We start from the raw sequence: 72,089 nt of genomic DNA, 5'->3' as shown, positions 1-72,089 counted from the left end.
TTCTTAGCAAGGATGTCATGCAATCTAGCTGTCTTAAGCAACACTCTACAACACACCATAGTGCTTTGCAATGTTTGCTGCTAAACTTCAAAATCTGAAACACATGAAGCTGGACACATGAAGTTTTTGATCAGGTTTCAGCCAAAGTTCTAACAATTTTGTGAAATGTTGCATTGATGACTTGGCAGATCATCTTAAATTTCAAGTTACTGAGATGGTGAAAGCATCTCCTTTTTACATAATTTAGCGCAGGACTGATATAGCACAACATTGTCAGTTGTTTGTCTATTTTCAATTGATTAACAAAAGAACTATGAAAACTGGGGTTCTTTTCCAAAGGAATTGACACCATAGCCAAAGCTTCAGATGTCACAAAACTTATTTCCAACTTTGTTTATAATAAGAGGGACTTTCATGGGAATAAAACTGGTCCATACTGTATATGCAAAGATGATGCTTCAGAGATATTTGCCTCTCACTCTGGATTTTACATGGGTGAAAGAAAAAAACATTCAGCCAAACCCCAGTTCATTGCATATACACAGACAAGCATTGGTTGCTAAAACACTTCTAGATGATCTGTAATTCACTGAATTTGGCTTTCAAAGATGTAAATTTTATGAAGAACAGCACTTTAAATAGACTTTCCAGATCTTTGGGCAGGTTTGGGAGCAGAATGTAAAATACTTTTCTTTCACACAGTGGTTTTCCAAAGGGAAAAAGGTTTTCATGATTATTCAAGCTGAAAGCTGAAGTGGACATTTTCCTCTAGCAACAAAAGAAAGAAGGGTTATCATGCACTTACAGACCAAATATTTCAACATCTACTGGCATATTTTGTGGATATTTTTGAATCTTTGAATAACCTTAATTTTAAACCTGCAAGCAAATAATATTGCATATATTATAATGCACCACAATGCCATTTTTTCAGGGAGCGGGGGAACAGCTTTGAAAATATTGATAGCTACCTTTTCATCTTTTCCAAGATTTTGGTCTCTCACTGAAAATGACAGTTGCCATGAACACTGTAAAGAGCATGTGGAAAAACAAAACAGTGCTTTACTAGACACTCATGAAGACAAACTCATCTGCTGTTTTCCAGATAACTTTTCTGATAACCCTATTCACAAATTAGTGATGTCAGTTTACTACCATGTATGCTCAATATACAACAAAATTTGAGTATAAAAGATAATTTAGAAAATTCGGTCTTGGGGGAATTTTAGATAAAGTGTTTTTCAATGTACCCAAAAGTTGGAAAAGTTATATCTTTACTCTTTTGTTTTCTTCTATGTCCTTCTGTGAAAAAGCTTTTTTACTTTACGCACCATCAAAATAAGCCAATATAAATTATATGTCAAAAAGATACTTTTGTCTTTCAAGCCTAAGATTTCCCAACTGATGAAAAAATGCAATATCATCTTTATATTAAATATGGTTTATTTCTGCCATTTTTATATTAAATTACATTTTCATTAATGTTTTGCTGCAAGCAAAAAACCCTTTCTGTTTATTTCTAATTAAAAATAAAAATAAATGTTTTCCTGCTTATTTTTAATTTTGAGTTGTCGGTTTTCTTTGTTTGTTAAAAGGAGAGTTAAAATGAGCGAGTTAAAATGTTATTGGTTAAAATGAGAGAGAAGGAAGTGTGCAAGTTTCTAAAACAAAAACAAAAAGATGGAGTGATGCCAAAATATTTGGGAACCCAGTTCTTGGTACACACAAATGTAATTTGCTTGAAACAAGTGATCTATTCTGATTTGGACTGAAGAGGGATTTTTCAGCAACCCAGAACTCATATTTTCTATGTACCTATTTGAATTCAATATGTTATTAACTTCATTACAGAGATGAATCTTGCAGGAAGAGTTCTCTCTTATTGAAGTCCAACAATTTTGCCTGTGGTCTTGCTCCTTTTGCATTTAAATAAATAAATAAAGGAGTGCTTTTTATTGGAGATCACACAGACGGCAATGCCATCTCAATACTTTCAGATATTTTATGCAGCTTTGCTCTATTAAAGACCACATTAATGACTTTGCATATGAAAAAGATGCCCAGGTCCTAAAATGATTTCTCCCACAGTCCATCTCTGAGATGCTAGTGAACACGCTACAGTGTCTAGACTCCTAGCACATTCTTCATGTTGGCTTGTCTTATATATCACTGATATTTGAAGTCTTTAACCAGTCTGTAAATTTCTGATTATATGACAAAAATATATACCTTAAGGAAGTTTGTATAAGATAGGTTTCTTCTCCTAAAACATCTACTGTATATCTCTGTTTCTATAAAATATTTCACAGTGTGGACCAATGGAGCAGAAAAGAATGTCATTTTTCCACAACAAATTTGATAGCATATCACGTATCAGTATAGGTAAGTTGAAACTTCAGTTTATCTATAAAGTATATTGGGCTCAAGCGGTCATTGTTTACATGACAGCAAAATAAATAAATACCAGTTCTCCTCAGGCTAAAAGACGCAGTTCATTGTTGGATGATATTGATGTTTGGTAGACTGTTGTTCAAGAGTATCTGTCTGCTTTTATTCACAGTTGCTCAAGTCCACCCTCAGTGTGTATTTACATGACTTTTAGGGAACAAACAAGGTGAGGAGCTCTCTATTCAGTGTGCAGTAACAAACTTGCCTCAGAATATCAGTTTTTGTGCCTTCTTACCCAGTTCAAAGTCCGATATGACAATAAGAATCATATCAGATGTTGATATGGTGACTTCCATATGGTGGATCTTATCAGTACAGTTTACAGGGCAGGCTGTTTTATAATGGCAACAACAATACTGACATTGTTTTTCATATTAAGGAGCTCTATGCAGCCCACACAAATACATTTTGGTGTTCCTTTGCATTTCTTAGAATCTCCTTATATGAAGTCATATTCACCTAAATGGTAGTGCAACAATGACTTCAGATGGTTGTGGACTCAATCCTCCTTCCAAGGTCTTCTTCATGGATTCTATCACATGTGAGATGTCACTATTATTTTCTACAGCTGTTCCATTCAGGATCATGAAATGAAGCATCCAAGAGTCTATGCCAATTCATTAAACTTCTAAGGGTCTGAGTATGATATGGCTTCATTTTCTTTCTCCTCTTTTGAAATTAAGATATTTCTCAGAACAAAATTTAGGAGCAGGGCACTATAGTCATGCCCCTGTTCCTTTCAAAACTGTACATACACTGGGGATCTTGTGTTTCATATTCTAAAAACTGTACATGAGCTTCAATTCATTAAACATTCCCATCAGTTTATTGCCACATGGCTTTTTAAAACATATTTAATTGATAGTCAATATTAACTATAGTAATCCAGGGGTAGGCAAGATGGATAGGTAGCATCTCCTACAACATCCTGGAAATCTTGGAGTGTCAGGGAACAACTTCTTTAGTTTGCTTTCTGGTAAAGGGGTGTTTGGTTTCTGGCCACACTTCTCACGGCAGCCATTGTGGGAAACCACCCATGACCTGCTCATCTACATTCCAAATAGCCTAAAAAGATCCCCTTCCTTGTAATAATCTAATGAGTGAAAATTAACTTTCTCTGTTTCATGCATATTACATTTTCCATGTGCATAATTAAAGCCCTTCTGAACATAAGCCACCATTTTAAAAATGTGCCTCCCCCTCCTTAACATGATCCCAAGTCCCCATAAGGATACTCTCCTTTCTTACTTACTTGGACTAAAGCTCTCTTAATATTTTAAACTTTTAAAAAGAAGAAAAAAGAAAAAGATTTTTTAAAAACCTGGATTCTTCTTCGAGTCACTGAAAGCAGCTGCATGAAATACTAAGGAATCGGGTATCACTTCTGAGAAAGCAGCAAGGGATGCAGGGTTGCATTACATGAGATGCATTTGTACCATTTTAGCTTGCACAGATGGAAATATAGTTCAATGTTTCAACATCATTTGACTTTCACATGTTAAAATATTGATAAGTGCTGCTCAGGATAATGCCCCTATGATTTGAAGTAGTAACTGGAGCATGATGTTTATTGAAGTGAGATACTGCAAAAGCCTTTAATGAGTGTTTAAAAACATTGGGAATAATTCTCAGCACTAGCCTAGCCTTCATTCTTTTCTCCTTCCCTTAGCTAAGCTTTATCTTAGAATTTTAGGAGAGTATAAAAATGGAAATTGGATGACTGATTAACTCAGGGATATGAGGAGCTGGTGCTGGATGCAGGAGAGATAGAGTTTGCATAAAAACTGAAAATATGGCAGAAAAAAAAAAGTTGAATATCCAAGCTCAGTGGAAGTGAAGCAGTGAGATAAGCATGAATAGGCCATATGAAAACTGCCATCTAAATATTTATGGGGTTCTTATACGGAAACAGGAGCATTTGGAAACTTAAACAAAAAAATCCATCATCCAGATTGTTCAAAGCAATCTGTTTTTGCACCAGACTCAGGCTCCATTTCTGTGATAAGTGATGCCTTGCATGCTATTTTGATTCTGTAGAATAAATTATCAACAACTGGGAGGCCATAAAAGGTGGAATAATGTTTGATTGCTATCTTTCAGAGGGGAAGGGGCTGAAGGCTGAAAACATTTTCCATAAATGTAAATGGAAGTGTGAGGACCGGCACCTATTCAGACTCATTCTTTCTGGATAGAGTATCGAGTATGAGTCCAGATGCAATTTGATTCCATATGAAATTGGGTCTTCTTTTATTGTTTCTTCCCCGAATAGCTCAGGCTTTTAACTATAAAGAGAAGGCTCTAGAATTATGCAGACAAGTGCTTTGAAAAGACTAAAGAACTTCTGAGAATGTTGGAAAATCAGCAAAAATGATCCTTGGTTTTCTTTTCAGCAAGGGCTTATACTTGCTCTGACAAGCAGCAAAAAAAAAATTAAAAAAAAATGATATAGGCCAGTCCTACAAATGTCATTCAGAAATCTCATACCTATAGTGAGTTTTAACCCCCACATGTAGGTCCTTCACATATATAACAACACACATCATATAGGTCTGTTCACTTCACCACCATAATTCAGGACAAGGAAAAGCTAACAGGAATTGCACATACATTTGTATACATACATGCTGACTGAGTTCACCCAACACACTAGATTAAACTATTCTAAAGTAAGATTAAGTAGTTTCTGGTTCAGCTTGCTTTGAGAAACCCAGCCACCATTTTAACAGTCTCCATGAACCAGGCAATCCCATTAAGTCATACTGTGGTTTGTTTGAACATACCATGTTATATGAACCTAGCAATTATGTTTTGTTAATCCAGGTTTAGGGTTAAGTATATTGTATGAAGCCAGCTACCCTGTGATATATTAGCAACACACATAGTTAGAAAAGTGCTGGTGCATGCTAATTCCAGCATGTACAGGATCACTAGCCAATTAGTGCATGAACCTGTGCCATGAGCCCAAGGTATGAAGAGACCACTGGATGGCTGTGCATGGAGGATGCGGGAGATGGAGATGGGGTTGCTATGGTTCAGGCAATGCTCTGCAACAGAGAAGTTTGATAGCCCAGTGGAATAAGTAGGAGTGTGAAATAACTTGAGTGTGAAAAAGAAACAGGACAAATAAGCCGGGGAAACACTTGGCTAGTCAGTATCTGTTCATATGAGAAGAGTGATAGGATAACAGATAATAGAAAAATAGCCATGTGCCATGTTAATCAGCTGCAGCAAAACCACAACAAAATCCTGAAACATTTTTGTTTGCTTGCTTATTATTTTAAACATTTATATCCCACTTTTCCCCACAGAGTTCTCAGTGACTCATAAGAATCATGGTCAAAATATCATTAGGTGTTTGTAAGTTCCAAACATCTCCAGGGCCACCAGGTTGGGAAGAGCAGATCCAGTACAGAAACATTTGGAATGTTCAAAGCACATGACCGGTGCACTCACCAAATAGCTGTCTTGAGAAACTTGTTCATTTTCATGATGGTGGGCCAATCACAAAACATATATTTACTTGGAGTCAAATGAGTCCCTTCTGATGCCCTAAAAATGCTTTCTACCACTCACTGGGCTTTTCACTGAATCATAGACTTGGAAGGACAAAAGTCACCTAATCCCATCCCAGATCTGTGCAGAATCCATTGCAGCATCTCTGACAGATGACCATCTAGCCTCTGTTTGGATATATGTAGCAGAAAACGGTTACCTCTTCAGGTGATAGCCTGTTCCACTGGCTGACTTCTCTTATAGGCAGGAATTTCCTCCTGCTTTCAAGCTGAATAGCCTTTTAACCCATTAGCTTTAGTCCTGCCCATAGGGCAATAGAGAGTAAGTCTACTCCCTCTTCTGTGTGACATCCCTTCAGATATTTGAAAACTGCTATCATACATCCCTTCAGTCAAGTTTTCTGTAGGATAAATGTATGCAGATCCTTGAGCTGTTCCTCACAAGGCTTGATGTCCAGCCCCCTCACTATCTTCGTAGGCTTCCTCTAAACTTGCTTTAATTTGTTTCTCCTGTTCTCAATGGACAAGAAATGATAAGCCAAAAGCAAAATAAATATTTGCAGGAGCAGGGAGGAAGAATCCTTGTGGCATGTATGTAGTATCTCAAAATGGATTTAAGCAAAAATAGCCACCAGGATACAATGAAAATAAATCACATATCCCAGCTAGCTCAGGCATATCATGTTCCTATAGTAGCATGTATACAGTAACAAATATATCTCATTGGTCTGTCAAAAACAGATGTTCGTTGTCTTTCAGTACAAAATGTTTCTATGCATTTGGGCAGGACTAGAGCCAAAAGATGTTTGATGCCAAGGTTAAAAAACTAGAGATGCAAGTTGATACATCTAGAACTTGGTTAAAAATAAAAGGCTTGCTGCAGTTCTGTTTTTATCTGTTATATTCTTAATATTGTTTTGATAAAGGAACTGGGTGGTATATAAAACAGACAGACAGACAGACAGACAGACATAAATAGATAGATAATAGAGCAATGCCATCACCTTGAATCTGACTCAGTAGACTAACAGCCAAAACAGATCTTTTAGCACAGACATAGAATCACAGTCACTAACTTCATCATTGTGTTCTATAGTACCTGCACAATTTCCAGATGAGTCTCAAGGACAGCCCCACACAGAGCACAGTGTTCTAGTCCTGAAGTTACCAATGAAAGAATCACCATGGCTTCCAGGGACAACGATGGATCTACAACACCCCACACTGTATGCCTGGGTCCTTCAGAGGGAACGGTTGCTGGGATGTTTCTTCATCTGTTTTACTAAAGTCTGTTTCTGTGGAATTTCCACCCACTGATTCTGACTTCTAGAGCAACAGAGAACAATTCAGATTTATCTTATGCATTACAGCCTTTCAAACGTTTGAAGAACATTAACCCCTTTTCCTTTATCTTCTCTTCTCCAGAGATCTGGCCACCATTGGTAGACAGCTATCACCTATCATTCCTCTTCAATAACCTAACTATTGTTTTTATTTTTTATCCCACCTTTATTATTTTTATAAATAAGTCAAGGCAGTGAAGATACCTAATACTCCTTCCTCCTCCTATTTTCCCCACAACAACAACCCTGTGAGGTGAGTTGGGCTGAGAGAGAGTGACTGGCCCAAAGTCCTCCAGCCGGCTTTCATGCTTAAGGTGGGACTAGAACTCACAGTCTCCTGCTTTCTAGCCTGGTGCCTTAACACTAGACCAAACTGGCTCTAAACAAAAAACCTTTAAAAGCCTTTCAGCAAAAAATTATTAAATGATGGCCCTTTTGGCAACTTGCTAAGAATTAATCATTGAAACCAACACTCTTTCATAATTTGGCAGCATTTTTCAGTATTTGAAAAAGGATGATTGAAAAAATAATATATTCTTTCTCCTCTGGTACTGGTGATGTATTTTTATCCTCCAGTCATCAGGATGTTATGTTATGTTATGTTATGTTATGTTATGTTATGTTATGTTATGTTAGGGATATGTTTGCTTCTGATATTGCTTGCTGGTTTGCCTTCCCAGAAACATGTAACCCGATGTTATTTTCAGCTTCCTATTATGCATCTAATAAGGAAAATCTCCCTTACAAAACCCAGATCCCTACAAAAATGGATAAAAGTGCAATTTTATTTCATTTATTTCATTCATTTATTTCAGGTATCCTTCTGGACTGGCTTTGGGGGCTGGGGGTGGGCAGCACTGTGTTGTGCTGCTTCTCCTCCTTCCTCCAGGGTCAGATCCAGTCAGTGCTGATAAGGGGGAAGAGGTCCAGCCCATGGCCCCTACCTTGTAGGGTGCCGTAGGGCTCAGTCCTCTCTCCCCGCTTATTTAACATCTACACGAGGCCTCTGGGTGAGGTGATCCAACAGTTTAAGTGAGGCATCATCAGTATGCTGATGATACCCAGCTTTATATCTCTACCTTGGGCCGTCTGAATGATGCTGTGGATGTCCTGCCCCAGTGCCTGAAGGCTGTAGGGGCCTGGATGGGGCCCAGTAGGCTTCGATTCAACCCAAGCAAAACAGAGTGGCTTTGGGTACATGGGCCTTCCAGTGTCAAGGCTTTTCCACCTTTGGTCCTGGATGGGGTGGCACTGCTCCAGATGAACCCAGTGTGCAATCCTCTTGGATTCACGGCTCCTACTGGAAGAGCAGGTGGCAGCCATGGCTAGGAGGGCCTTTAGGTACTTTTGGGTCATGCACCAGTTGTGCCCATTCCTGGACTGGGAGGCTCTGCTCACAGTCACTCATGCCCTCATGACCTCTTGTCTAGATTACTGTAACACGTTGTACATAGGGCTGCCCTTGAAGAGCATTCAGAAGCTTCAACTGGTACAGAATGCAGCTGCATGGGTAGTGAATGGTGTCGTATATTCGACACATGTAACACCACTGCTTTGGGAGCTGCATTGGTTGCCAATGTGTTTCCGAGCACAATTCAAGGTGCTGGTTGTCACCTTTAAAGCCCTTCATGGCTTGGACTGGGTTACCTGAGGGACTGTCTTCTCCCGATTGTTTCTATCCATCCAATTCAGTCTGGCAGGACGGGCATGCTCCGGGTCCTGTCAGCTGAGGAATGTTGGCTGCCAGGGACTAGGAGGCGTGCCTTCTCTGCTGTAGCCCCTGCCCTCCGGAAAATTCTCCCTCCAGAGATTAGGATGGCCCCAACCCTGTTGGCCTTTTGCAAAGCCTTGGTTGTGTGCCCGGGCCTAGGATCCCGAGTGTGTCAAGGGCCCTGTTTCCTGGTTATATTAACATCTATGGATATGGTTTTCTCAGCTGCTATATATATTTATATTTGTATTGTGTTTCTATTTGGTTTTTAATTGATTTTATGATTGTTCATCGCCCAGAGTCACTTGTCTCAGATGGACGGCCACAGAAATTGAATAAATAAATAATAAATAATAAAATTATTCCATGGGTCTGTTGCCACACGTACAGGGATAGGCACAGAGAGTGCCTAGGTTGGAGAATTATCAAAGCCACAAAAATTGAACTCTACATTGTTTGACCAGTAGATGGCAGCAAAAACACACAGAATAGCACTCCCCCCTTCCCTCCCCCCCTTGAAGGCCCACAGCTGAGGAACTCAGCAGCCAGACAACTCTGACTGCATCCAATATTTGCTTTTCCTGTTTGGAGAAAGGAAGATGTTCAAATGGACAATTAGAAGGTAGTGCAATATCCCAGGATAAACAAAAGGATGAAGTTACAGTGTCATTACTGAACAGTTCTGAGCAGTTTTCAATATAATATTAACACCCCAACTTCTTTGCAAGCACACACTGGCTTCTCCTGATTGAGTTTTAAAGTTCTGCCTGATTTTGGGGGGAGGGGGCAGTGGTTGTTTGTTTGCTTTTGTGTATGTGTGCTATTTTTGTACCAGATCTACAAAAATGCAAACCTTTCAGCAATCCACCATCTAATTAAGAGGAATGTAAACCGAGTCATTTCATCCAAGCCAATTGAATTTCCCCTTGGATTGGATGGATCTGAATTCATAGGAGAGGTTCTCTTGTTGGGGCATTCCAGAAAGCTCCCGGAGTGGAGTATATACAAAGGGGGATTGGATTATACTGTATTACGGGAAACAAAAAGAAACCTGTGCTAGATGTAGGGAGGAACACTTAGATGGCAATATTTGGGATCCAGTGGCACTGACAGCTTGTAGTGGATGGGGAGAAATCCCTTCCCAAGAGGTTCAGACTTGCAAGAGTTAAAGGAAAACTTCAATCAGACCTGAACCTGCCAATTCAGTCAGTAGACAGAGTACATCAGAGCTCAGGAAAATCAAACTCTGAAAAACTGATCAGGAGCAGAAAATTCCCCTCTCATGCTGGCTGGGGAATTCTGGGAGTTGAAGTCCGCACATCGTAAAGTTGCCAAGTTTGAAAAACACTGACCTACAGCCTTTCTTCTTCGTCTAGATCAATCTCTCGTGTCACACAACGGTTGATCCTCCTTGCTGCATTTGTCTCCCTCCCGATCAGGATCTCCCGGGATTTAAGAAGGGTTGCACCAGGGCACGCGCGCTACCTCTCGCGCCGTGGAAGCAGCGACTAGGGCTTCCGGGCGAAGGGTGGAGACTTCCAAGTACAATACTCGGGGATGCTGGCGGCGCTTTCTCCTGCTCAGGGAGTTCGGCTCCGCTGGCCGAGGAGCGTCCTTGCCCGGCGGTTCCGGCCGCGCGAATGGAATGACCCCGGATTAGCGGGGCTTCCACGCGAGCGTGCGCCTCTAGGTCAGCCGCGGGTAATGCTGGGGAATCGCCTTCAGGCAAAAGTCGGCGCTCTCCGTGTGGGATTCGGTCCTTAAGCGGAGGCCCGGTAGCCGGGACCGGGCTTTGCGCCCAGAAGGCCCCGGTTCACTCATCAGCGTTGCAGAAAGTCTCCTTTCTGAAATTCTGGAGGGCTACTGGTTGGTACTAGCTGGGTCCCACCACTCTTTTACTTTGACTGAAAATTGTAGTGCAGCGAGGGCCACCAACTCTTGACCTCTGGTGTAGAGTTGCAGGGCTGGGTGGGCCAACCGTCTAGCTTGGGAAAGGGCGGGCAATGCCAGACACCCTTTGATCCGAAGCGTCTTTCTCTTCTTCGTTTTGACAGGGTTGGCTCCACAGAACGGGTAGAGCTGCATGGCACTGCCCGGATCGCCAAGCAAGCTTTGCTGGGTTGGCGTTGCTGTGATTACGGGGAGGGGTCCCGGGTAAAAGCTTGGAGCTGATTCAAGGAGAATCTGCCCCCCCCTAAACGGATTAAGAAGCCTCCCGCGTCCCGCTTTGGATCCACACTACAAGCAAAGCCTGAAAGTGATCCAGTCAGTATCTTGGCTGATCTCGGCGTTGTACTACAGCCTGCAAGCCATGCTTAGCGCCGCTCGTGGGGGGCGGAGCTCTGCTTCGGATGGGAGCTGCCTGAACGCCGCTCCTTTCACCCCGCGGGTCCAGCCCGCCTCGGCACTTTCCATTCCCGGAAGAGCTTCGCCCCATCCCCTGCTGTTGGAATTGAAGTTCCTCAGCCAACTTCACACCGCCACCTTTCTTGAGTTCTTTAACGAGGAAGTAGACGTGAATAGCTCCAGGGGAACTCCTGCTTCTCAAGGCAGGCTTCGCCTCCTCTCTCGCCCGTCGGCCAGCGCGGGCTTTGTAGTGCCGGACGAGGATTTGGGCAGAGGGAGATCGTCCCAACTGGCGAGCCTGTTCCCCGAAGTATTGGCGGAGGAAGGGGGGTCAGAAGAGCGGGCGGGCGAAAGCGAGATGGCGGTCTCCTTCCCTCGCAGTCAAATCTACTCGTTCCCAGCTGTTGAAAAGAAAACAGTGCTTGAGATCAAACCAGCTTCCTATTCGGGAAACAGAAGGGACTACGCTAATTACAATGTTAATAAAGAAGCCGATGCTGCTGGTGGTGATTGTCTTCCATCCCAGACCCCACTGGAATTAGCAGTACCAAAGATGAATTTCATCAGTATTGTTACTGTACAAAGGGGATCTCTTGGGGGCTGCTGGTTGAAGATAATGACCATTATCAGGAGACAACTTCGAACTTCTGAGTTAGACTCGATCAAAGCCTTGTCACTCCAAAAAGTAGGAACCTCCAAAGGTTCCATTTATTAAGTCTGTTTAATTAGCCCTGTTTGGAAAGTTTTTTGTTTTTTTTTAACTGCAATGGTTCCTTTAAAAAGCAGCCCTGGATGAGCTGTTGCTATTGTTACTATTCAATTCCAGGATGGAATTGTTCACTAAACTGACTCATCGCTATTTTTATAGCATATACAGCCGCCACTATTCTTAATCTCCTTACTCTGGAAGTAAAGGAGAATACTCTGAATCAATGCAATGACATTAAAAGCAAGAATTGTGTGCGGTTATCCGATTCTCCCATCGCTGATGAGAAAGAGCTTGCTATTTCTGGGTCAGTCCTCATTCCAGATCTGCTTTGCTTTGGACCGGGATATTTCACTGGCAGACCTGGAGGCCATTCTCAATTCTTGTCAAGGAGCTTTCCAAAGCGAGTCCTGATCAGTTTTGGGAGAAGCATCGGAACAGCTTTGCATGGAGCTGGAGAGCGAGCAAGAGAGCGGGAGAGACTCAACAATCATGTTTCAGAACCAACAGGGAATTTGTTCCAAATGCAATTTATTCCAAAGGAAACCACTGGCCCCATGAAAATTGAGGACAATGCAAGCCCCATCACTTCCCCTGCCACGGTGCCTGCCCTGTCCCTTTAACGACACCTTTCCCTTACCTTTAAAATAGGAAGTCCATTCGCTCAGGCTGTCAGGCAAAGCCAGTGAAGTTTGGCAAAATGTTTTGCCAAATTAACAGGACTGTTCTTTGTTTTTAATGCATTCTTTGCAACAGGGTTTAAGATTCAGTCCATCCTGAGCTGGTGGAGACTTTTAAGATTTAAACCGATATAGGGTAGTCCACCCATTCAACAGGCATATCAGTAGTTTTTAAATGTTTCTGAGAAGGGAGCAGCTGCAGAATGAGTACAGATGAACCAAGCACCATTTAACCACCCTTGGTAAAAGATCAGAAGTCAGTTTCTCCAGGAGGTATTGGAAGCTGTAGCCCATGGAAATGCACATGAATTCCCATTCCTTGATTACCTTAAGCTGGAAGCTGAACATGTGAATTGATTCCATGGAAGAACTTTGTATTGTGAGATGGTGTCTGAGCATCTTTAAAAGTTCTTTCACACAAAGAGTATTTGTTGTAAGTGAAAAGTATAAGGAGTGAGGAACCAGATCTGAGTCTGAATGTTTGCCTGCATGAGGTTGGGTATTTCCTCCTCTTCTTTAGATGGAACTTTCAAATGAATGCACTTCCAAAAAACTAAAGTGAAGATGTCTATTTGTTTTACTAACAAATTGGATGTCTGCATTTTGTGAGCAATATAAAATATATACCAAATCGATCTTGGCCTGATTGCCTTTTTCTGCTTCTTCAAAAGTGGAGGAGGGTGATCAAACAACATACTTGATTTGAAAACTACATACATTCCCTGCTATGCTGTTTCTTGTAGCTTCAATTCTGCAAGCATTTCATATAAGTAAATGCCACTTGAGACTCCCAAAAATGCCTTTGTAACTGGGGGTGCCGTTTAAACAGACGTTTAAAAGAATACAGACTTGTGTTGTAAATGTCTGAATGCGCGCAGATATGAGTACACAAATATCAGGGCTGAAGTATTTGTAATATAGATTAATTGTGCTCAACGTGCCCCTCCCTTGGTATGTCAATAGATCTCTAAAAGAATTGATATAAATTGTAGGTAGAAGTATTGGTCAAAGAGTGGGGCGCTTTCTAATTCTAAATAACAAATGAGAGTATGGATATGTGTCCAAAAATAGAGCTTAAAAAAATCAAATTTAATGAGTTGTAGAATAGGTCAGCTGTTCAACGTGGTGCCTTTCAGTTGTATTGGACTGCAGTTTGCATCGTCCGAAAGTGGGATCGGTTCGGACAGGCCGGACCAGCTCGTCCACCAGCGGCTGGCCAGTTCCAGGCGGGCGCGACTTCCTAGCCTCCCGGGCGCTTGTTGAATTGCGTCGCCCGTCCTCCCTCTCCGCGGCGAGCTCCTCCCTTAGCAAATCCGCCTCGCGGCCTTCGGCGCGCTGGGACACCGAGCGAGCTAGAGGCCTTTCCGTAACGCGCGTCCCGAGGCTCCTGCCTCGCTCTGGGCATCGGAGGAATCGCCATGTTACTCCGTCGCCGCTTTCGCCTCTGGGAAGGCGGATCGCGGACACCTGTGCGCCTGGGCTGCGCTGGAAAAGCGACAGCCCCGCTCCTTTCCCTGCGCCTCGCCAGGCGAGTCCGAAGAGAGGTTGCGGGTAATGAGATTTGTAGTCTAACAGGCTAGAGGAAAGAGGAGTGAGAGAGAATCTTTGTCCCGGGAGAACTGACGCCCGACGGAGAAGATGAGAAGAGTTGGAGAATCAGGAACCTTGGAAGGCCAACAAAATGCCTCTGCGGCGCTTGCACGCGGGCAAGAAAGCGCCTCTACCATCCCTCCCAGTATTTAACGCTATGGAAGGAAGCTCGTCCCATTCGCTTTCCGCAACCTGATGTCCTCCCGAGGTGTTTGTATGGGCATAGCTGGAGGGCACCAGGAGGGGGAGCCGGGCATAGACCAGGGAGGGCAGTATTTCATACTGTCATTTTGATCATTTCATTGTGAAGCAGTGGCTGAAATCTCCCTGTCTTGTCTACTGTACAGGGCTGCTGCGACAAGAAAGTGGGAGAGGGTCATGCCGAGCACCTTGTTCAATGGATAAATAATGTTGCATTCAATAGAGTATAATTTAAAAGAAATACCGCAGGAAGGATGTCTTCATGTGCAGAATCCTGGTCTCCTCTATCTTCTTTTCATGTACACAATAACACACTGCTGTTTAAAGCAACAATGGCCCTAGTCAGTGTCCAGACTGCTTAGGACAGTCTTGGTGAGATTCGAATCAGGGGGCCCCCTTGTTCACACTCTTAACACAGTTTGGCCACAAAGTTTGCAAGCCCTTTGGAAAAGAGGCGGTCAACAAACAGGCCTTTGACGTATAGCATTGGGCTAGCTGGCTGCAAGTAAACCCTGCTGCCAGAGGAAAAGCACTCTGCACCTGCTCAGAAGAATCACCATCCTCCTGTCTTGAATCTTTCAACTCAGTAGTGTGAGTTCTGGTGAATCCTTTGCTTGAAGCAGTTTTTTCTGCAGGGTATAGTCAAAAAAGTCAAAGTGGCACCCATGATGGTGCAATCAAATGACGCACATAAAAGCAGAGCTTCGATTGCAGTGTCGTGGCTGCCATCTTGACTTTTTTCACCACATCCTATAGCGGAGAAAATAAATGTAACAAACAAAATGGAGGTTGTATCCTTTTCCTCCCTGTTTTTTACATATGACCAGGGTGAAAACCCAGTTCCTCTCTTTGTCTAATCCAGACTGACCCTCCCCGCCCCAGACGCCCCTGCAATCCCATCTAAACCAAAGAAGAGAAGCCTCCTCGCCAGCTCACAGCACAGCCCAAGGGCGACCCTTACAAGGGGATTGCAACCTAGGGAAACCCCAACCCTCCATCCTCCATCAGTGATGACCTCAAGATTCCATCTGCTTTAACAAGGGTCTTCCCCAGCTCTGCTGCCCTCCTGAAAGGCCCATTTTGCCTAACAATAGAACTAACCCAAGTTACACCACAAGGACCTGCCTAGCATCCCCAAACGGGCCAGCCAATCAGATCCCTAGGATTTCTCACCTTGTGGCCCTCAACTTCTATAAACATCTTTGCTTTTCCATTTTTCAGGGTCTCTCTTTCTTGTAAAGCAGGACCTAACGATTGTTGTAATAAACATGGTTCTCCATGATGTTGTCTCCTTGCTTCAGCAATTTCCATGACACACCCTGTGCCCCCCCCGGCTTGAAAAGACACTATTGGAAAGGGAGAGGGCTTTTCCCACACACCCAGAAGAGAAGTAATGTTCCTTTCCTTGGGAGAGGAGGCATCACCCAAGCCCCGTCAGGGATCTTCTGCAAGAAGGGGGCCTTTCAAGAATCTCCGTGGTAGTTGCACTGGAAGTGCCAGAGGGACAGCCCTGGTCAGCAAAATTGTGAGGGCGGAGTCATCAGGCCAGTTGTTCCCCCTGCCCCAACCCCACCAAAATGATCAGATGTCTCGGTACTTTTCATTTGAGGCAATACAAGGAATTAGTTACAAAACCTCAACAGTAATTTCTATATCTTGGGTTTCATTTCCCCACACATTCCTGTTTACTGGGAATTGTCTTTAATAGATCATAAAAGAGGAGAAAAAATAACCTTGACAACAATTGCAGGAGAAGGTAGGTAGGTTCAAATGAGTGTACTATCCCCAAGGCCTCTGTGAACCTTAAAAAGGCCGAGCTCAGGTCAGGGTCACCATGTATTTAGACTGGAGGGCATTTAGAGTGGACGCTCCATCACTCTTTTCCAGCCTAACCTACTTCATAGGGTTGCTATGAAAATGAAAGGCAAGGGGAATAAAAGGCCATGCTGCTCCTCCTTCACTCTGGAATGGAGTGAAAATGTAAGACAATGAAACGAAGCTTGCTGAGAAACCTCAATCCTATATCTAGACTTGGCTACCAAGTGGTAAGGAGAGTGAACTTTGTTTAGACTCAGAGGTACGCTTTATTTCCCGACTAAGCTTTGGGACTGAACATTTCTTTCCCCAGTACCTCTGTGGTCCAGAACGTGCAGAGGATGGGACTCTTTGCTGCACCCCTTCTGTCTGAGCTCTTGGGCCACGCAGATAAAAACAGGTGGAGCTCCAGTTGCACTGCTGTGGTTGCCATCTTGACTTTTTTAACCATACACAGAAGACATCCCTATTAGAAGTCCAGAGTATCAGCTCCTCAGTCCTTGCCACTGAGCTAAGACCTGTTGCCCTGCCTCATTGGTATTGCCTTGAATATGAGAAGCTGCCTTTTCCTGGCACAAAGTCCTTTTCTCCTTACTCTTATAAGCCTCTTGTCTGAGATACTGTTGAGTCAGGGAATAGAAAACTTATTGTCCAGGGGTTGTATTGTAAAAAAGTGTGGTCAAGGGATACAAAGTGGTCCTCCAGTATTCCTCACATGACCTCCTCCAGTGACCCCTCATGTGGGTGGGGTGAAATATTTAGGATCCTTTTTCATTTAGCCCAATTAGGTGGCAGCATCTAACTGTGCATAGTGGTCCTCCAAAAGCTAAACAGAGCCAGACCTGGTTAGGGTTTGGATAGGAGACCACCAATGTCGTAGGCTGGGAAATCAAAGGAAACTACATGGACATGTCATTTCATCTCATGATAAGGCATAAGTGATAGTTCTGCTCTGTGCTGCGCTGGTCAAACCACACCTGGAATACTATATCCAGTTGTGGTCACCAACACAAGAAGGATGCTGAGGAACTGGAAGGAGTGCAAAGAAAGAGCAATGAAGATGGGAACAGGCTAGGAGCCTAAATCCTATGAACAGCAGGTAAAGGAACTTAGTATGTTTAGCCTAAAGAAGAGAAGGCTAAGGGGAAACATGGTATCAGTCTTCCAATACTTGAAGGGATGTCATAGGGAAGAGGGTATGGATTTATTCTCCAGAGCCAATTGGTGGAAGCTTCAGAGAGAGAGATCCAAACTTGAAATCAGAAATATGGAACAGCCTGCTTCCTGAAGTCATGGATGCGCCATCACTGGAAGTTTTCAAGAAAAGATAAGACAACCATTTGTCTGAGATGGTCTGAAGGTTCCTGCACTGGGCAGGGGGTTAGACTAGGAGATCTTCAATGACCCTTCCAACTGTATGATTCTGTAGCTTATTTCAATTATTAGAGTCCTTTACTTTAAAAAAGTGAAAAGTATCCTTGTGCCAGGAAAAGGCAGCTTATTCTTCCCTGATGCCATTCAGATGAACATTAGATTGAAGCAAATCAAGAACCAGAGATGGGGAGGGGACATTATTATAGAATATGAATATTAAAAAGAAAAAGGAACTCCCAAGAACCTACAATAAATATTCTCAGAGAAACAGAGAATAATTTCTTCAGGTAGAAGAACAATGTCAGTGGATAACTACAAGTTTGTATTTTAGGGCTCAGCACTTATCACACCACTGTTTCTTTCCCCAGGATTTCAACTGCAGTTAAGTATTATTTCTTTGACTAGAGCAACTTTGTGTCCTTTCCCCTGCCACATCCTTATCCCTAGCATCTTCATACTTCCAACCATAAAAATATTATTTTGAACATACAAATTGGAAAATTAATGTCAATCAAGCTTAATTGTAGCTAGTAGACATTTATTTTCCTTTTGTTGTTGAACATGGATGGCCACTGACTTTGCCTTTCCTTGCCCACATTGGTAGTTTGATTTGTCTGCATCTGGAGTTGTTTGCTGGGCAGTCCTTGGCCCACTAAGGTGTAAAGCGAATGGCAGATCTGCCTAAGTGCTGAAACTCTGGGGTTGCAGCACCAGAGTGAATTGGCTCACGATCAGAATGAAAACGAACTGGACTGTTGACTTCCAAAGAAAGGTTCTACAATTGGTGTAGCTGGTGTTGTTCCCTTCCAATGTCACTTCCATTCCTATTTCCTCACATTGATGAAATGTTCTGCTTTGTCTGGGATCATCCACAGAAAGTATGTTCTGCTTTCCAAGCCAAGTAGGCTAAAATGACATGAGCTGAATCCTTGTGCCACCATAGAGATGGAGAAAGAAACAAGAGCATCCTTGAGCATGCTCAGAGAGCCTTTCCCTAACCCTTGAATTATCCTTCACAAAGAATTTATGCTCCTGAGCAAACAATAAAGAACATCTTCCACTTGGATTTGACTCACAAAAATTTCTCTTCAACCTGTTTGATTGCCCTGGAAAGGTTGGATACCAAATGCTAGGCTGGAGGACTTGCCTCCTTGGACTTCCTTGAACTTGCCTGCTGGACATCTTACCTGCCATAGGCATGGGCCAAAAAAGAGCGAGCCTTTTTGTTTGGGGTGGCAAACAACTTTGCTGGCTGGGGAATTCTGGGAGTTGAAGTCCACCCGTCTTAAAGTTGCCAAGGTTGAGGAACCCTGCTTTACAGGATTCACCCTGGACTACTTCTCTTCTTAGAGGTGTTATGGGAAACATGTAACAATATTTAAGGCCTTTCTAGAAGTAAAAAAGAATAAATTAGGATTATTATAAGCTCATGAGAAAAGCCTGCAATGTTTAACATCATAACTTTTTGCCATTTCCTGGTTTTTAGAAGGGAGTCATTCCTGATTTAGAATTAGTGGGAAGATTCTTAGCCAAAGGTCACTGGTGGAGTCGAGGAGTTGACTCCTGGGGTGTTGGCAGGGTACGGGTAAAAAAGTCCAGAAGGCAACAATGCACAGAAAAAGATGGAGTTTGATTGCACCACTGCAGCTGCCATCTTGACTTTTTTGACCACCCTGTGTGGACACTTCTGCTTGAGTTCTAGAACCCGATACTTAGGTTTGAAATAAAAATAGAGCAGAGTGTTTCAGCAAGCATCGTCTCCTCCTGCGCCATTACAAAAGGTTTCACCATGACAAGGGCACAGCTTATTGCCTTATATTTTTTCATTTTTAGTTAAGGAAAAATAGGAGTTGAGGGAGAAATTATGAATGATTTGGAATACAGTTTTCCCTTCCCCCAAATCCAGGCTCTTCTTACAAAAATAAATGGCAGGAGGTAGGGAATCCTGTAAAGCAGGGTTCCTCAACCTTGGCAACTTTAAGACAGGTGGACTTCAACTCCCAGGATTGGGAATGGCATGAGGTGGAACTATTGCAAGATTTAGAAGGAGTATTAGATAGATTATAAATCCCTTAGCTATTAGGAAGTGACCAGTCACGTGGAGCCTACAATGGCAGGGACAGTCTACCTTTAGAATCAGAGGCAAGGTTTTCCCTTTACAGTTTCTTGTGGGTATGCCAATGGCAGAATGCTGGACTTGATTTAGTCTTCAGACCCATCTTAAATTTATAAATCGTATAATGGTTAGTTGAACTACTCAACTGTCTTTGTGTGGGCTGTTGTTGTTAACTGTTCACAGTTATAGCCTAACTGATAAAATGAAGCCACCAGTTTTCATAACTTGTGGAAACTATGGATAATATGCCATGTAATACATAAAACATGACACTTAATACACAGAAAATCTTTATTTTGTGAAGAGTTCCATATACTGTATTTATTCAGTGAAGGAAAAATATTGCTGATGATACTATTGCTATTTTTTTAAAAATCTACTGTAGCTGTAGCTTCATAGGAAGGGAAGTAAAGGTATTTTGGAGGGGGGAATATTTCTATGAAGATTTGAAAGTTTTCTAGAATACCATCATCATCATCATCTTCATCATCATATTTATATAATAGCAGCATCACAAACTTGAGGCACTTTAAAACCTAATGTGTTGATTTTGTCATCAATAAGCCTTCCTTTCTCTTGCCGTCAGGTGTCCCTTGATTTCAGCTTGATCAGCCCCAAAGCACCAGACATGCAGTCCAATATTTGAAAGGCACTGATTTGGTGAAGAAGTTGCAGACTTCGGTCTCCTTAATCAAATGTACGAAGATAGTTATCCTCAACTGAGAGGTTTGGCTGGGCAAGGAGAGACTGTGAGAAGTGAGGTCAGGAGAAATGAAAGGCACAAAATACAGTCTGTGGCAGTGACATTATAGCTGAAAGATGTATATACGCCTACCAGCTAAGCATAGCACTTTGCATTTGACAAAATCAACTCTAATCTATAAAGGTTTTGCAATGGTATATTTTGTTAGCCCTTCACATTCCACAAAGGTCTTTCTTGCTCTTCCTGCATTGACTTAACAACAAAACTATTGACCCATTAAAACCTTATCTTAAAAAAAATTTAAAAACCAAAGAAATTCCTATTTCTGGCATGCATGTGTTACACAGACTTTTTCAGTGTTTATAACCAAAGTAATTGACATCTAGAATCACCAGGCTGGCAAGAAATATTATTTTTTAGTATGTACTATTTATAGTTTATATTTCTGCCAGACATTCAAGGTGATTTATTTTTTATAATGGCTTGTCTGACGTATGCAAAAAGATGATTCAACAGGGGAAAAAAGAGAAGCGCATTTGGATAAAAAGCAATAGCAGCCTTTCATTAGCCTTACAAGAAAAAAGAAATCCAGACTCCTTTGGGGAACACTTTTATTAACAAAGTCAAACTAGCTTGTAGAATTTTGACTTATCCAAAAATCTTCATCAGACTAGTAGATAAACAAAACAAGGGTACAGAGAGGAGTGACTATATTAAATCATGGAATCTGAATTTCAGCAGTGTCTTCAGATTTAGCTTAAGGTCTATCAGATGCAGTGATGGTTCTACTTGAATCTAAGACTGTAACAATAAAGAGATTAAAAAAAAAAAAGACAGATCTCTCCCTTTTTTTCCCCCAAAAATGAAATCTAGCAAAAATTAAGCTACAGGTCAACCAGATGGAATGATCAGCGTGGGAAACGATAAATCCTCAGGCTTATGAGATGATTATATAAGGCCTACAAACCCTACCGAAATGACACTCCTGTTCAATTGAATTAAGAGATATTCAGAACTAAGTTGGAGAGAAATTAACCTGTTTCAGATTTCAGACAAAAGATACCATTCCTGCAAGCTTTTTAAAATCAAGTTCCATGTAAACAGAAACTTAAAAGACCAAGGAAAGGGCTTAGCTTTGCAGGTCAAGAAAATGGTTATTTTTTGAGTAGGGGAACTTTCCATTTTATTTTTTAAAAAAGATCCTTCAACTGCCTTTTTACACGATGCTATCCATGCTACCACTTCATTCAACTGCAGATGTGAGTTAGCTCATGTGGAAAAAATGAGCTGGCAACTCATGGAAATCTTCCAGGTGATCAAGCAGTCATCACGGAAGCTGCCAGCTCTGAAGACCAAGACATCCTTTTTCCGGGCTGAGGACCACGCTTGGTCAGGGGCTCCACTCCACGAAATGATGGAGCCGAGACAAGACTGATTTCTTTGTTCTTTTCATGAAAAAGAAATACGATTTGCACAATTACTTTGCCAATCACACCGTTAGTAAAGTTCTCCTTTGGTTGCCTTAAACATTTACAGTTTATTGAAAATATGTGGAGATGTCTGGGGCCACAGCCAAGCTTCCGGGGATACATAAAGTCCTGCCCTCTGTTAAAAGACTGGCGAGAGGGAGCGAGCTGTACATCTATCTGAATATGTGACTCTGTCCCAGAAGGAAGAGTGCTGCCCGATAGCTGCTGCTGATCGAGCTCTTTCCCTGGTCTGAGGCCTGGAGGACTGGTTCTGCTCACTCTGGTGCCCCTCACCATTCCCCACTCTTGGTAATCTGCCTTTGCATTCAGCACACAATGCCATGTCTCTAGACTGCCTCGCCAAAACACAGCCTAAACTCTCTAATTAGCAACGTGTTCTATCATTAAGGAGCCCTGCTGAGAATTTCTATTTAATAATGACCTTAAATTAGTTATGATGGTAAATACTCATCGGAAAATTCAACATCTAAAACTGTCTACGATCTGGAAAGGCTCCAGCTCTCTTGTAATCTCCAGGAACCCACAAATGACCTCAAAGCACTGCTTTTTAAACACACATGTACACAGACTTTTTTTTTCCTTTCTAAAGATCAAGGATTGTATAGACAACTCAGAGTGGGGAGAGCGTGTTAATTGGGTTCGTGTCTAAACTGGCTGCTTGGGCAAATATTTAGAAAGCAACAAGATGGTTGAGGAAGGAAGATGTAAAGTGTACAAAACCAAATGGAGAGTTAAGAGGTGAGTAGTTAGGATGCTATCAAAATCTTGGGGAAAAATGTGATACTTGCTACTCTGTGTGTGGGTGTGGGTGTACAGACACACATAGGCACACATTCTTTTCCAAACAGAATGTAGTTCCTGATCAAGCTTTCTTCTGAACATATGCAGAGTTTATTTCCCACACTACTGGATGGAAAATCACAACAGACCTACATACATATGTGATTGGGGATGAGAGCTTCTCCAACGAAGATTATGATTTTTAAAGACTGCAGCATGCAACTCACCTCTAATTTTATGCGCATTAAATTCTTGATGGTCACTGGTTTTGATTCACTGTTAACAGGGCACAGTCACATATTTTCCCATATGACCCCATCTATTCCCCAGCCTATAACAACCTAAAGATATCAGTAGCTGGTACTGATTAAAACCTATTAAAACCTATTAAAACAATATTTTCCCCCTTAAGCTGACACTATCCCACCACTGCTTCAAAGTGTGCAATATCGGGCACCCTTTATTTTTGCGATAAGGTCAGCTGGCCCACTGTGGGTGTGATCAGAGATGTATTTGGGGAGCTTTGGAAGGCGCCAGCAGGCCTCCTCCCCTCTGGTCATTAGGCAGCCACCGCCGCAGCTGTTTTCTCCCCACGCTTGCCCTCCACAGTAGTCCTGTTTCCTGAATTCCCTTTGTACCAGTCATCTCCCTCTTTTTAAACCAATTTCTCTTCTGGCTTTCAGCAAGGCAGAGAGGAGGGCTGTTTCATCTGGGAAAGACAAAAAGGTGTATTAACACTATTCCTTTTTAACGGTATTCTGAAATTAATAGGCCTCCGCTATTTCTTTTGGGAAAGAAGAGAGGGTGTTTTTTTTTTTTTTTACTGTTTTGCTTTTTCAGAGTTTTGAAATGTATGTTTACATTCAGGTGGAGCAGTTCTGCTTTCCTTTATTCCAGTCTCCAGAAACAAATGAGGGATGTTGAACTGTTTTGTGGTATTTGCCAGTTTCCTTATACCTGTCAGTTTCAATCATTTCTCCCCATGAAGGAAGAGGCTGGTTACCCAGCAACTAGTCAGTTTCAGTTATCCCATTCTACAGGGCCTAGCCAGTTGTACCTTCTTGACAGGGCCTGCTTCCTCCTCTCTAGAGCTATTCTTACCTCAGTGTCTTCCCACTTTTCTTTATTGTACGTTGTTTAAACTTGGGAGATGTTCAGATGGGGTATAGGCAGAGCAGCAGACAAATCAGCCTAAAGAAGTCCAGGCAGAGTCTTAAAGTCAGGCCCTCCCCATTTTTGCTGTAGTCCCTCACTGATGAATATGTTCCCCCCTCACTGAGAGAGGGCTGCAAAGCCCAGTGGAGGAAGCCAATTGCCTTGCCTATGATGAGAGGCATATTGACAAATCAGCTCAAAACAGAGGCAGTTGAGGCATGATAGGGTTTGCCAAGGGGGAGAGCAAATGTCGTGCTGTGTTTTGTACCATCAAGGAGGGAGGAGAAAAGACCTAGAATATATACCGTGGAGTACTTACTGGCTGGCAAATCTGGCCTTCCAGGCAAATATATTTGAATGCTCTTCCAGATGTGGATGTTCAGCTTTGAAGCCTCTTACAGGAGGCTCCGCTCCATTCCCTCTCTCCCCGAACAGTGAGCCTTCTGCGGTCACTGAGGACACTTCCTAGGGATGGGCAAAGACTCCAGAATGTTCCATTGTGTCCCGGAGCACCGGAGTCTACCTCTTGGGGGGAGGGGGATGCTGGCTGGGGAATTCTGGGAGTTGAAGTCCACACATTTTCAAGCTGCCAAGGCTGAGAAACACTGGTGTACACTGACAACCAACTCTAGTTTTAGTTTACTCCAGGAGATCCGTTGTTGGTTCAGCGTTTCCCACAAACTCAAAAGTTGGATTGATGAAAGCAGAAATTAATGGTGGACAGCCGTGACCTGCAAACGCAGCCATTACCTTTGCAAAGTGATCGCAGCCTGAAAGGTACACAAAGATCTGAAATAAAACGGGAGGGGGAGGGGGGGGCTATAAGGCATCTCCGCTGGGTCTCCAACTGAGACTATTTGTAATGTGAACTGAAAAGCGGCGCGCGAGGCAATCGGTGGATAGTGGACTGGAAGTGGGGGAGAGAGAAACACTCCGGCTGCGCTCCTACCTAAACGTCTAAATGATTCTCTCTCCTGCACTAACCTTTCATGTTTAATGAATGAATCTGCATTGCAGTCTTTCGCTCGCTCCCTCCCCATTCAGCTGGTTTGAAATCTAACCAAAAGCAAGTATCGTATGAAGAGGCTGTGATCTCCTCTGCCCTCGGATTCGAATTAAAGTTCAGATTGCAGGCTTACCCGCTTCTGATCCGGTATCATTGCCTTTCGTGACCCTTCACTTATTATTTAATAGAATTAACGTCTTACACTCCAAAAGCCTTACAGATGACGACGACGATGATGATGATTGCACAGACTAAAGAAAGAACGCAGTCCCCTCAGTGCAGATGGCCCAGTTCAGACTCTCAAAAGAGCGTTTGCTGTTCAAGAGGTACTATGAATCTTCGCAGGAGCTACAGTGTTCCGGTTCGACCACTGTCCACAAGCAAAGGACACCCTAACTACTGTAACAGAGTGAGAGGCTGTTGACCCCTCAATCCATCGTTCTCCCCCACCCCAAACATACACCCTCTTGCAGGCCCGTTAGAGGGCAGCACACTCTGCAAACCAAACCCACAACCCCCCCCCCATCCCCAAAGCTCTTTTGCTGAAGAACCCGCATCGTTTCCAGCCAGGAACCCAGTCATCCCAAATGCAGGCAGAGCTATGTACCAGCTGGATTGCCAATTGTTTCCGAGGCAAGAAGAGAATTGCTAGGAAATGACCTCCAAGCCTTTTCTTCAGCCACTGGAAGGAAAAGTGGATATGGGCAATGCTGCCACATACTGTACATCTAAGTCAGTGTTTCTCAACCTCAGCAACTTTAAGATGTGTGGACTTCAACTCTCAGAATTTCCCAGCTGGCTGGGGAATTCTGAGAGTTGAAGTCCACACATCTTAAAGTTGCTGAGGTTGAGAAACACTGATCCAAGTAACACCCCCTACTGCTTCTTGCAATGGAAGGCTGGATTCAGGAAGCCATCTAGATTGCCTCTGCGAGATTTTTTTCAAGAGCCTACTCTTGCAATGAAAACCTACGCTCCAAAAGAAGCAGCTTCTTTCCTTTGGCAGAATTGCAGAGGGGAGACTTGCTGACATTGGCAGTGACCACCACTCCGCCCTCACAGCTCTCCTCCTGAGGAGGCCTTCTCTGCTCCTCTGGTAGGACCAAAAGGCTGGGCCTCAGCAGGAAAAGGTCACAGCTCAGGAGCAGAGTGCATCCAGCTAAGCCTTTGGGTTGGCCTCCATCCCCAACAGCCCTGGGAACTCGGAAGTTCCCCTTGATCAAATGTAAGTGGCCTTATCTTGACCCCAGCCCAAAGGGCAATAATCTGAGGCAGAGTTTTCCTTTTCCTGAAAACAAGTAGGGTCTTTCCTCACCTGCACTTTAGAGAGGCACCAGAAAGTCATGATCAATCAAATATTCCCTCTTAGTCACATGATGCCGATCTCAAGTCAGTGATGTCAACAACTGTGTGTTCCCATTTTATGTACCAGAATAAAAGTAGTTTTCTTAATCTGATATTGCCTGCCATGGCTTCAAGTTGTATAACTTTTTTTTTTTTTTTGGTGCCTTGGAGTCAGTGTTGACTCCTGGCAACTGCCTGGACTAGCGCCTGCAGTTTTCTTGGCAAGATTTCGGAAGTGATTTGCCATTGCCTCCTTCCTAGGGCTGAGAGAGAGTGACTGGCCCAGGGTCACCCAGCTGGCTTTGTGCCTAGGCAGGACCAGAACTCACAGTCTCCCATTTTCTAGTCTGGTGTCTTAACCATTACACCAAACTGCCTGTCATATAGAATCTATGGTGGAATTAATTGCAAAATTACTGTGCAGGCTGCAATTGTAACCAAGCATATTTTTAATACATTGGGGAGTGCAGGCCAGCTCCCACTGCTGCTGTGTTTCCTGGATTCCTGTTATCCCTGCCTTCTCCCTGGTCCATTATGTTTAAAACTATTTCTCTCCAGCTTTCTAACCAAACAGAGAACAGAACAGAACCCTATTTCATCTCTGAAAATAGTATCAGCATAGAATAGTAGCCCTATTTTCCCTTGTTACAAAGTTCTGAAAATAATGAGGATTCCTGTTGATTATTTGCCAATTTCCTTGCCATTAATTGTTTTCCATTTGTAAATAAGATGAGGTTGCCCAGTAGCTATTCGTTTTCAGCTGTCCAATATTCAATTTTTTTGTAAAATTTTCATAGAAGCGCAGTTACGATCAGAAGCCGCCTTCCCATTTCACAGTATTTTGAACTTACACGTGTCCACGTGTGTTGTAGGAGAGGCAGGCAGACCAATCAGCTTGGAAAATTCGCAGCAGAGCCCCCAAATTATGGCACTGCAGAATGAATACCAGGCCAAATACATTTGCGCTGCAGTGCCCGTTGGTGGATGTTTTCCTCTTGGCCAGTGAGGTAGAGAAAGTAGAGAAGGGCAGTCAATGTCCCTGTAGTGACCACATCTCCACAGATCTGAACAGTATGATTTAAGAGGAAGTACGAAGAGAGAGAGGATGGGCAAGGCAGACAACCAATTTTATAATGGTATTGTTTTGTACTGACACAAGGAAAGGCAGATCGTGCTTTAAATTAGTAGTGCCTAGTTCTTACTGCTCGAGGATGTTGCCACAGTGACAAGATGTGGGGGGGAAACCCAACCTCGTCACTCCGCCTAGAGTGGTAGGTTCAGGGTTCTCTTCAGTTTGGTAGTAGCAAGAGGATACAGGATAAGGACAAGCCAACTGAGGGTGGCAATTCTTTTTTGCCACTTACTAAAGCCACAGGTGTCTGCAGGGTGTGGTCAAAAAAGTCAAGATGGTGGTCATGATGATGCAATCAAAGCCTCGCCTGGTTTTTATATGCTTTACATAGCCACCATCTTGACTTTTTTTTAACCATACTTACAGACTAAGTCGCACATTGAACCACCAATGAGGAAAGGCCCAGAATCATGAAATCAACGAAAGATCTTTCCATCTTCACTTGCCTGCCTCCCTTTTCAGACAGAGCTTGAACTCTGCTATTTGCTTGCTTCCGTTCCTCCAGTTGCATACCCAGGAGTAAATCTCCTGGTCTTTATTTTCTGAGGTTGGCCTCTTCAATGTAACCATTCCCATTTCTGTTAAACTCCCTTGCATTCCCTCCCACTTTGGGCTCCTAATTCCCTACAAAGGGGGTGATCCCTCTTCTTACCCTGTTCTACATGCCACTAACTTCTTCCTAATTCATCATTCTGCAAAAAAAGAGGGGGGGGTGGCCAGGAGGAAGGGGTGACCAAAATTTTGAGGTATGTGCAGGCAGGGTGCTTGTGATGTCTTCATATTTCCTTGCATAGACCTGTACTGGGGCTGCCCGGGTGTATATGAGGTCCAGAAAGAGCGTGATCAGTGTGTGTACCACAACGGTGATCCTGTAATTACTGTGTGGTGTAAAGAGGGGCAGAGTCTAACAATGTGGGGGGAGGGAAATGTCTGGGGTTCTGGAGTGGCGGGGATGCTCTGGGTGGTAGTATGGCATCCATACTGTATGTGGAGGAGGAGGTGATGGAAATGTGTGTGTCCTCTCCAGCTATGTTTCCCCACAGGCGTGGGCGCTGAATCCAGGACAGGCTGGCCCAGCATAGCGCTCGATAAGAAGCTGCATGAATGAGCACGAATAGAGGAAGTTGTGCTCAGCTAACCGAGGAAATCATAGCCATGCCAGGGCACCGACGTCCCCGTTTCTTTTCACTGATGGCTGGAGAGGAAGGGGGCCAAACAGGTGAGGCCAGGCGTCTCCTTTGCAAGAGCCAGTTGTGATTGATCAAGCCGAGGCATCTGAAAAGGTGCCCAAACTGATCCTAAGTAGGAAGAGCCACTCTCCCCTCCCCGCTCATTGTCAATAGGCAATGGGGGGGGGGGTCGTGGTGGTAGAAAGAGCACACAAAGACACCAGCATTGCTGGAGGGAATTATAAAGTTGGGGGGGGGTGCTTCCAGGCAACTCCCTCATTGGTCGGACAAAGGACTTTCTATACATTACCTGGACAGCAGAAACACGCGCACACAACTACAGGCACCTGGATCTCTACTTTCACAAGAAACCGTAACCTGGGGAAATTTCAGGGGAAGTTTTTATGAATGATTTTAGATGCTCACTAACAACGTGAGAATCAGCCCTCTCAGAAAAGGAACTTCTCCCCTCAACTGAGACAGCATTTCTCTGAACCTAGATGCAAAACTCCGGGCCGGAAGGAAGGAAGTCAGTCAGCCAGTCCAGAGTCTGGAATTCATACCATAGGATTAGTGTTATTTCTCTCTTTAGATCTGTTTGGGAATGTTGCACGCTTCACCACCATCAGTAATATAGGACAAAACTCCACTTAATGTGCAACAGATGATCTCTGTCACAAAGTCATTAAATGACCACTTGGACTTGAAATTAAATCTCAAGAGTGGTTCCCAAGCAGCACTCAGCCCACTAGAATAACCTCCCAGGACAACATGGAGTAAATGCTCAAAAACTGTGGCCCATGGTTTTCCCATTCAATCTCAAGAAACCAAGTTGTCCCCAAACCGAGCATTTCAGGTGGGTAGCAGCTGAATTCAGAGGAGCTGACAGCGTGGGATCTAAAGACCAATTGGATTACTTCAGTACTAAATGCAAGACTCTGGATCAACTTCTTTTTGCACAGAGCCGCGAGTGAATTGAAAGCAGGAAAAGCAACCCAATAGTCCTGTCTGCTTAATCCAGATCCAGTCTTGATACTGGAAGATATTTGCAGGATTCCTATAAGGTCAGAACTAACTTCTACAGGATGGAACAGGGTGAAAAATGAATTTCTAATCAAATATAATCTTGAAGGGCCAAAATCGACAAGGCTGTAACTACCCTAACTCCAGGTTGCAGACTGCCTTCAGGAGTTTATGGAGAAAAGCTTTGGGTACAGAAGATCCCCTTCCTCTGTGGATTCTCTGCTCCCTCCTTTCTTCCCTCCAGACTGCCCACAAGCTTGGATCTCGCTCTCGGTCAGCGTTCCCAGCCCAGGGCCTACAACTTTTATAAGACTACAACACCCATGCTGCCTGGGATTGTTGGAAGTTGTGCTCCTAAACTCCTGGAGGGCACCCAGCTGCAGGGGGCTGTTCTGGTCTTTCTTGGGCCCGATAGCTCCCCAGTGTCTCTTTGCTGCCCTGCCTCACGGGGCGCTCTGCCCTGCCATCTGGCCTCCTTGGAGGTCCTGTGGCTTTCCTCCTGCCTATTGATCAAACACACTTTAGCTTCCGAGTAATTTCATCTTAATCAACAGTCCAGCTTGTCTTGGATAATAAACTAATATAGGAGAAGGGGTTTGTCGATAACGATCGGCCAAAGCAAGCAGGGAGAGAGAGGCCGTAAGCTCCCCCTCCCTGCCTAGTTTGGCCATCTTCGATAGGCCCTATCTTCTCAGGGCAGATGGCTTTGGTGGGGAGCCGAAGAGAGGTAGGAAGAGAGCGAGAGAGAAGGCTTAAAGGCAGATTTTCATAGATTTACACCTCAATCAGCCATTTAGGCTTCTAATGCAAATGCTACAGCAACTTCGTTCATCTGCCTGCTGGGGTGATTTGTGTGCGTGTGTGTGTGTGTCTGGTAAGGAAGAGGAGGAGGAGAAGGACAGCGGTGACAGAAGGCTGGGGAGCGCCTGCATCGTGGAGGATCCAAAGCACCACTGGCAGTATTACCTGAAAGTAAGAGCCTCCAAACTTGCGGGCCTTGTCCTGCCCTGCCCTGCCCTGCCAAAGCAGGACAGAATAACAAAATGAAAGAAAGAGACAAAGGGCATTTCCTCGCTGGTGATTTATAGCGTCACCAGCCAGCGCTGTGAAAACTGGCTTTGTAACCTCACAAGGATGGCCTGGTGACACGACAAATCGCTAGTGAGAAAATGGCAGTCCAAAGTGAATTTAACTGGAATAAAGCACTTCGATTCCACATGGTCTCCTATCTCACCAAATTAGGCCTGGGGCTGCCCTTATTTTAAAGTAAGGCCCTTGGAAATAATTGAGTCCTGCTTCCATGTAAAAAGATCAGGGGATACTACAAGCTGGGGGGTGGGCGGGAGTTCACGCGACCTCAGGATTCCAAAGCACAAACAGCGTAGAACTGACAGCGCCGAAAGGTAACTCAAAAGGCAGCAGCCAGGAATCCGAGCCTTGAAATCATCAGCATCAGCATCATCCTCTACATTCCGCCTGATTATTTGTAAGGTTTCCAGGTGACGTACAACCATTAGGGATTTATCTCATGGTGCTCAGCTCACGGCTTTCGTTTTAAAGTCCTTAGCTACCAATAAGACTCGGATTTGGTGTGCCCAACTCAAACAGAAAGGCCATTGGGGAGATTTTATTCTCAAAGTGTAGCAGCCATTCTAACACTTCTACCCACTCCCATTTCACCACACAGGCAGTCAATTCTAAGGAAGATAAAATTCTTAAATATATGCATCGGTTTCACTTCTGCCAACTTTAACTGGGACATCAGCACTGGCTCTGAGGTGCAGAAATATCGTGAGCCCTGACCATTTATACCTGAAAGGAAGCCTCATTTGAATTAAGGACATTTATTCCTGAATACACGCGGTTCAGGTTGAACAGCAGGTCTTCTCCAGAAGCAATGGAAGAAAATGCGTGACTTGGAGGTTTTTCCTGCCATCCTTGGGATCAGAGGAGGACTTCTTTGACTTCTCAAAATAATTCCAAATTGCTTAATTTGCAAAAATATACAGCTTCCCAGAGTAAAAACCCTCACCTTCTACCCTGCAATCTGCTACCAAGAAATCAGGGGGAATTGGACTCGGTGAAAATGAATAAGTACAGAAATCCTCCAATTTCTCTTGCAATTTGTGGGAGGTCAAAGGAATGCCAACTAACTTCTTTTATGTGTAGAGGAATACCCCCAAACAAGTGCTCAAGGTTTGTATGAATCAGGCAAACACATTTCACGCAGATTCGGAAGGGGTCCGACCGATTTCCGCCACAACTGGTCTAGCCCTCCTTGCCCCTTTCTTCAAACAGTAAGAGCGAGAGAATCTGGCGTGGTGGATCAGATCTTGCTTCATTTCTCCATTCCCAGGCAGGTGAGAGGCTAACAGCAATCTCCTTTCAGCCGAGTTAGTGCTCTCGAAGTGAATATTGTTAAGGCGGCACTTCTGGGCGCTTAGGAACTGGGTCGTTAAACTCAATTGAAGCACTTCCTATGCACCAGACCTGCCTTTTTGTGCTCCCCTACACTCCCCTACATAATATTACTTGGGAGTAAATCCCATTCAGTACAGTCTAGAATTCGGACAGGCACGTCTGCATTTTTCTCCAGGAGTGCATGAAGTGCTTTTCTTCTCTTAAAGTGGGGAGAGGCTCACCAAGAGGCCAAATGGCTTCCCTTTACTATCGCCTCCAGCCCAAAAGTTAGCACATGAACAGATTCCTCTTTCCAGCTACGCGGATTTAATATCAGGAGGATGAACTCCTGCTTATGAGTTTGAAATAGGTTGCAATCCGCGCAGTTCTAGGCAACGGGAAAGAAGGAAAGGGCTTAGACTAAGCAAATCAAGTTCTCGCAGGAACAGACCTAAATATAATTTTGCAGCGAAGCAGCACTCAGAGAGGGCATTTCTAGCCAGTTATGTGGGGAAAAGCCACCTTTGATTTCGATCAGTGATGGTGGGGTGATCTTTTTAAGGCTTTTAAAGGTTGAGACAGTACGTCCTTTCCTGCCTGCCGCCTAGCCTCCTTGCTGCTGTGGCCCCACTATTCCAGATAAGTCACCTCAACTCCTGCATTTACCTCCTGCTTTTGACACCTTCTAGCTTTTCTATCTTCCCTTCTCTACATCCCTAAATATGGAAGCACAACCTCTCAGCAAGCACACGAAGCCGTCAAAGTTAGTGGATTTCTCTTTCTCTCTCCTCTACCCCTGTTCTCTCGGTGTGGACTCATCATAAACGGGCGGGGTGTGCGCGGTACGAACGATTCGGATCAAGTGAGACGCTTCTAGGTCCCAGCCGGGGCTTCAGGGAAGAGGGGGAGCCAGCGCGCACGGGTGGTTTCTCCTGAAATTGATGGGGCTTGAGGGCGGCCCCCTTTGAGCGGCCCGGCCCGTCGTTCAGCCCGACCAGACCCCTCCCAGCTTTCCTAGACGTAAATCCAATGGAATTGACTCTCAAGCAAGCGGGCCTGGGTTTTGTCCGGGCGCCCCAAGTAGCAACGCTCCACCTTCCCTTAAAATATTACCTCCGCGCCCTTCTCCAACTCGGCTGGCCAAGAAAACGAGGCCTCCCGAATCAAAGGTTTTATCCCAACCCCCTGCCTTACATCGGACAAGAGGGAGATATTTCGGAAATCCCAAACGCGTTTCGAAACGGTCAAGAAACATTCCAGGCACGTTGGTTCCTTAATCCCAATCAACGTTTCAAAACTGTATTTTCAAGTAAAAACACGTTTAGAATTCACCTCTTCTTAATTCACGCCTGACTAACCAGCCCCGGGCCAAGCCGAAACTTTTGAATGCGCCGAAGGTGACGCAGGACCCCGCTTCGTCCGGGCAAAGAAAGGCCCTTTCAGCGCATTAAGCAGCTCCTGAGGACTCGGAGGGAGGAGCCGTAAACTGATTAAGGAAGGAGTTCGTTAGTTTGCTTTGGGAGGCTTGTATCGTTGTCATGTTTGCCTTTAAAGCTGCAGGCCGAGAAAAACAAAACAAAAAAGCCCACCCTCAACCCCATCTTAAACTGTGATTTGGAGTTCACCTAAGCAAAGCACCACACCACCGAAAAGCATAATTTAGACCGAGGGTGGGGAGGGCGAGGAAAGAAAGGAAGGAAGAGGAAGCAGCAAAGATGGGGAATCCTGTGGGAAAGCAGCCATCCACACGAGCCAGCCTTAAACTGTGGCTTCCCCACCGGTGGGATTCCAGCTCCCACCATCCCCGGCTGGGGGAGGGGAGGAGCAGCTATAACTGAGGATGTAGCCCGGTCCCCTTGGAGGGCACGAAAGGGCAGGAGGTGCTCTGAAGAGGCGGCCAGACCCCCAGCGCGTGACCATGCCTTTGAAGGGGGAGGGGAGCATGGCAATGATAGGGCCCTTCCTGCCCCAGATGCTCAGCAGCGCCAGCCCAGGCCTCATCGGGCAGAAGCAAGCGCCTCTTCCTAACAAGGGCCTTAATTTAGAGCGCCGACCCACAGAGGCTGACTCGGGAGCCAAAGCCTTCCCCCTTTCCCCCGGTGCAGGCGAGGTAAGCCCCGGTATGACTTTAGGGAATTCCGACCTTCTTCGGAAGACTAGCCAGGTTAGTCTTTGGTAGGACCAACCACAAGGAGGACGCAGTGGCTGCGATTGCGTTCATCCTCGGGTATTAGGTAAGGTGCCAGAAGACTCTTCCTTCTTGTCCCTCTTGCTGCTGAACTCTGTGCACCTCCTCCTCCTCCTCCTAGCAGTTCGAAGGGATAAACTCATGCCTGGAGGAACGCTGCGGCCCTCCTCCGGCCAGGAGCCGCTGGGAGTTCTGGGCCCGCCATTCGCCTGCGCGCAGCCAGCAAAGGGTTTGAGACCTTCCGGCCCGCCCCTCCCTCATTTGGCCATACCTAGCTAAGCCCTGGCTAACGGACCTCCCCCGCCCCAATTGTACCAGAGGCTTACAAGTCATTACATTGGTGGGTTTTCCAGCCCGATCCTGAAATGCACCCATAGCGGGGAAGTCATATTAATGGAGTTCAGTGGAGGTTTAGTTCCAGCGAACTGACCTTTGAGCGGGTAGCAACTTTTTGAAACCAACCCCGAAGACTTTGCAATCCACAGGAATCCTACAGAGCTGAAAGGAAGCCTTAGAGCAAGCCGTTCGGCAACTAGGGCTGCAATCCTATATGCTTCTACCTGGGAGTAAGCCAGCCAATGGAGTTGACTTCTCTTACTTCTGAGTAGACACATGCAGTAGACATACGCGGCAAGGGACCTTGTGGGCTAAGCCCCAAATTATCCTGTCCAACTGGCTTCTGGAGCAGGAAGCCCTATAGCCCATTAGGCACCTCTTTACTGGAAGAAGCCGGCAGGAGTACACCTTTTTACCATGAAGCCCAGCTCCTCGGTGGCAGGAGGAGAAAGAACAGCGGGAGACGTTTACCAGCCATACAGAAAACACACCAACATCACTAAATAGATAAGAAAAATGGAATACTGTATTTGATTTTTTTAAGAAAGTTTGTACATAGAGATAGACACGCAGTAAAGGAAACAGTGGCATACGCATCCTACGTGAATTTAAGAAGAGACCCCAACAGCTGCTATTTAAATACTCAGAATGCTTTTGCATAAGAAAACTACAGTGGAACCCGAAGCCTCGTTTCTTCTATCACTGAGGTCCCTTTTGAAAACCTAGTCTGTCACCTCTTGACAGCTACGTTTGTGCAAGGAACCCAAGTCAGGGAAAATGTTGTTTCTTTTCTTTTCTGTCTGTCTTTTTTTTAAGAAGGAAAGGAGAGGGAGGGGAAGGGCTAGGGCAAGACAGGGGACACAAGAAAGAGAAGAGCAAGTATCATATACAAGTATTTTCTACACATATATTACAAACTGGGAAAAATGACCTTATCATTAAGATATACATAATTCATATAAAATTTTGAAATAAAAATAAAAATCTGTTACAGTCATAACTATTCTTTTTCCACATTTATAACCAGTACCCACACAGGCAGTGACAGAAGTGTAGAAAAAAAGGTGCTTAGGAAGAAAATGATTGTCTGTTGAACAAAAGAATAACAATTTTAAAAAATAAAATATTAATAAAAAACGACAGAGGAGGAGAGAGGAAGAGGAGAAGGACAAACCAATTGCATCTACTTTTAACCATCACTTGGATTTGGAAAAAAAGATCAGCAGAGATAAAGGCTGATTAAAACCCAACAAAAAGGTGATAAACATTGGTTATTTCCCTCTTCAAAGAGTTCCTTTAAATTTTTGTAAAAGCGTTTCTCTCTCTTTTTGTACAAATTTGATCCGCGATTTCCTTTCCCGCACCCTAGTCTTTATTATTATTTTGTTTATTTAGTATAGAGAATATTATATTTTCTCCAGATGCAAACTGAATCAATATCATGCAAAATGGGTGAAATGCAGTCCATGGGAAAGCGCAAACATTAAAGTAAAATTTATAAAAACTAAAAAGGAAAGCGCTCAAATGTGCTTTTGTCCTACAAAGAATACAAATGTCACCTTTCTTTCTTTCTTTCTTTCTTTCTTTCTTTCTTTCTTTCTTTCGTTCTTTCTTTCTTTCTTTCTTTCTTTCTTTTTCTTTCTTTCTTTTCCTTCCTTCCTTCCTTCCTTCCTTCCTTCCTTCCTTCCTTCCTTCCTTCCTTCCTTCCTTCCTTCCTTCCTTCCTTCTTTTCCTTTTCCAGTAATAATATTCATAATAGCACAGTATTATCATAATTATTATTTTCCCCGCTGCAGCATCAGAAATTCACGATGTTAATGTTGTTTTGTTCCTTTACTGAGTGGATTGTTTGTTTTATTTCTTTTGTTTGTTTAGTAAGGTTTGGTTTTATTTATTCTTAAATTCTTTTAAGCGTCTGCTTTTCTTTTTTCGGTTCTCTTTCTAGGGCTGTTCTGAGGTGGCTTTTTTTCTCAGGGAGCTGGGGCAGTTCATAGAGGGGCTGGGTGCGTGCTTGCTCGGGGTGGGATGGGGGCTTACTTTGTCTTTTTCTAGTTTTTGTTTTAATTATTTTTTTCTTAGCTTTTGTTCCTTTCCATTATCATACATCACATTCTGAGTCGCTGGAGGTTACCGAGAGGATGGATGTCCCCGTCTCGGCTCTTTCTGTCAAACTGGAGACGCTGGTGGTGGGGCTGGCCGCCGTGGACGGAGACTCCGCCGAACTGTGGGTCGGGCAGCCCGGTTCTGACAACGACCGCATGCCGCTCTGTCCGATCGCCTGGTGCTGGAGCCTACAGGACGCGGGGAGACAAACCAACAGGACAAATCCTCGCTCAGAAGCAGCGCCATAGAGAGAGAGGGAGAGAGGTCGAGAGGAGACGGCGCCCTCCAGGCTGGCTCTCGCGCCGCGCAAAGGCGCAGCATATCTCGGAGCCAGTGGAATCCCAAGGCCGAAGAGCTGGGATCCGGGGCCGGCCAAAGGCTTCTCCCCAGGCCGACCCCGCCGCCGTTTCTTTCGCCCAGCGGTGGCTCCCCAAACAGGCAGCTTAGCCTGAACCCTCGCGTCCGCGCTGCCTCTCTCCTCTGCCCCCCCGCCCCGCTTCTCCGGTCGGACTTCTCCCCTCCTCCGCGGCGTCCTTAGCTCGCAGAAACCTGGGCCGCTGTCTGCCGGCCTTGCCACTTCGGCTTCGAGCCGGAGCCGCCTGCCCGCCCCCAGCCCGCCCTCTCCAGCAAAAGGGTTCAAATCGGAGGAGCGAAAACGCAAGCAAAGATCCCTCGTCGGTGACTTCGGGCGCGCCTCTGTGCGTGTACACTGAAGTGGGAGCACACGTACGCACACGGGGGGACAGGGGATTTGAATTGGAGTCTAATGACACGTACCCACGCACAGCCCTCTTTGCCAGTCACTCAGGTAGGGTTCAAAATGCTGGTTTATTTGGAGATCGCGTCTCCTCTCCTCGGTCTCCGCCGCCCGGTTTCAGGCGACCAGAGCGGGAGGTCGTGGGCCTGCTTATAACCTCGCTCCTAAGTTCCTGCTCCTCGCACGTACCCTTCCACCACTGGGGACAACCCAGTTTCGCACCACAACAGGCGACTCACAAAGGACGGATGGTCGGCGGCGAGGGAGAAGCTCACTCCCCCTCCCCCGGGCTTCCCTGGAACGCCACCCAGAAAGAAAACCGTAATGGGCGCAACGTAAACAAACAGCAAAACAAAGTGACGGGCCTGGCTGTGGGGGAGGGGGAGGTAACATCTGCGAAGTACTGGGCGCGTTCAGTCTCCGCACATCCGGAGAGAAGAGACCCCCGCCGGTCCTCCCAGTCTATTTTCTGGACGGTTGAGAGGACGGCTGAATGGCTCCGACCGCGTTTGGGAACCCCACACCGCCAGACAAAGGAAGCTCGGCTGCCGCTGCTGACGAGAGCCGGCGCGGAAGAGGGATTGCAGCCCATCGAAGCTATCCGGAGGCTGGGAGAGGATTCGCAACGCGACCCTACCCTCGACTGGATGTAAACTGCCTTGAGCCATTCGAAGATTTGGGGTGGGGGTGGGGACGGGGGTGGATTGTACCCTCCGGAGAGAGACAGAGTATATCCAATTTAGCAAAGTGGAAGATGAGTGGCAAAATAAAATAATGAAAATAACAACGCCCGTGTTGAACCTTCAAATCCTTTTTAAGAAGGATATCAGGATATTTTTAATTCTTTTCTCATCCGGCAGTGATCTGCTTTTAAAAATAGATCGCCTTGTCATTTCCAGTATATTGCGTTTGCTGCTGCTGCTGCTGCTGCTGTTACTACTATTCGGTCACTTATTTTTCTCTTCCACCGTTACATGTCTTTTACATTATATTCAGTCTCGACCAGTCAACCCAAACATTTACAACTGTCATCCTTTACTGGTGTGACGTTATATACCTTCTCTCACGGATACAACTGAAAAATAGTTTTACAGCAGTATTTCGCTTTCTTTGTTTCTTTCCCTGCCCCAGAATTTGGAATAAACTTCAACAATGTAAACAAAACATGGAATTGGAAAAATCAACTTGGAAAAAAGATGGAAGGATTCCCCCCCCACACACACACACATTATTTCATGCAATTGCTACCTAATTGAATGCAGTGTTAAAACTATCTAAGCCTCCTTGATCAATAACCAGCAAAAAAGCTCGCACCCTATAGTAGCATAATAAAGTTCTGACGTCCACTTGCCCGCAATACCACCCAAATATTTATTTACACACTCATAAACACGCTTCAGTCAAGCTATCTGGACTAAAACAACCAGCGTGTGTGTGGGGAGGAAAACAACTTTGAAAACTATTTAAAATGCTTTCCCTTTTATTTTATTTATTTTATTATTATTTTGTTTTATTTATCTGTGCACGCCTCTCTTCTCCTCTCTGCTCCCTCTTTTTGTTTTTGGTGGCATTAATGAGAACAAAAGAGGAGCGGCGGCCCGTTTTTCTTCCAGGAGCGGTATATCCGGGAAGGGGGCAGTCTCCCCTGTCTACTCAGAAGTAAGCGGCCAGGGGCTCCAGGACCTTGCTCTGAGACGCCCCACCGCCGCGCGGAAAACTGGCCTGGCAGGGAGAGCACGGGAAAAGTCCCAGCCTCCGAGGGCCCGGCCCAAATAAATCAAGGCAGGCGTTTTCCCGCTGCCCGCAGCTGGGGCCCTTGGAGGTGGGCTGTTGTTTGGCTGTTTTTTTCGCGAAGGCCGTTTGCCAACCCGCGACCAAAGAGAGAAATGTGCCTCAGTCAGTCACTGGCGAGGAAATGAAATGAAAACAAGGGCCCGTTCCCTCGCACCTCGCAGACCGCGCCGGGGAGCAGGAGGCTTCCCTCAAGCCCTTGGCTTTGACGACTCTGGGTCCCTAGTTAAAACTGGAGGCGAGAACTGCGGACCAGCGGGCAGGCAAGAAGGCGCGCGCGCTCACACACACATCCAGGAGATGCGAATCGGGGAGAAAGAGCGTCCTGCTGGACTGAAAGCAAGGGAAGAGCAGTCTCAAGGAAGACCACCGAACTTTGGAAGCGGTTCCGAGCGGAACCCCTTCAGGCCTAGAACTGAACCTGGCCTTGGACTGCCAGCCCCGTCGCTGTCTGGCGGCTGGCGGGAAAGAGGAGGCGAACCAACAAGGTCTGCCCGGTCAGGATGCCCAGAGAGCCGTCAAAGGACGCGCTTCAGGCCTGATTGCGCCGCGCCGGTTTCAGAGTTGAAGTAGCAACCGGCCTTCTCCCCCAGGAGGTCGGGGGACGCTGGGCTTCCTTCTGCGGCCTCCCCCGAGCCTCGCCAGTTTCTTAAGAGGGAAAGGGCGGCCGCCTCCAAAGGGAGGCTCTCCCAAGGGACCTTCTCCGGCCAGAAACAATGGGGGGAGGGGTGCAAGGGGTGTGCGCGCGCGTGTCGGGGTGCGCGTTCGCCTTCCTCCCCCAGCGAGCTCGGGCCGCCCCACTGACCTGTTCTTGGCGGCCGCCGCCCGGTCTCTCTGCCGCCGGTTCTTGAACCAGTTGCCGACCTGCGTGGGCGTCAGGCCGGTGGCCTGGGCCAGTTCCCTTTTCTTGCTGGGGTTGGGGTAGGGGTCCTGGAGGTACCATTCCCGCAGGAGGCTGCGAGTCCGTTCCTTGAAGCAGTGGGTCTTCTGCTCGCCATCCCAGATGGTTCGCGGCAGGGGAAACTTCTTGCGGACGCGGTACTTGTCGACCGGCCCCAAGGGGCGTCCGCGCAGCTTCTCGGCTTCCTGGTAGTGAGCCTCCAACCACATGGCCTGCAGCTTGCCGTGCGACTCCTTGGTGAACTTGTGGTTCTCCAGGATGTGGTAAAGGTCTCGGAAGTTGCCCGTGTGGAAGGCCACCACCGCCCGGGCCCGCAGGATGGACTCGTGCTTGTTGATGGCTTCACATGCTCCGGGCGCTACCGGCAAGGACCACAAGAACCGGCCCAGCCTCTCGATGTCCCCCGTCTCCTCCAGCGTCTCGCAGACACTGGCCACTTGCTCCGGGGAGAAGTTGAGCGTGGGCAGCTGGAACATGGACGGCTCTTCCGGGGCTCCCCGCGAGGCGCCTCCTCCTCCTCCCCCGCCGCCGCCGCCGCCACCGGCCGCTCCGGCGCTGCACCCGGTGGCGGCACCGCTGCTGCCACCGCCGCCGCCTCCAGCTCCGGAGCTGCTGCTGCCACCAGTGGCTAGAAGAAGCGAGCGGTGGTGGTGGTGCGGGTCGCTGGGGAAGTTTGGCAGAAAGAAATGGGTGGGATAAAGCTCTAAAGGGGATCGGAACACCATGGGACCCAGCCTGGCGGACGGGGGAGGGGCTCGAAAGACAGAGACCGAGCGAGACGGAGGGGGAAGGAAGGAAGGGAGAAGAGAAGGACGGAAGGAAGGAATCGGGATCAAGGCGAAAAGAAAGGAAGGCAGGAGGCAGACGAAGGAGATGAAAAAGAGGAGAAAGAGGGGAGGGAAAGGGGGCTCACGCACCCCACGCGCATCCACACCCGCATAGAGACCCTCATCCGAATCCACACATGCACACACACGTACACACACACACACTCCCCCCGCGCGCACACACTCACTCCCACCCACCACCTTTCACACGCACGCAGGACACTCGCATTCGCATACCCTCAACCACGTACAGGCGGGCATCTGCGCGCCGGCTTGCTCGCCTAGACACGCACAGACACACGCACTACACACGCGCACGCACACACCTCCAGACCCAGAGCGGCTGCCGCCGCAGCCGCGGCGAAAACAGATTCAGTGATTCGGCCGCGATCGTCCTAATGACAACAGCCTCATAATATCTCTCCTAAATCCACCGTGAGTGTAGCGCCGAAGCATTTTGTTTCGCTTTTCTATTGGCCTGGCGGGTGTCGTTGTGGCGTCGCCATGGCAGCGCCCTGCCAATCACTGTCAGCCTTGCCAATCATCGGGGACTACGTAAGAAAAAGGGCTCTTACCGCTGCGCCCAAAGGCGAGGAGGAGGGGAGTCGGAAAGCAGAGGGAGGGACGGAGGAGGAGGAGGAAGAAGAGGAGGAGGAAGGCGAAGGGAGGAAAGCTTGGGTGCACTGGTGTGTTAATCTTGGCAAGTCCTAATCTGAGCACTTCCACTTCTCTCGACGCGTCTCCCCCTTTCCGCCGGCACTTCCCCCCTCTCGTCTCCCCCACTTCCCTAAGTAAATAAGACAATCAAATGTACGCGGGCAGGCGCTGCTGCTCCTCCGACAGGGGACCCAGGATTAGACTCCGAAACTGGCCGTCGCTTTAAGGGGAGCCCCTTCCCCTCTTTTGGAAGAGAGGGGAAAGGGAGGAGAGGGGTGAGGGGAAAGTAGAAGGAGACGATCGGGGCCAAGTGGGGATGAAAGGACTCCGGAGGGAAACGATTTGCACATGATTTGCACGTAGTTGCCCTTCATTCTGCCCATCTGAGCACTAATAGCGCCGGGGAAGAAAACCTGGATGAGATCATTAGGCCCGTCCTCAGGCCGCTGACCCCGCCGGGAGCAAACCAGGCTGGAGGGGGGGAGGCGCGGGGGGGGGCGGGGGGGGAGCGAGGCTAGAGAGAGAAGAGCGGGAGCTTCCTATCTTTTCTTTCCCTCCTTCGCTCCCCCCTCCGCTGAGATTTGCAGAGGCAACTTCCAAGAGAAACTTTGCCCCAAGTCTGGGCTCTCGGGCGCCTGGAGCAGAAAGCGCTCCTCTCCGGCGAGCTGTCTTGGAAGTCCCGGGGCGAAAGCGACGAGGAAGGGAGGTCCCGATTTCTGGAGGTCGGGCCGGACAGGGTTCCTCCAGAGGAGACTCGTGGGCGAGGCCCCCTTCCCTTGCATTAGGCAGAACTTGACTGAATCCTTGCCCAAATTGGCCTCCAGAAGCGCCGAGCACCTGCACCGTCGGGTCAGGTTCAATGTGGAATTGGTCGTATCTCTGAGGAACGAGAAATACTCTTCAATAAAGCATAAGGTGGTGGCGGGGGGGGGGGGGGAGTTGCTGGATGGCATCTTCGAATTCTAGCTGTTTATTTCCCTGCAGCTTATTTTTCATTCCTTTCTAGCTCTACTCTCTCATACTCGGCTCTCTCTTGCCTGTTTTGTAAACTCGCTGGATATTGCCTAGGCATTAGAAACCCGTACGATCAATCGTGCATCCCAACTATTACTTTGGGATTTGTGCTCCCTTTTGTTTCCAGCATTGTTAAAAAACCAGAAGAGCAGTAAAAATGCTTCGTAAAAACAAAATTAGAAAAACAACTCATATTTATCAGTGCCTATTGTATTTGCGTGTGTGTCCGCGAGCGTGTGTAAAAAATATATAGGTGAAACCAAATTGCTGAACTCTGGCAATTCCCAGCCGGTAAGCCGGCCTTCTGTGGTTGTCGTCCGCCTCCATTTATTCTTAGGTGCGTTGCTTTTAAGGCGATTTTAAATGGCATCTTGAGCTGGTAACTCCTTTGTTTCGTTTCTGCAGCGATGGAAGTGTGATTTACAGAGATTTGTACGGGTCATGGATGTCTTTCCATCCTTACTGTGTATATTTAGACAGGACTTTGGTTGGTGTTAAAAAGTGTATATTTTGAATGGGTTCACCCACAGTAGCAAACAATAAGGACATTGTCCAGGCATGTAGAACGCGTATTGAAACGCAGCATCCAGACTTCGCCTAATCTGCCCTCAATAAAGCTGAAATAATTATCCTAAGCCGCCTTTCTAGAAGTAGAAAAAAATCATTGAGGAATTCAAAACCTGAATAAAAGAAAAACAACAACAACAACTTTGCTCTGCATTCCGATGCAGATCTAGAAGGGCGACGGGGAAGAGGAGAAGGGGGCGGTGAGACCCGCAGTCCAAACTCCTTGCAGTCATCAATGGGAAGGAAGAGGGGGAGGGAAAGGTGGGGGCAGTTATGTACAATTAAAATGGGAAAACCTCGCGCGACTTGGCCTGTTCGAAAGATACATATTCATCATAATTCGGAATGCTGCCACGAGAGAAAGGGAGAGAGAGAGAGAGAGAAAGGGAGGTGGGAGCTTTAGCCGGACACCCAAACGGGCTGGGATCTTTTCACCGAGCAGCCTCTCTGAAGTAAATGCCAAGTGGCAGATGAATAAGTCCAGTTGGAAGAGCTACTGGACTGGAAGATCCTGCTGACTGGATTAGGCGTTCATCACTCTTCCACCAACCTGTCAACAGGGGTTCATATTCCTAAGGAAAACAGCTCTTAAGTTTTAGTGATGTACTTTAACACTTCTGTTAACCAGCTAGTTTGACGGCGGGTTGGGAAGAGGCGGGTGGCGGTTGATATCTTCTCACCCAGCCCTCTTGTCCCTGTCCCGGTATCAGGTTTCCATTTAACGCAGAACAGAGAGATTTTGTCGAGTTATGAAAAGCGGGGATTGTCCACCGCCGTGTTTAGCTAAAGGTTGAGAACCCGGAGCAAAGCCTCGCCAACTTTCTCTTTTGCCGGGGGCAAAAGGGCTGAACAATACAGGGGCCCCGGGGAAAGAGGACACCTGCCTCGGTCGGTACCTTAATATTTCACTCGGCTTATCTGAAGGATGCGTGTGTGTGGCTGTGTGTGTGTCCATACACACCTTGCCAGTTACAAGAACCTTCTGGGAAAAAGCCAGTCTCCAGGCGTTCCTGCTCTCTCCTCAAGAGTCCCCTGGCGTTGTGGGTCCTCCAGCCACGTCCATAGGAACCGTACAATGCCCTGATCCCGGCTCAGTTCTGAACTGTTTCGAAATCCAGGGATCTTTATCTTTCCTTCCATCTAAAGGGGGGGGGGGCGTTCCAGGCCCTGGGATCCCCGCGGGGTTTGCTGGATTGTAAGCACTTTTTCAACAGCGTCCGTGCGGGCTTGCCTTGGACTTCAGAGGGCAGGGGGATTCAAATGTTGCACCCACATACTGTACCAACAAAGTAGAAGTCGGAAGCGTTTCAAATACACCGGCAAACGATAGGCGCCAAAGTTGGGTTTGTTACTCCTTTTCTGCAGCGGCATCCCCACGCTCCCCTGGTACAGGGGCGGTTTCCCTTGCTCAGAAGATGCTGCCGAGTCTGGCTCTTCTGTCTCTCTCACCCGTCCCGCGAAGTAGCTTGGGCCCCCCACAGCCCGGCCAGATCTCAGTTAATGAGTTGGCAACACCAGGCTTGCTTCGCGCCGCCACAGCCTGACCAGAGGGTTCTCCGAGCTTAAAACTTAAACTCCGAGCTTAAAACGGGTTACAAGCGTCCATTTTTAACGCAGCCGCTCATCCCCGAAGCCCCGCACCTTTTTTCAGCTTGGTCTCTTGACCCTGCCGTCTCCCAAACGGCCGCCGGGTGATTTCGGACACATTTCTGGGACGTCGGGGCTCTGTGGTGCTGTCCGGGAGAAGCCAAAGACAACCTTTAGGCATGGTTGTGTCGAGGAGGACGGTTGGGCAAGAAAGTTGGGGGTTGCCTGACGGTGCGGCGATGCTCTCCATCTCCCCTCTAAGCCTGTTAGGGACACATTCTCATGTCCTTAAAGTACAAGCAGATAATTGTTGGCGCTCCATCTTTGTGCGAAGGAGGCCAGGGTGTAAATGCCTTTTAATGACTGCAGCTGCTGGCTGAAAACTGTCAATGGAATTGGCTAATGCAGAGCCCCCGGAAAGGGGGAAAAAAAGAGGGGGAAAACGCTTTTGGGAGCGAGCTGCTGAGCCTGAGCGCCGCTGGAACCGAAAGGGAGCTGGAGAGGGCGAGGAAGACACTGACTGACGACAGACAGGAGGAGGAGGAGGAGACGAAGAAGAAGAAGAAGAAGAAGAAGAAGAAGAAGAAGAAGAAGAAGAAGAAGAAGAAGAAGAAGAAGAAAATGGAGTTGGAGGAGGATGTGTGTGTGTGTGTGTGTGTGTGTGTGAGAGAGAGAGAGAGAGAGAGAGAGAGAGAGGAAGAGTCGCAGCAAGAGCGCCGCTGGCCATCCACATCTGTCCCAGGGCCACCGAAACCTGCCTTTTGCCCTCGAAATTCTCTTCCGGATTCTGTAAGTCCTTCCAAACCCCGACCCCCAATTGCACACATTCATATCCCCTAGGAAATATGTTTGGTGTTTGTCGAGGACTCTACTTCTTCGTATATCCCCATCTTTTAAGACCTGCCGGCTTAACGGTTCCAAGAAAACCTGGGGAAAAGTGATCCGTAATCTGCCTCCTTTCCCGAAAAGCAGGGGAGAGGAAGGGAGGGGAGGCGAGGGGTCGGGGGCCCAAAGCCCCTGTGCGCGCCCAGGCTGCCTTCTCCCGACAGGCGGGGCTGTTTCCGCGGGGCCCTCCATTTCGCCCGGCTGGCGTCTGGCACCCCAACCTCCAGGCGGAAGTTAATGCCCAGGAAGATCCAGGGGGCGCCTTCCGATCAGAAGGCGCCGTTGCCGGAATGGGGGAGAGCGCTGGCCCCGGTCCCTCTGCCGCCGCGTTTCGAGCAACAGGACGTTTGCTCTCTGCGGCGCTGAACTTCACCGGGAAAGGATTCGGGGAATGGCGGTGGCCGCGGGACGGCTGGGCTGGGTTGGGCTGGGCTGGTGTTCATTCCCAAACGAGCAGCAATTGAGGGAATCTAATGTGGGGTTGAGGTCTAGGTAAAGGCGCCCCACCGTCGGTTGGAGGCGACAGTCTCAAGCCACACCAATTACGGTGCACTAACAAATCAGGGCGCCGGATTCTTTGGCTTTGGAGGGACTCGGGCGCGGCGATCCCTGGGGACTTTTATTCCGAAGGCAGACTCTCCCAACCGCACCGTCTTCGGGTCGAACGAAATGTAGGAAAGGAGGGGTGGAGGGGAGAGAGAGAGAGAGACGTGCTTTCTTTTCTGCTGTTCAGTCGATACTTCTATCTTCCAATCCCCTTCCTTCTTTTAATCCTGATTCTGTCCCAAAAAAACCTTGCTGGTGGGTCGGAGTTAGATTCGTCTCTCTTTCCTCTCCTTTTAGCAATAATATTGTTCAGATTGGTTCAGTCAAATCCAGGGCTTCCTCAGGGGAATTTTAAATGAGCTGGAGGAGAGAGATCGGGAAGGGAAACTGGGGGAGGGGGGGAGGGAGAGAGAGAGGGTCCAAAGGAAAGAACACTTCCATCAATCTTTTTTACGTACATAACTGTAGAAGCATCTCTTTTTATTTTAGTAGTTTAAATGAGTTATTTAGGAAGCAATGGCCACGCATATTTGCAGCCTTTAAAATACGTATTTCTCCGCATTAAAAAAAAAAATTATTTCCAAAATCCTGGGCGCCTTCTTAAGTCTGACCCATTCGGCTGATGAAATTCAGGCCACTTGACATGAAGAGCTATAAACGGAAGGCAAATGACTCTGAGGAGTAGGGTGGGGAGTAGGGAAGAAAGGGAATAAACTACACCATCAGAAAGCCACCTCCAAAGGTTTATGGCAAAACCTCGCTATATCTTTCTTCCCTTTTCTATGTAAAGATATTTAGACTAAAAAATATAGTGTCTTGGACAAGAGGAGTGGGAAAATGTTTTAAAAAATGAAATAAAATTTGTTCTAGAGATAGGGGCAAGGCATTCTGCAGGCAGAAAAGTCCTTGTTCCTTGGATAAGAATGAAGAGTTGATTCTCTCTCCCAAATCTGCTGCCAAGGTTTCTGGGGATGATGTGGGCTGTAGTCCAACACATTTGTAGGGCACCAGGTCGGATAGCAGATTCTGGGCTGTGGTTTTCTGTAAAATAAATTCCAATGCTGTTTGAAGGACTACCCATTTGGGATAGTGGAACTCTGGCTTCTTAGCAGATGTATTCTGTTGCCAGGTGTTCTTCTAACATTTTCCCGACTTTTCTAATTGGAAGGCTGATACTTTTTTTCTTTTCAGTCTGCCATTCTGGAAAACAAATGAATGTTCCTGGACACATATTTGAGGTTGTATCTCAAAGTATTGTCATCCTCCATCACCATTAACGATAATGATTGAAAAATAAATCTCGACTGACTTCGGACAGACCGCTGTGGACAGGGCTCTCTGATTCTAAGTAGGCAGACAGGCTCACTGAGGCTACTCCACTGTAAACTGGTGGAGGTTGCAGTTCACAACTGTTGGATATTGGTTTCATTGCGTTCACTGGTGCTTATTCCCATGAAGTACAGCTAAAATGGCACGGGTGTGTGTGCACTTAATGGCCTTAACATAGAGGCCAGGGCCCGGTTATTTTCATAAAGCTAATGTGTGTCTATTCAGGAACAAGTGCCAAGGACATCTGTGACATCCAGTGTCTAGTAAGTATAGCTGGAATTAGCTCCTCGTCCAAGCAAGATCCTGCTTGGACGAGGTTCTGGTCAGGAGTTCAGACTTCCAACCCCACCCTAGCTCTGTTTGCACTGAAGTAAGCCCCATTCAGTCCAATTATTTCCTAATATTCCCATTTAGGATTACAGTCTTCACTTGGAAATCATTTCTCTGCAGTCTTTTGCACAGTTTAATGTGTTTTTAATCACGTATATTATAAATGTTAAACCATAAGTACACTTCAGGTGAAAGATACATCGATGAAAATGTGCTTAAAGGCTGCTGCTATTGAATATATACTGACAGTAAATCCTGCAGAATACAATGTGTATTCCGTGAGTAATATAGAAAGAGAACGCTTCAAGGGAAACCTTTAATCTAATGCAGAAACTGTAATTTACCTATGTAAATTCTGAAGCAAAGATACAGTCAGGTCCGTGAGGGTGCAGTCAGTCAGTCAGTCTCTTGCATTGAGAACGCTTCAGAGTTCTCCACTCTCTGTTTCTTCTTCTATTCATTCATTCATTCATTCATTCATTCATTCATTCATTCATTCATTCTTTTCCTCCCCAAAATTAAGATGTTGCTCCTCTTTTCAGTCAGGTAGAACAATCACAGGCCAGGCTGAAGTGAATGACTGATGGAGCATTGACAGGGCAACTGTTCAGGATTCTGGAAACTGTAGCCATGAGGCCCCAAGGGGCTTGCACAAGCATGAGTCCCCCTCCATGCTCAGAAGAGTTTCTACCCAGTAAAGATGCCCTAAAGCCCAGCATGTTCAAAATTAGGGGGGGGGGGGGGGAAGAGGCAGTTGGAAAGACCCAAGCTAAAGCTGGCAGAAAGAGACACAGCTAAAGTTCTGCTTTCTCCGAGTTTCAGAACAACCCTAACCTACCCCAACCAAGAATATGATTTTGCCCAACTTTTCTCCATGGATCCTCAAATTCATGTTGCCAAAGGGGAAGTGAAAATAAAATGAATAATTTTTCAGTGTCTGATAGTGAGAGGCGCTCTGCTCAAGGCCCTGCCACTAAAAGAAGGCAGTTCCCTTTTCCTTCCAACCCATCCCTCCCACAGATGCTGTTCCTTGTGGTCTCAGTCCAAAGATATGAGAACCCTCTGAGTCCCTTCTCTTCAGTTCATCTCCTGACCTGAAAGGAAGGGCGACTTCATTGCATTCAACTCTGGTCTGATTTGGAAGCTGGAATAGAAGGAGACTTGCGAATATACATCTGGCTCCTAACAACCACTCTGGTCTGCTGGTTCCCCCCTCCCCCAGTCTAAGCAATCTTGAAAATGGGGCATTTCCTACATTACTTTTGTATTGCATCTCTGCGCAAGCTCTAATAAATGTATGGCTGTTTATTCCACAGTAAGTCTAATTGTCCCATGGGAGTGGCCCTTAAGATGGGTGGCTAAGGCTAACTTTAACCCCATTAAAATCTGCAATGGATTTAGTTAATTTATCATCACCATCATTGTCATTATATTTAGATCTCAATCTCATAGGCTTCTCACCCCTTTTGATTCTCCCCCAAACCTGAGGTAGGATTAGAATAAAGAAGATCTGAGCATGATGTTTGGGAAAAAAGAAAGAAAGAAAGAAAGAAAGAAAGAAAGAAAGAAAGAAAGAAAGAAAGAAAGAAAGAAAGAAAGAAAGAAGGAAGGAAAGGAAAGGAAAGGAAAGGAAAGGAAAGGAAAGGAAAGGAAAGGAAAGGAAAGGAAAGGAAAGGAAAGGAAAGGAAAGGAGAAGAGAAGAGAAGAGAAGAGAAGAGAAGAGAAGAGAAGAGAAGAGAAGAGAAGAGAAGAGAAGAGAAGAGAAGAGAGAAGAGAAGAGAAGAGAAGAGAAGAGAAGAGAAGAGAAGAGAAGAGAAAATGAAAATAACACTTTTGAACCAAGTTTGGCTCCCACCACTCCTGGATGCCTCCAAATAATGTTCTTAGCACCAATACAAAAATGAAATTTTAATTCTCTTCTCTTGGGTGGGTTTTCCAGAACCTAAACTAGTCTGCAGTCCTGTGGTTTCCTGTTGGTCTCCCATCCAAGTTTTAATCACATCAGAAGCTGCTTGGTGTTTTAAGATTTAGCAAGGCCTTATGTGCTGCCTGGCCAGGTGACTCTGTCCCCAGTTTAATCTTCCTCCTCCCCATTAGTAGTGCAGGCAAAGCATATCCGCATGACCTCAGGCACGAGTTGGTAGGTGGGTAGAATCTAGTTTATGGCATAGTCTGCTACGAGACACTCGTGCCTGAGAAACTTAGCCAAGGAATAGCAACGCCGAAATAACTCCCCAGCGTGTGCATGAGCATGGAAAAAGAACCCTAGAACAAATTAGGAGTGAGTAGGACCAGCTAATTTAATAGGACCTATTTCCGAGCAGGCGCCGGCGACACTGATTTTCGTTAGATGTGGGCCATTGCGCTTGTGAGAGAGGTCGAGGACTTCCGCCGCGACAGTCCAAAGAAAGGGGACGTGGCCCCTTTAAATCCGGGGGCTTCAGCATTCCTGGAAGGAACTTTGCGGCTGTTCAAGTCTCTGCAGGTGCTTTTGCTCTCTCGCTCTCTTCGAGGGGCGGACGCGCCGTTCTTTTCCCCTGCGATCCAAATCGTGAGGCTTCATTGCCATCAGACCTACTTTCTCCCCCATCCCGCTTGCCTCCTGCTTTATCCGTTCCCCCTCCTTCTGGGTCGGCACTTTAAAAACAATTAGCATTTTCCTATTCTGGAGGTAAATTATTCAAACAAATGTTTGCAGGGACCCCGAGGGCGAATTTGGCCATGGCGAAAGGTTTGATTAGCCTGATTTCCTCCTCCTCCTCTGCCCCTCCAATCCATACGCCTCCCCCAAAGCAACAAAAGGCTGGGAGTTTCGAAGAGGGCAGCGCCAATTAGACGCAAATCATTAGTGGCCTCGTCTTCAGAGCGCCCCAGTTGGATGAGGCTCGTCCCTCGGGCTCCATTGACGGCCCTGGGATTGCCAAAGCGCAAACAACAAGCCCATAGGATGTCAGTATCTGCGTTCAGGGCTTTTCCTGACCACAAAGGTCAGGAAAACAGCAAGCGGCGGCGTTGGGGAGCTCGAGCTAACGAATAGCGAGCCCCAAATGCAGATTATTACATTCGCAGATCCTTCTCCATTATTTGCCTTCCTCTCTGTCTCCATATTGATTTCCATAGCCACGTTGCACGTCGTTGGGAGAAAAAGTTGCCGGCCTACAATTTACATTGGCCCGAAAGTTCCGTCCCTTGTCAATGAACGTGGATGTCCGCGAGGGCGGAAAGTACAGTTATTTAAAGGGCGTTCAGACTCTCCAGCAAAGCCCCCTGCTTTTTGCCGGGAGAGAAAAAGGGTGAATCGAGCGAGGTGCTTGGGTTGTTTGTTCCTCGTTCTTTATTGGCTAAGCCACATTTGACTGGGTTCGCACAACCCGCTAACCAAAACTCGAGGAAGACTGCCTGTGTATCTGGAGGATGAGTATGCTTGGACGTCCCTGAACTAGTTCGCTTCTTTCCTCGTTTCTGTCTGTTGCTTCCACTCCTACAGATTTAAGCTGCGTCTCCCTGTTAGCAGTGGTTGCCAGCATTACACTGCGCGTGGCTTGTCTTAGGCACCGGCTGCCTTTCAGGTATTTTCGACCACAGCTTCTCTCACCCCCTGAGAATGGTCCAGGCTTTCTGGGAGTGATGGAAATTATAATTCCACGAATTTAGAAATCGCCTGGTTGGGGGAGGCTGCTCAAAGCCGAGTTTCTTAGTAAACCCAACAATCCTAGAAGGCTGCTGGAAGAACTAACCAAGCAGCCAAGAGAAAAATGGAAAGGTGGAATTTTGATCAGTGAAAATTTAAAAAACTACAGTGCTCATAAAAGTGGAGAAGTAATAGGAAGGGGGAGAAGAAGACAGAAAGAGCACCTGTGTCTATTCCAGAGAAAGTCCTCTTGCATGAGAAGAAATAGGCAAACTTAGAAAATGAAGAACTTTGATGGCACTTCTAAATATAAACTATCCTGAAGCCAAACTTCGAAAGCTGGCCTGAAAATCTTACTTGGAAATAGATCATGTTGATTTCAGAGGCCATGACTACACCTGCATAGGAGAGCTTTCTTGGTATGTTCAGGAGAAATCTTCTAAAGGCAGGCTAGGTAAGATGCTCAACTTACCTTAGACCAGTAAGCTTGATAGGTAGATCTATATGCTTGCTGCCTGGATTCCATGCTGAGCCCACAACTAGCCCACCCTAACATGTAAATTGTCCTAAGAACACCAGAACCGTGTCATAATGGTTTAGAGAAGTTGTCATTCTTACTCCCCTATCCTGTTTATTTTTATTAGCATGTCCCAGAAGTCCATATAAGAAGTACAAATATCCTGCACTAATCTTTCAAGCCAATTAAGAATGATATCCTAAATCATTCAGTAGAGAGGAATGTCCGCTGAGCATGATGGGACTTGTTTCTAAGTCAATATAAGTAGAATTGCACTGTAAGCCTTGTTGTTCTAGATAAGGAGTCCCTCCCCCCATGCAGCCCATTTTAGATGAAATTCTGTGAGTAATGCTTGGAACCCCAGCATTTTAGGGACTGTTCTGTGATCAAGTCCCTCTGCCAACTAAAGGGGAGTGTTCTGGAATCAACAGCAGATTGAAAATGTGGTTTCTGTGTTCACTGCTCCTGAGTTGAATTCCCAAGATCTTTAACAGAGTATTTTTAAATGGTGAAGTGATTTTAATTGTATGCTTACAAAGTGAGTGCTTTTAAACTGCATTGATTTCTAAAGGAAATATCTGATAGTGCAGTTCTTTAACTGAAGCCAGTGGGAGGAGAATCAAGATACCCTTCAGCTGTCTGTTCCCTTTGCAGAATTCTGCAAAACCTTCTCATTCCTAGCCAGTCTCAAAATCTGTAAAATGACAATGGAGAATCAAGTCACACCAAATCAACTATTTATAATTAATTCCCCCACCCCCAGAACCGTCAAATATTCCCTAAGAATGGCTCAAGTGTAACAGTTCATACATAACAAAGGGGCAACTTTGATCATGTGAGTCTCCTTTCACTTGACACACACAAACACATACAGAGAATTTAGAGAACCAATCCTGGATTACCAAGAATCCAAGTCATATCTTTACTCAGGACTAAACAAATATTTTACCAAATCTCTGGCTGCTTCAAATAAAGAGCCCTGGGAATAAAACCAGAGGCCTAAGCAAGCTACCCAGCATTCAGTTCCAAGTTAATCAATGGAGGGAATTTAATGAAGAGTCTGTGTATTGAAAATAGGAGGGGACGTTAAGTGGAGGTTTTTTTGATAATATTGTTAAGGCAGGGTCCTTTGTGTGCTAGTGCACCAGTGTTTATGCATTAAGTACAACTGGGTTAATAATTAAGATTGTTTTATAGGATTATATTTATTCACAGAGAGGAAAAGAGCAAAGAGGTGTGTGTGTGTGTATGTAGATAGGTAAACAGATTTATTGAGGATATATGTCAGTACATAAGCACACCTTCTAACACTAATGCTCCAGCGAAATAGCAGGATTTAAACTAATTTAAGACCCCATCGATTTTTGATTTTTGTGAGATTTGCTTCCAAGAAATATCTGAGGAGTCATTTGACTGCATGTAGCTCTGGTAGTGATGATAATGACACAACAGTGCCTGGACTGGGGTGGGAAATGGAGGTTCCCACTGATCATAACATCCTAAATAATCAGGCCCACATTCACATATAATGGGGTTTTTATTTGAGATGACATTTCTGCATTCAAAAGTCATTGCCATTTGTCCAACACTTACTTACTCTTTCTTTCTTTCTTTCTTTCTTTCTTTCTTTCTTTCTTTCTTTCTTTCTTTCTTTCTTTCTTTCTTTCTCTCTCTCTCTCTCTCTCCTTCCCTCCCTCCCTCCCTCCCTCCTTCCCTTCCCTTCCCCTCCCTTCCCTTCCCTTCCAGCAAGCTTTTTAAAAGATCCACATACATGTGATCTCCAAACAGAAAAATAAAGTTTGCAGATAATATTGAATCTATTGAATGGAGGGAAGAAAGGAAAGAAGAAAAAAAAATAAGGTGGGGGGATCCGAAGAAAATATATAAGGAAAAAATGAGTTTAATTTAAGGAAGAAAAGATTGGTAAAAGCCGGGCATTTCCAAGGTTAGCGCTAGATGCCCATCGGAAGATTCCTCTTTTAGCTCCAGCGGGGCAGGAGGTGCCCTTTCGAAGACTCGGCCCCTCACCATTACAGGCAGAAGAACCTCCGTGGGGGATTACAATGGGCGAAGAATTAACCCACCCAGGTAGCTCTCCAGGACAACAGTACCGGCGGAGCTTTATTTATTTATCGTTAAGCCTTGGTTGCAAATCCCTGGAAAAAAGTCGTTTAGGAATGCCTGGGCCCAAGAGAGGGTTTTGCCGCCTTTGGGACGCGAAGGGTTCAGTGTGTTGCGCGCCAGACTTTTAAGGCAAGCGTCAGGGACGAACAACGGAGGGGGTGAAAAAAAGGCCGGCCGAGAGAGGGGTGCTCTTGACTTCTTCGCAGTTGCCGGGGAAGGCGCCAAACAGCAGCGGGGGGGGGGGCTCCCTCGGCAGAGTGGACAAAGCTGGGGAACAAAACCCAGCCCCCTCCCGCCCTAAAAATAATCCAGAAGAGGAGAAGGGAAAAGTTGCGCCGAGCACGCGCAGTTCCCCTCAGCGGCGTTTGACTGAGCACCAAACGAACCCGGGGGGAGGAGGGGGGGACAGAACCCATCTTTCAGGCCAGAAATCCCCCCTCTCCTTTTCCTAGCTCCAGCATCTCAGAGAAGGACAGAGACTGGGTCTTTCCTAAGCCGTCTGCATTTTAGGAAAAGATCCTCGGCCCGAAAAATCTCCGCCTGCTTGCCTGCCTTTTCTCTCGCGCGCGCCTTCCCGCAGCCCCGGGCTCAGGAGACCGTCTGTGCGCGAGGAGGTTGGGTGGGTCTGTCCGCGGATGGCGGTGCCCCTCGCTGGGCACCTAGCAATGGCCGCTTCAAACGAGGGCAGGCGTCCAGGCAAGTAGCAGTGGCAGGTGCTGGCTGCTTACTCTAGAGGAAGCCCTGCTGAGACTTGGCCTTGCTCGGGGCCGAGCGCCTTCCTAAGTTCCCTTGAGAGGAATCCTTTGAGAAGACGTCCTTAGGATCGGCTCTGCGGCTGCAAGACCAATTAAGTGCCCTGGATTCGATCCTACTAGAGCGCGGTCTTGCGTGAGAGGGAGGCCATTCGAGGCATCCCAGGAGGCGATCGGGCCCGTCCGCAGGTTTGCTGGCGCTGTTCCTCCCACGGCTGAACTTTCAGCTTGCGCGGAACTTTCTGGCCTAGACCCCAGAGTGCCTTGAAAGGGCTTGACTTTCTTTACTTACAAGTGTCCATTAATTTTTGGAGAGACCTTTCACTCCCCAGCACACGGGATCGATCTGCAAAACTGTGAAAATAAATGGGAGGCAAAATTGGCATAGCAGATTCATCACAGTAAACGTGCACCTTTCTGCCAAGGTTATAGCGGACTTTGAAAATTCCTGCAATACGCTTCAAGTCTCAGTAGAGAGACAGACGGGCGGGGGGGGGGGGAGAAGAGGAAGGGGTTGTACCATTTACATTATCACTCAGCACATTATTATCTATAACTGAGAAGGAGACGTGTTGAAAGGTAGAGTGTAAGCACTTCCATCGAGTTTAATGAGGCTACTTGGGATAAATAAGTTGTGGACTGAATATACAACCTGGACCTATCAGCCCAGTTGCAAGCAATTTCGACGAGGGAGTTGTTTTTTTTTGTTTTTTTTTTAAACAGCTAAAACAAAGGGGAAAAAGGAACAATTTAAAAAAGTGCTTAACTTTGTTGAGTGGAGGAAATTGCTAAGCATTACTGCTCAAAGAAAAAAAAAGATCCCTATCTTCCCTTTGTTATACTTGGGACAATTAATTTTGGCATTTATCTGGCTGTTCAGTGAGATAATTTTTTGTCTTTTATCTCTGTTACGGTATATAAATAAAATATAGAGGGTTATTTAAAGCAATTACCCGCGGGATCCTGCAGAAATTTAATACCCACAAATTCATTTGGAGCAACAAGTAACAAGCAGTCCTAGATACAATTCTGAGAAGCAAATCCCTCTAGGTTCAGTGGGGTTTACTTCCAGATAAGGGTATTTAGAATTGCAGCTATAGTAAGGGTTTGTCCATGTGGGAAAAACATAGATAGACTGGGCGTATTTTTGCAAGCATATGCAGTTTTATATATTATATAATACGCGTTGGTTGCCCTTAGGATATGGAATGTATTGTTTTTGCTTGATTTTGTACATGGGAAAAAGTTGACATGATGTTTGGTTTCATATGAGAAGAGAGATGAGAGAATTGATCTGTGGCATAAACAGCGCCTTGTGCTCCTCAGTCGAATAGGGCAAGGATCCTCAAGGACCCCCAGTCTTGCCAAATGGAGCTGCCCGCCCTAAGCAGACCTCCAGCTTCTAAGAGACTGCATACTGTAGTGAATCCCCCAGATCAGGAGGAAGAACCTGTAATCTCGGCCCCAGAGTTTACAGTGAGGATTGAATGTGTCAAAGGGAAGCAAACAGACCAGAACCAGGTGAGGAGGCAGGAGGCAAAGGCACATATAAGGAAGCAGGCCTGTATTGCAGTTAACAACAGCATTTGGGTTTCTTTGCAGGGGGGCAGGAGTACTCGGGCTGGGGAGGAATGGGCCTAGAGAGGAATTTGAGGGAGGGCCAAGACTGCTCCAGGAAAACTGCCTGGACGTGTCCTTGAAGTTAAGAGGAGCCCAGTCGACTGGAAGGCAACTTTCTTTTGACCTCTGGGACTCTGGAGCTCCAACTGACAAGACGCTTTTCTCCTGGTATTGCTGCACCATCACTGCTCTGGAGGGCTAGTAATCAAGCACTGCAGGATAGAAATAAGTGAGTAAGTAAACAATTAAAGGGCATATTATACCTAAAAGAGGGGCACCCCAGTCTTCCATCACTGTCTGGAAAACTGACTGGGAAAAGGAGACAAATGTCCAAGAGTCAGTGTGATTCCATTTGAAGGGTAGGATTTTGGAAGCCTTGGCCACAATCTGGGTGAGATGGAGCCCTTTGGGCTGGCCTTTCTTTCTGAAAGGGAATTTAGGGTCACATCCCATCCTTGGAGAAAGTAAATTGTGCAACCACAAATCTGTTAATCTCAAAGTAACCGAGAATGTTTTGGGAGAGGATCCCTGCCCAACACAGATTAAATTGTATTTTCTGGAAAAGTGCCAGTTCTGGCTACCTTCATTGTGGGTTCCACAAATCAGGTTAACTAGAAAAAGAGGGCTTTTTAAAAGTCAGGTTTTCAGTCACTTCAAGAGGAAGGAGAATATTAACACTTAGGATGCTTATAACTCAACTTACATAATTTAACTTTATAAGAGGTTATGATAGTTTAAGTTACCTTTAAAACAACCTTTGTCCAAATATGTTGGACTACAGCTCCCATTAACCACAGCCAGTGGTTCTATTGTCCTTTTGGCTGGAAATGTGGAAGTACCAGTGCCACACATTTGGATGCAACAAGGTGGGGGAAAGGATTGGAACTTTAAAGTAAGATGGGACTATCCATTAATACATTCTAGGCATATTAAAAAGTATTTTAATTACGAAGTCTCAGTAGAAAGGCTAGGCTCAGGGTACTTGGGATACCAGGAGATAGGGCAGAAGTGAGAGACAAGGGAGGGAGGTAGCATCTCCAAAAGTGTCTTACTGAGCCACTAATGAATCAGGGTTAGGTGGGCCCTTGGGCTGGATTCTTCTTCTAGGATTAGTAATTCAGCCTGATCCTCATGTTCCCCCATTCCCCCAATCCAAGAGGATCACCTCTTGCTTGGGAGCTGCCCAGTGCCATCTGGTTGGCCACTGTGAGAAACAAAATGCTGGACTATGATGAGCCTTGGCCTGATCCAGCAGGGCTAATGTTATGTTGTTCTATTCTGACTTAAGAAGCAGGACTCCCCCCCCCCCCCACCTTTAACTCTGGCATTACAGGATATGGATCAGCTTATCAAACCGAGCTAGAGAAGTCACAGAAAATGTAGATGAAAGAGTACACAAACATAAACATAATTGATCCTTTATCATATACTAGAAATGATTCTCCTTTGGTTGGAGATATCAGTTATCATGGAGAACATTTTTCAATGCAATGCATAACTTACTATTGGGCAGTAGACCCCTGTATCCCATCCTGCCATCAGTTATTGTGCACATGGCTAGGACAAAGCAATCTGTTTCCTTGTTTTATTCCTTTATATCTGGAGAGAGACGTATCTCTGCTACCCATTTCTGTTTCATTTAGGTTGAGAACATTCTACAGCCACACCTATTAAGTACCAAAAGGATGCTGCATCTGCCCAAGCTTGCAATTATTACAAGATAGGGATTAAGGGAGGAATCCTGGTCATCAGGCAACCGATAAGGAGACAAGCACATGTGTTTGCATCAGCACCTTGAGAAGTGGTCTGTTGTAAAGATAGAGCATCAACTTTATATGGTGCAATGAAAAACAGCAGGATACATATGATGCAACTGTGGTGCTTCTCTAGAGTTGTGTTCCTGCATAAGGTGTGCTTAAATCATACAGTATATATTAAAATTGAAACAAACTATTTTATAGGTTAATGTGATGGTCTGGATCATGCAACACACTAAGACTTGTGGCTTATTTGGTTTTGGCTTAACCTATGTAGTTCATTAGATATACTTAATGGTTTAGTGTGTTGAATGAACACTGCCTGTTGCTCATTTATAATTTATAATGTTTAAATTCATCCCAGATTAGTGACTTGATGTTATTCTCCAGTTTTTCTTTGGATGGTGGCCGAGTTAGGACATTTCCTCCCAGACTTGTTATACTCTTCCTTAACATATGAGCATGTCTGTCTCCCACCCTTGGTGACAAGTTCCCAAGTCTTTTTGACATGCAACAGGAATCTGATGCAATGCCTTATACATCCTTGATTGCATTTACTTAGGAGTAAGCCCCTTCAGTCTATGTGACTGACTGTTGAGTAGATGTGTACATCATTGGCACTGGTAGGACAGAATTGATTGGATCTATGCAATTATGTTAGGGCTATGAGATCTCGGCTGCAAAAATCCAGAGAGCCTCTAGTTCAGCATATATAGTTTTCTGCATTTCTCTGTTGCCATTTAGTGGACTTCTGGATTTTTGCAACCCAGATTTGCTAACCCTAATTATATAACTTTGGAGATAGTGCCTTACCACTAACCCTCCCACATTCTACCATCTTTTCATAACCAGGGAGCTTGAAAAACTACTGGTATCTCTTTCTTCCAGGAAGCTCAAAATTTGTGATGAATGGAACTGCTATTCCACAAGTTCATGTAAGGCAAAACACTAGTTTCCCCCCTCTGCTCTGGCTGCTGCATGTGAAGAGGGCTTTAGAACCTGCTAAAAAAATTATAGTCCAAGCTACAATAACAAGGCTGCATTTACATGACCCACTGAACCACACGCTAGCCAACCACATTTTAACCTACCATGTTGTGTGAACCCAATCTGTGTGGGTGTGTGTATCCTGCAAACCCAGGAAATTGGTTTGAGAAAAGCATGGATATTAATTACGGATAAATGTATTTTATTTATTTATTAAATTTATATGCCACCCATCTCCCCCATAGTGTGACTCTGGTGGCTCACAATTAAAATCAAACCTCAAAAACAGTTAACAATATAAATATCTGCACTAATATTTAATGTGCATTTTTAATTTAATGTGCATTAATTTAAAATGTGCATTTAATTTATATAATTTAAAAAATCAAATTATATAAAAAGACTATATACATAAAAAGACTAGAACATTCAAGATGATGGGGGGGGGTAGAATCAATTATCCCATGAGCCAATTCCAATGGTGTGAGCCCCCATCAGGCCCCCAGGCCATCTGGCATAGCCAAGATTTCACACTCTTCCTGAAGGCCACGAGAGTGGGGGTGCACCGCACCTCAGGTGGTAAGTTGCTCCACACAGTGAAGGGCCATGGCAGAAAAGGGCCTCTTCCTAGACCCCACCAGCTGAAATTCCTTGACTGGTGGCGTCTGCAACATGCCCTTTCTGCCAGACTGAGTGGGGCGAGCTGATATAACGGGGGTGAGATGGCTCCTCAGATAACCTGGTCCTGTGCCATGAAGGGCTTTAAAGGTGATAACCAACACCTTGAATTGGACCCAGAAGCAAACCGGCAACCAATGCAGCTCGCATAACAGAGGTGTTATATGGGCCCCCCCGGGGGCATTCAGAACTGTCCGCGCAGGAACCCTAAGAACACAGCCTAATTGTGTAGGAGTAGGCACTTGGAAAAAAATAAAATAATAAGTAGTAGAAGAAAAGGAAAGGATAGCAAAGGGTTGATAAAATCCTTATTTTTGCTTCTTCACTTTGGAAGAGAGATTAGGAGTCTATCTTAGAGACAGAACACATCTTTTATGTGCAGACATCTTCCAGTACCATTTCTGGATTCTCTAATTACTGATGATAGTTTATACCTTAGGGCTGCTGCTAGTCAAAATAAATAGCATATAAACCAGTTTTCCCATCTGGGGTTCTTCCGGTGGGCAACTAGTGGCATGATCATTAGGGATGATGGAAACTGTAGTCCAATACATTGAGAATATATCAGCTAGGGAAAGCTACTGTATATACTTGTGGATAAGCCCATCTGCAGATAAGCTGACCCTCAAATTTTTAACTAAAATACCATGAAAAATGCATCATCCATGGATAAACCAACCCTCAATATTTTCATATGTTTTTTCGATATATTCTGAAAGATTTCATTTGTTTTCTTATTCATGGTATTTTGGTTTAAAATTTAAGGTTTGGCTTGTCCATGGATGGGCTTATCCGCAAGTATATATGGGGTACTTTTAAAAAGCATTACCATATATACTTGTAGATATGCCCATCCACAGATAACCTGAACCCAATTTTTTGGGTGCATTTTGGACTCTAAAATTCTTGGTTTATCCGCAAGTGTGTACAATAATAAAGATAGATAGGTCCTGCCTCCAGGTCTATAACAAACATACAAATCTTTCTCTTTCAATAATAAAATACAGGTTTAGCAGAAATAAAGAGGAATCAATTAAGAGGCGATTAAGTAAATTCTAAGCTACACCTCTATTGCATTAAGAATGAAGATCTACCAACCGAAAGCAACATGATGAATCATATTGTTCCTCTGAGATAAAGCTGGCATGTCCCTAGGGTGGAGACAATTAAGCTGCCCTTTGGCCAATCACTCAAATGTTGAGAGTATCTTTCTGGAGCCCAGCTCCCCTCCTTCCAAGTTTTGTAACTCACATATTGGATTCACATATACTAAGCTATGGTTGGTTTATTCTTAGTTTGTTGAATAAATCATAATTGGGTCTATTCACACAACTCGGAACTAACTAATGACAATGGGGAGGTGTGCGCAATATGTTCAGTCAAGGCAAACCTTAGTGCAGTATGTGAACCTGTCTAAGTATGGGACCCATTCACATCATAAAGAGGTTTTTTTTCTCCCCACCAGGAGTCAAAATTCTAGGAGTCTCTCTACCTTGGCTTAAAGATCATCTAGGTGCTCATTAATGAACTACAGCCCTGATTCCCTTGCTCTGCTTAGACATTTCTGCTGCTTTTGTTGTTCAGTCGTTAAGTCATGTCCAACTCTTCGTGACCCCATGAACCATATTGTGCCAGGCCTTCCTGTCCTTCACTGCCTCCCTGAGTTTGCTCAGTTTCATGCTCATTGCTTCAGTGATGCTATCTAACCATCTCATCCTCTGCCGTCCTCTTCTCCTTTTGCCTTCAATCTTTCCCAGCATCAGGGTCTTTTCCAAAGAGTCCTCTCTTCGCATTAGGTGACCAAAGTATCTGAGCTTGAGCTTCATTATCAATTCTGCTGCTTAGAATTTGATTTTTAGGAGTCTTACCTTTTAAATCAGCAGAGGAGAGGAACAAATTGGCTGTTTATAGATCAGATCGGAGTAGATCATATTGCAATATGAATGAAAATTTGATGTTTCTAAGCTCCTAAGCTTCTATGTTCCTCTCCTCTGCTGATTTAAAAGGTAAGACTCCTAAAAATCAAGATCAATTTCATAATTCAGCTATTCAAATGCACCTTGACCCTTGGGTGCTCCCCTGAAAACTATCTCCATGTAAGATGGAGTTTGGTGAAAGAGAAGAGTCAGGCACTTATTGTTCCATCTTTCAAACAAAACATATCTCAAGAATGAAGTTTCTCTAACTGGGTTACATAAACATATCCAGTGAACAATCCTGTTCCATCATAGGACATTACTATGTTGTTTACTTTGTCAATAGGAATAAGATTTTTGACCTTAATTTGAACCATTTTTCCTTCCTGCCTGTATGTCCTATTGAAATAATTAGGATTTCCTTCCGAAGCAATGAATGTGTTATGCCACCCTATTTGTAATCCAGAAATAAGATCATTGGTGTTTTAACTGCTCCTTGGTTAAGTGTTCTGGGCAATGAGATCTAACAAAATAGTAGCTGTATTCACAGCTGTATTGTAAGCAAATCAGGGGAAGATCTAGCAAATGTGTTCACATAACATGCTATGCTTGATTAGGGTCATAACCAGATTAAATGTTAATCAGTTTTATATGATTATACAGGCCTCTCCAAACCTAGTGCCTTCTAGAAGTGTTAGCCTATTTCTTCCAGCATAGTAGTGATGATTCGGAATGATGGAAGATGTATATCAACATTTCTAAACAACCACAGGCTGAGGAAGATCAGATTAACCTCATTACACCATTTTAAAATTAACATTCTAAGTAAGTTTTTTTTTTCCTTTAAATTCATCTAGAAATCACATTCACTTTTCAGAAAATATTTGGAAAGAATATATCAGAAAGATTACTTTGGAAAACTAAAGAACAAATGAAAAGTCTCCTTTATAGCTAAAGTTCCTCCTTCTGCTATTATCCTTCCCATCACAATTTCAAGGCAATTCAGGGCCTTCAAAATAGAATTCTTTTTCTCTCAGTTCCAGTAATGACAGATTGTCTCAGTCCTTTTCCATCTCTGTTCATTATTTCTGTTTTACTTACTAAAATATTGGTTAGCTTCTTCTCTCCCTATAACCCAGACACAGACAATAAAATTAAACTATGTTAGGCTACTCAAGACAGCATTCTGTCACATGAGCTTCAGACAGCATACAAGTTTAATAAATTATTATAAGCAGCAGGCTTTAAGGTGCGTGTGCAAGAATGCACAGAAGCACACAAACCACACTGATCAGTAAGGGTAGATTTAAACCAGTGTATGTGCATTGGATCTAATGTGAATGAACTTTTTAAACTATATACAGTATAACACATTATATTCCCCATTGAATGGAGATATTTATCTGAGAAAACTGATAGCATAAACCTTACTTACCACTGCAGTTATATTTCAGAACCAAAACACTGGCCTGGTTTGATTATGTGCCACCAGGTTGGTGTTGACTCTTGGTGATCACATAGATTTACCTTCTCCAGGATGATCTGTCCCTAACTTGGCCCTTCAGGTCTTCCAGTGGTGCACCTATCACCACTGTAATCAAGTCCATCCACTTTGCTGCTGGCTGTCCTCTTCTTCGCTTTCCTTCCACCTTTCCCAGCGTTATAGACTTCTCAAGAGAGCTATGTGTTTGCATAATTTGTCCAAAATATGATAATTTAAGCCTGATTATTTGTGCCTCAAATGAGAATTCTGGATATATTTGTTCTTTGATCATTTGTTTGTTTTCTTGGGTATATATGGTATTTTCAGGAGTCTTCTCTAACACCAAAGTTCAATAGCATCAATATTCTTTCTATCCTGCTTCTTCAAAGTAATTTCCATAAAATGTCACAGGGAAAACCATTACCTGCATGATTCTGATCTTTGGACATATAGACATATTATGGCTTCTTTTCCAAAGCCTTCATTGCTACCTGTCAAATGCTAGTCTGCAGTATATTTCTTGACTGTTGGTTCCTTCACTGTTGATCCTAAAAGGCAAAAGATATCCACCACTTTAATATGGTCATTATCAATTCTAAGACTGGTTGCTATCATTAGTTTGGTATTTATATTTGATCTTAGCCCTATTTTATCAATGTGTTCCTTGACATTCATTACTAGAACTTTCAGATCATTTGCATTTTCAGCTATCAGGGTAGCATCATCAGCATAGCACAGGTTATGGATGTTTCTTCTTCCAGTTTTAAAACCACACTCACCTTCTTCCAATCCAGCATCTCTCTCCCTCCCTCTCTCTCTCTCTCTCTCTCTGTGTTCAGAAGATAGGTTGAATAGATAAGGAAAGAGTACACAGTCTTGTCTCACTCCTTTATGAACCTGGAGCCAGTTTGTTTCACCATATTCTGTCCAGACTATGACTTCCTTTCCTGTGTACAGGTTTCACAATGAATTGTTCTAGGATTCCCATTTTCCTAACAATGTTCTATAGCTTGGCATGGTTAACTCAATTGAAGGCCTGTCTATAATCAACAAAGTATATATTGACTTCTTTTTGGTATTCTTTGGCTTTCTCAATTATCCAGTATGCATCAGCAATAATGTCTCATGCTCCTCAGAATTTTCTCAAGCCATCTTAAATATCTGGAATCTAAATTCCATATAAGGTTCTAATTTGTGCTGGATGATCCTAGTCATTATTTTGCTAGCATGTGAAATTAAGGATATTGTATGATAGTGTGCCTATTCTGTTAAGTCTCCTTTCTTGGTATTGATATGTGGACTAACCTCTTCCAATCATTATCCAGATTTACTAGCATAATTTGGTTAGAATCTTTACTGATTCTTCTTGTTGCTTGTGGTATTTCTGTCGATATTCCATCAATACCTGTAGTTTTCTGACTTGGTAATGACCAGAATGCTGATCTAACTTCATCTTCTAATACTAGAGGTTGTAAATAGGGAATATCTTCTAAGTTATCTTGAATGTTGATACCTCTACTGTATAGAATTTCAGTATACTCCTTCTTTGTTTAATCTTCTTTGAATTAGTTACTATCTGCCCACTGACATCCTTTGGCATACCAAGTTGAGATTGGAACCTCCATCAGTTTGGAGAACTTTTGGAAGACTTTCCTTGCTTTACTATGTCTGTTTCCATCTTTGATGTCTTTACAGATGTTATTCTAATACTGCTCTCTTCTAACAGCTCCTTGAAATTATTGGTTAAATTCCTTCCTGAAATCTTTGTCTTACTTCCCTTTGGCTTCTTTTCTCTTCTGGGCAATTCCCACCATTTATTCTGACATCCAGATTGCTTTCTTCTGTTTCTTCGTCTACAACAGTCTTTTTTCAACTCATCCTTAACAACTTCTTTGATTTCATTCCACAGTTCCTCTGGTTCTCGATCAATGAGGTTCAGTTCTTTAAAGGGATTCCAGATGTTCTTGAAAATGATGGGCATATATACAAGATCAAATGTTGTAGAAATTGGCTGGCTTTGTTATTCCACTTTAGCTTGACTTGCACATGAAGAGTTTGTGATCTCTTCCATAGTCAGCCCCTGGCTATGTCTTTGTTCTTGTAACTGAGCTCTTTCACTTCATCTGTACTCCACCTGGTGATATCCATGTATATAGATGTTATTTTGATTACCTGAAGACTGTTAGCAATGAAGAAATCATTGAATTGGCAGGAACTGATAAGTTGTTCTCCTGGATCATTTCTGTTTCCTAGGCCAGACAGTTCAACTACATTTTCTTCCTTATTATTTCCAACCTTGGCATGTCTGACCACCACCAGCACATCTTGCTTACATGTTTTGTCGATTTCAGACTGAACTTGACCATAAAACTTGTTAAGCTCCTCTTCCTCTGCATCATTGGTTGGAGCATAAAAGTTGGATGATTGCCATATGAAAGGGTTGTCTGTGAAGTCTAATAGATATTATTCAGTCACTGATTGTACTGTAGCCAAGTACTGCTTTTGCCATAACCTTCCTAACTATAAAAGCCACCCTGTTCCTTTTTTATTCTTCATGTTTTGATTAATAAATAGTATGATTTTCTGACTGAAAGTGTCCAGTTCTATTTCAGTTCGCTGATACCTAAGATGTCAGTGTATAGTTGATTCGCTTCATCTTTCACTGTACTGAGCTTTCCCATGTTTTTATATTCCATGCTCTTACTGTAATTCTGTCTTTGCAGATTTGGATTTTCTTTTCCTGTTTGGCAACATTTGCAACAGACATCCCAAATGCTTTGATCTAGTCATAAACACCACCAGTACTCCAAAAGGCCCTCATCTCTTCCTTGGTAGCATTTAAGTGCCATCCGACGTGAGGGGCCACCATCCGGCACTACGTTGTCTATACATGTGGTTTTCTCAATGAAGCACAGGAGTTTACCCTTGCCTTTTCCACACAGTGTGAAATAATGCTTTTGAAGTGTCACTAAAGCGACCATCCAACTCCAGTATCTTCCTATATTGCTGATGCCCAATACAGATGCATGCTTGCTTCAGGTGGGCAGCTAGGATGATCTTCACAGTGGGTAACCTGCTGGGAGTATATACACTCCTGGCGTCCTTTGCTCATTGCTCCCAGGAACACCTCACCATCACGATGAGACAGCACAGGACTTGAGGATATGGTTGGATTTATATACTGCTAAAGTGTTCATTAAAGTACCCTAAGAAAGGAGGATAGTGATGAGGAATATACCTGTTACTAAAAAAGTAGTAGTAGTAGTAGTAACAACAATAATAAAAATGTTAACTGGCAAATTTTTATTTGACAAACAATGAGATATGTCACCACGTAGGGATCATCTCAATTTTTGCAACCTAGATATGGTATGGTAGCTCTATGGAACAGGAGACAGGAGCAAAGGGGAGAAAAAAAGGGGAGAAAAGTTAAGTTTGCCGGATGGTGAAGGTGCACAGAGGGCAACTTTTACAAAATCCAGACCCCTGGGTGCAATTCCCAATTTCTGGTCACCCTCCATATGCCTCTAACCAGGTTTAAACTTAGATTTGTTGACTAAGTACTATGGGTTCTAAATTACAGTGGCTAACTGTAAGTCAAAATACATGTTGAGTTAGAGAGATGTATGAATCCAGATACACACATTCATTTTCCATACTGGAGAAGACTTCATGTGAATTATGATTTTTATTTCAAAAATGTCGAAGTTGAAACAATTACTGCAGGAACTCAAATTTGTATCCCAATGACATTAAACCATAGCAGGGGCATAAGTGGGCCTTTTGGTACAGCATTAAAATGGGCTTCATTTGATTGCAAATGTAGTTGTTTTTCTCCAACCTCAGACTTTGACATTTTTCAGTTTACTTTACTACAGTACATTAAAATCAGAGAAGTGGCAATAAACTTCCAAGAAGGATGCTACACCTCTTCCTTTATTTCTGTCTTTATTTCCAGAATAGAGTTTCTGAGTCAGCAAGGAAGCATAATGGCTATGCTTCCCTTTCCCCAAAGGAGTTTGTTTGTTTGTTTGTTTATTGTTCAAATTTGTCACCGCCCATCCCACTGTACAGTGACTCTGGGCGGTTCACAATAACAAGGATACATATTGATTAAAATAGAATAAATATTAATTAAAATACATTAAAATACAACAAGATTCCTCTATAAAAATAATTTTTAGAAGCTTCCAAGGAACTGATGTTAATTATTAGACTTGGAGAGCATCTTCAAGGCGCCAGCCAGCCCCAGGGGTGGTTATATCCCTTCTCACCCCATGCGAATTGGCAGAGCCAGGTCTTCAGCCCTTTCCAGAAGGCCAGGAGAGTGGGGGCTTGCCTCACCTCTGGGGGAAGAGTGTTCCATAGGGCAGGGGCAACAGCAGAGAAGGCTCTCCTTCTGGGCCCTGCTAGATGACATTCTTTTGTAGACAGGGTCCATAAATTACCTTCTCTGCTTGACTGGGTGGGACGGGTCAATGTAATGAAGATGAGATGGTTCCTCATGTAGCCTGGACCCATGCCATGTAGGGCTTTAAATGTGATAACTAACACCTTGAATTGGACCTGGAAGCAAACTGGCACCTGATGCAGCTCCTGCAGCAAAGGCGTTACATGTGCCATCCTTGGGGCACCCAAAATTGCCCATGTGGCTGCATTCTGCACCAGTTGTAGCTTCCGGATATGCATTGCAATAGTCTACCTGGGAGATGACTAGAGTGTGGGTGACTGACCAGAGGGCTTCCTGATCCAAGAAAGGGTATAACTGGCACACAACATCAAGTTGAGCAAAGGCCTTCTTGGCCATGACTGCCACCTGCTCCTTGAGCAGGAGTCATGAGTCCAGGAGGACCCCCAGATTCCTCACAGGGTCTATCTGTGGCAGTGCGACCCCAACCAGAACCAAAGATTGTAAACTCCTGGATACAGAGGAGCCCCCAACCCACAGCCACTCCGTCTTACCAGGGTTCAGCTGAAGTCTGTTGTTCCCCATCCAGATCCTTACAGCCTCCAGGCACCTTGAAAGGATGGTCACAGCATCACGCAAATCACCCGGGATGGAGATGCATAACTGGGTATCATCTGCATATTGATGATACCTCATCCCATGGTGGCAGATGATCTTACCCAGTGGTTTCATGTAGAAGTTAAAAAGGAGTGGAGAGAGTACCGAACCCTGCAGCACCCAGCAAAGGAGGGCCATGGGCTGGATCTCTTGCTCCCTATCAACACCAATTGGGACTGGCCTTGAAGGAAGGAGGTGAATCAGTGCAACACTGCACTGCCACCCCCAACTCCCCAAGCCGACCCAAAAGGATACCATGGTTGATGGTATCAAAAGCTGCTGAGAGATCAAGAAGAACAAGGATGGATGCACTACCCTCATCCTGCTCCCGCCAGAGATCATCCAAGAGTGTGACCAGTGCTGTTTCCATCCCATATCCAGGCCTGAAACCCAACTGAAAAGGGTCCAGATAATCTGTTTCATCCAGGATCCTCTGGAGCTGCAATACCACCACTTTCTCAAACACCTTCCCTAAAAAGGGGAGGTGGTAGACAGGACAAAAATTGTCCAGTATGGTGGGATCCAGCGATGGTTTCTTGTTGCTATTTAGACAAATATTGGTTCTTAATACTGGCTTATAGGATAGTAGTGAGAGGAAGTATAGATACAGTGTCTGTTATGCAAGACTGGGCTACATCTGTCCAGTACAAGCATAGCAAGCAAGCAAACAAGATTGGGAGAAGTCTGCATCTTTGTGTGGGAATGAGGGGAAGGGAGGGAAGAAAGAGAGCGACTCCCCTGCAGAAGAGTACAAATCAGGCCAGCCAGAGCATAAGGAGTTAAACAGGATTCAGCACATCTTAGATTACAAATACACATGTGCACACACACAAATACAGTATATATACAGAGAGAAAGAGAGAGATTTGAAGCTTAAAGCAATATAAGAGCAATGCACTGTGCTTAGAATATTGCTGGGAAATTCAAAGTGAGTACAGATAATTTTAGTGCAGTACTTATTCAGAAATAAACATATTTAGATCAGAGCCCTAATGCTTTTAAGGCTATAACATTCTTTGCATGTTTGTGGAAAAGTTCAGTCCCCTTGAAATGATTTGGGCTTTTCTCACCACCATCTTGACTGTTCAGACACACAGACACACACCCTGTAGACTTCCTTGGCTATTTAAAAAACAGCCAGGTACCAGAACCTCCTTTCTGGCCAGGTGGCCATGCTTTCCAACAGAGCACTTATCTGCAGCCCCAACAACTTTATTCCCTTAGAATGCCTGTGGCATATATGCGAGGCCCAGGAGCACTCTTGGCAGTAAAAAAAATATGCTTGGGATTTTGTGCACTGCTTGATGGTGTGCTACATTCCCAGTTTTTTAAATTAGAAAAATCTTTTATAAATACAATAAAATCAAGTAAACTATGGAGATTCCTTTGGTTCCCAAAGCTGGTGCCACTTCAAGGACCCAGGGACATGATAAAACGGGTCTAAATGTATAGATATAGTAAACATGTAACCAAGATACTTTACCATAACAGATGTAAATATTTATTAAACTTGATGTAAAATATTTATCAAGGTGTTTTGAAGCACCAGAATTAAGCCTAGACTCAATCTTATTGAAATCAAGGGAATTTGTTTTCAAACAGATGTACTCAGAATATAAGTATTAGCTTAATTCTGAAACTTTTAATTCAAATATATAGTTTTCTTCTAAAATGTGTATTTAACATTATTTGTTTAGGGTTTTAATTATTTAAAGTATTTTAAGCCTTTTACAAAGTCAATGACATTTTATTGGCAATATTTACTGTACTCTCCATCTCTACTTAATTAAATGCCTTTGAAGATATTTTTAAAAATATTAAAAGAACAGCATATTTTTTGAACTAGATATGCATTGTTGTGATGAAAGCTAAGAGAAATATTAGGACTTTGTTCCAGATATGAACAAAGACCGATTACTGAGGCAATGAGGTTATATGCATTTTCCACCAAGGACCTAATGCACCAACATTCACTAACTATGAATCTTCATTGGATATTGTGTATCTTCATTCCAAACTCAGTGAGCAAGGTAGGGCTTTGTAGTAACCCCAAGATAGGGGCATACATCAAGGGCCCTTTCAGCAGAATGAAGGGGCGAGTTATCACATTTTGGAATAAGTAAAGTAAAAGAATATTTACTTTAGTGTCTAAAAAAGGGCATCAAAAACTAATTACGCTATTGAGGTGATTTATTCTTTGGTATGTACGTGTCTGTGTCTGTGTCTGGGGAAGTGTGTGTGTGTATGTGTGTGTCTTATTGAATTTAATGGGACTTGTCCCAGAAGCCTATTCAGATTTACTTAGAAATCCACCAAGTCCAGTATGGCTTACTCCAATGAATTGGAGTTAGCTTTGCAGCCTTTAGTTTCTTGTAACCCTGCCTGGAATTGCAGTTGATTTGCCAGATCTTAACCCTATTTATTAAGATATGCAATTAAATTATTTTAAACCTTAGCCTTACTGCTGCTAGTGGGCCTCCCTTTGGATTTGGGCATCCATACTATTCCACTATTTTAAAAATATATCTTTCTAATTTTTTTAGAAATAATAAAATGAAAATCTATCTAGTTTGCTGCCATGAGAAGGTTCATCTCTGCTTCATAACCTACTAATTACTGACATGTATCATATTAAGCCATGCTTTGTTTCTTTATGGTTTGCTGAATTAACCACTGGTAGCTGTGTTTGCCACACATGTTAAATTATAAACCATACTTTACAAACAACAATGGTTAGGCTCACCCAAATCAATCATATTATGGTTTACTGCATGAATTCAGCCTATGGGCAATAATCTGGGCCACTCTTGAGATGTGAGGCCTCAGACTTCAGTCCAACTCCACTATATGCCTGCATTTTCTAGGGGAATACATTGTGTTATATCATGTAGTCATCAGAAACTGAGTTTGATTCAAGGGAGTCTGTTCCTTTGTATGCCAAAGCTTATTAGGAAACAGGGGAGGGATTTTGGCCTTAATGTGCCAACTCTGTACAGGTGATTTTCCCAATCTGGTGCCCTCTAGATGTACTGGACAACAGTTCCTAGCTCCACAGCTAGCATAAGTCTTACTATATGTGCAATGCTGCAAATTGAAGCCATAGACATCTGGAAGACACCAGGTTGAGGACAGTTACTACAGACATTTACTAGGAGTGAATAGGGTTTATTTCTAGAAAGTGAGGAATAAAATTGAAACCTTTTTCTCTCCCTCCCCTTTTCACTCACATATATGTTTTACACTTATATTTGTGACTTCTGCGATTACTAAATTAATAGCAGGCATTAAGACAGATGTCAAAACGTCTCGAAAATGTTTATCTGGGAATAACTGAGAAGGTGGTGGGAGGCATTATCTGATTGTGTAATGAAATATGTATGAGGAACAGCTGTTTAAAAGCAGCACCTCCCACAGCTGCATTAAGTTAGCAACCTCCCCCTCTAAACAGCCTGTTCCTGAACTGTGGCCCATTCACTTCTGGTTGACTCCAGTATCCTGTGGTTGGAAAAGCTGATGGATGACTGCCCATAGCCCCTCTAGCCAAGCAGAAGCATATTGTTTGTGGGCCAGCTAGGCTAAGCTAGATTACTCACCTACATTTCTAGACAGAGTAATCTGGGAAAAGAATTCCTAGAGGAAGCAAGGCCTCCCTACAGCATGGCATACAGTCTCATTCTATAATGTAACATGAACTAAA

At 44.7% G+C, this 72,089-nt stretch overlaps 1 protein-coding gene across 1 annotated transcript; it reads right to left on the bottom strand.

Moving 5' to 3' along the window:
- Positions 1-36,606: 36,606 nt before the first annotated feature.
- Positions 36,607-40,845, bottom strand: SIX3 (SIX homeobox 3). Its single transcript, XM_088151446.1, has 2 exons — positions 40,025-40,845; positions 36,607-36,859 (listed from the first exon to the last, which is right to left on the bottom strand). Exons 1-2 carry the CDS (start codon positions 40,843-40,845, stop codon positions 36,667-36,669), a joined length of 1,014 nt encoding a protein of 337 aa, XP_088007572.1. The 3' UTR covers positions 36,607-36,666.
- Between the last annotated feature and the right edge of the window lie 31,244 nt (positions 40,846-72,089).

This window comes from Python bivittatus, unplaced genomic scaffold, assembly GCF_059951505.1.
Source record: "Python bivittatus isolate LINGU-HERP-01145 unplaced genomic scaffold, Pbiv_v1 ctg000020_np1212, whole genome shotgun sequence".
Lineage (NCBI taxonomy): Eukaryota > Metazoa > Chordata > Lepidosauria > Squamata > Pythonidae > Python > Python bivittatus.
The sequence above is the reverse complement of the archived record's forward strand: the minus strand, read 5'-3'. Positions and strand labels throughout refer to the sequence as shown.

Bases quoted from the DNA above. Each gene is read 5' to 3' on its own strand.
- SIX3 (XM_088151446.1), bottom strand. From the start codon at position 40,845: ATGGTGTTCCGATCCCCTTTAGAGCTTTATCCCACCCATTTCTTTCTG. The intron at 36,860-40,024 runs GTCAGTGGGGCG...CGCGTCCTGTAG, and splicing joins GCGGCGGCCGCCAAGAACAG to GCTCCAGCACCAGGCGATCG.